General features: G+C 36.8%; 2 protein-coding genes across 5 annotated transcripts; one reads left to right on the plus strand and one right to left on the minus strand.

Moving 5' to 3' along the window:
- The first annotated feature begins 24,000 nt into the window (after positions 1 to 24,000).
- Positions 24,001 to 53,567, plus strand: LOC136829989 (uncharacterized). The gene is made up of 11 exons (XM_067089165.1): positions 24,001 to 24,074; positions 32,633 to 33,018; positions 33,484 to 33,622; positions 35,229 to 35,469; positions 37,115 to 37,347; positions 37,929 to 38,224; positions 50,020 to 50,430; positions 50,737 to 50,872; positions 51,225 to 51,468; positions 52,353 to 52,594; positions 53,129 to 53,567. Exons 1-11 carry the CDS (start codon positions 24,045 to 24,047, stop codon positions 53,426 to 53,428), a joined length of 2,658 nt encoding a protein of 885 aa, XP_066945266.1. The 5' UTR covers positions 24,001 to 24,044; the 3' UTR covers positions 53,429 to 53,567.
- Positions 53,568 to 54,731: 1,164 nt separating this feature from the next.
- Positions 54,732 to 60,039, minus strand: LOC136829831 (serpin B8-like). 4 transcript variants are annotated; one of them, XM_067088807.1, is made up of 6 exons: positions 59,952 to 60,039; positions 58,419 to 58,818; positions 58,144 to 58,282; positions 57,455 to 57,698; positions 56,571 to 56,818; positions 54,732 to 56,300 (listed from the first exon to the last, which is right to left on the minus strand). In XM_067088807.1, the coding sequence occupies exons 2-6, from the start codon at positions 58,736 to 58,738 to the stop codon at positions 56,013 to 56,015; spliced, it is 1,239 nt and encodes a 412-aa protein (XP_066944908.1). In that variant the 5' UTR covers positions 58,739 to 58,818; positions 59,952 to 60,039; the 3' UTR covers positions 54,732 to 56,012. The 4 variants fall into 4 exon arrangements, with proteins under 4 accessions (XP_066944908.1, XP_066944907.1, XP_066944909.1 ...); XM_067088806.1 differs by having other exon boundaries at positions 59,949 to 60,039; XM_067088808.1 differs by having other exon boundaries at positions 60,022 to 60,036.
- Between the last annotated feature and the right edge of the window lie 2,696 nt (positions 60,040 to 62,735).

Here is a 62,735-nt window from a genome sequence, read left to right on the forward strand (position 1 = left end):
CTGTCCAGCTGGTTTAGTCTGCTGGTACTCCTTGTATCAATCTTGACTACAATGTCTTACTCTTTCACACTTGTGGCAAACAACATTGGTTTTCTCTGCACCTGTCTTGAGAATAGACTAGAAGGGGCGGGTTTAAGATCCCACCAAGTTGGGGCATACTCTGGCTTTGTACTGGTACAATTATTAGAGGGGTTTCTCACAGCACTGTTCTTAAAACTTCGATTGAGACCTATAACCTGTGAATTGTTGGTTCTGGTACCCAAGCATATAATTCTTTTTGCTGGATAATTATGTTATATCTCTCGCCCAGAGTAGAAGCAGCTCTATCAAGTTTCTTCACCTCTCTCTCTCTATCAAATAAGCCCTTATATGTTCAGGAGTTCCTCTTAGATATTGCTCTAAGACCACTAATTCTTCAAGCTCGTCCATAGACTTAACTTTAGCAGCCTCCAGCCATCGTTTAAAACATCTCCTTATTTTATAGGCATAATCCAAGAAAGTCATCTTGTCATCCTTCAAAGATCTGAATCTTTCTACTGTAAATATTCAGGGTCATCTGCAACCCAGCACATTGTGTTTGAGTACTCACTCTTTTTACACTGGATCAGCTGATAAGGCTAAGTAGGGCACTTCTTCCTACCAATGAGAACACTGTAACAAAACTGACCATTTATCCTCTGCCATCCCATACCTGAAGCCACTTTTTCAAAGTGATCAAAAACTTATCTGCTTCTTCAAATCCTGAATTAATCTACATCAAACACAGGGTCTGCATTACCTTGGATATCATTATGGTTTTACAGGTAGTATGGATCGAGCTCTGATTAACTGCAACTCCTTTCATGTTTTGCTTTTTCTCTTCTCTTCTTCTTCTCGCCTCCTTACCTGTCTCTTTCTTCTTTTAATTTTCTTCTTCTTCTTGCCTCCTTGCTTTATCTCTTTCTCTTCTTTCCTTTATCTCTTCTTTCTTTTTCCTTTATCAGCCTGTATCTGCAGCCTAAGTAAGTTTTCTTCTGATTGTAGCCCTCAGTCTACTCCCAAAATTCTTCTGATTCTAAACTTTCAAGTTCTGCCTATACATCACCGTTCTCATTCTCTTGCCTTACCTTATTTGTAAATTCTACCTCAGCTGCATTCAACAATTCATATGCCTCCCTTAACTCTCCATCTACTTTACCAGAGCTTATTAACGCCTGGATTGCGACACACTTGGCTTGTGCCTCAATCATATCAAAAATAACATTGGCCCCCACATGTCACTGCTAAGGTGAGTCCACTGTGCCTTAGTCAGTGAGATTTAGATAATTCTCTCTCTGATAGTTGAGTGGCTGTACCCTGAACTTCAAACAGAGTCATTTTCTCTAGTTTACTCAACAAAAAAGGTTTACAATACACTTCAAAACAATTATATGGCTACTCTCCTACCAAAATATATTCCTAACACCACCAGTATAAACCATAAACCAGAGTGACATTCTGTTTAGTTCTCCCCAGACGATGGGCACCAAATAATTTGTTTAATTCTCCCAGATCTGGCCATCAAATATTTTATCACGGTTCGATCCTGGGTTCAACCCCATTCAATCTGTCTAATCCCATTCTTTAGTTTCCCGAGTCTGGCCAACAAATAATTTGTTTGTCACGAAGTGATCAAGCACCTGGTTTACACAAATAATGATACCAAAATGTTACTCTCACTTCGACCAGATACCTGGAAACCTCATAACAAATATTAAGACTGAATACTCTAAAGTACAGTGATCCCATAAAACTTACTTATCAGTTGAGAAAATCAATGTATCCTTATCAAGTTATGGATGAGGTAACAATTAATAAGTTATAAACAGACTAGTGGAAAATGGGTATCACTTTAACAAACACTATAATGGTTTCCCTGGTTCTATTTCACCTAGATAAGTCTCAGGCGAACAAACAGATATATCACTTACCTTGTACACATTCATTACTTTCTCTAATTACTTTTAGAACTTTAAACAAACAGGTTTATTTCTAAGTTCAAAAGTTATATGCAGTGTTCACAATCTCAAAATGATTTACTGTTATCTGACAACAGTGTAAGATTTAAGTATTTCTTAATCAAGTTTAATTCACAAAACTTTAATTTATTAAAAGCAATTTGCTAAGTAAGATTCAAACCATTAACTATCACTCAAGTTTTAAAACATACTTGATTAATTAAACTCAACACACGTGTCACCAAAATATTACTGACTGAATCCATATAAATATTCCCTGAAATCTCAATAATAAGTATGCACTAACAAAATGCTAAGTAATCAACAGCACAAAACTTTGTAAAACAGTAATTATAAAATTAGAGTAATATGATGACACGACATATAAGAACAAATATGTGCAAAATGGAAATATAACAACAGCAATTTCCTACACATGACAAAAATATGCTTAAAGATTATATCAATTTATCTGTAAGAAAAGACATTTTAAAATCATATCATCACAACAAATGACGAATCTGCAAGCAAAACATCAACATTTTCACAGAAACACATACAATATTTGTAGAATGGTTTTATATATTATAACACCTTATAATATATATATATATATATATATATATATATATATATATATATATATATATATATATATATATATATATATATATATATATATAATGTTTATATATATAGTATATATATATATATATATATATATATATATATATATATATATATATATATATATATATATATATATGTGTGTGTGTGTAATTCTAATAATCACAATGTCTCCTCTCAACTTCTCGAATTTTCCTGCTTTTCGATATGTTATTAGAGCTGAACAGACCCATCCTCACATTGTAGCAGCAAGGGTCAGTTTTATTATGAAATATGTATGTAGGGACTACTGTCACTTATGAGACAAATATGGTTTTCTAATAGCCACACGCCTCTATCCTCGAATTTCACGCTTTTTGGATATGCTTAGAACAGCGAAGCCATAAGATCCCAAATGCAAAGAAATCAGTTATGCCAGATGGCCGGTCGCGAAGTCGATTCACGTCATAACCACAAGGAAGTCGCATTGCTGACCGACCACGCAGATGTGCTCAGCCACCTCGCAACATACAGAGGAGTTCGTCGCTCAGACTCCATTTATTGTGAACCGGAATAGACCCATCCCTCACCATCGTAGCCAAGAGGCACGTGGCTAATAGGAATTACATATGTGTCCAGCAAAAGTGACCAGTAGATTCTACATATATTTCAGCCTAAAAGCAATAAAAACGGTTGCCCACTTTACTACAAGATGGTAAGGAAGGGTCTTGCCCCAGCTCTAGTAAATATATCTGAAAACGACAGGTATATGTATGTACGAGAGGTAATAGACTTTTATCCATCTCGTGGTCAGGTCGGCAACGCGACCTCCTTGTGGTTATGGTGACGCGGGTTCGTTTCCCGTGACCGGCCATCACAGTGTCTTTTCACTTGCGTTTGATCTACTGCTTCGTAGTTACAAGCATATCCAAAAAAGCGCTAAGAATTCGAGAAGTTAAGAGGGCATTGTGGCTATTAGAATTACATATGTGTCTGGTAAAAGTGACCAGTAGATTCTACATATATATTTCAGCCTAAAAAGCAATAAAAAAACTGACGTCTACTTGGCTAAGATGGTATGAAGGGTCTATTCCAGCTCTAATAAATATATCTGAAAACGACAGGTATATGTATGTACAAGAGGTAATAGACTTTATCCTCTCGTGGTCAGGTCGGCAACGCTACCTCTCGTGGTTATGGTGACGCTGATTCGTTTCCTCGCGACCGGCCATCACTTTTTCCACTTCTTTGCGTTTGGATCTTACAGCTTCGTGGTTACAAGCATATCCAAAAAGCGCAAAGAATTCGAGAAGAGGGCATTGTGGCTATTAGAAATACATATGTGTCTGTACAAGTGACCAGTAGATACTACATATATATATATATATATATATATATATATATATATATATATATATATATATATATATATATATGCAAATATACATACATACACACACACACACGCACACACACACACACACACACATATATATATATATATATATATATATATATATATATATATATATATATATATATATATATGCAAATATACATACATACATACATATATATATTGGGGAGCTTATATGTGTGCAAATATATACATACACACACACACACACACACACACATATATATATATATATATATGAACCATATATATATATATATATATATATATAATATATAATATATATATATATATGTATATATATATATATATATATATATATATATATATATATATATATATACATATATATATATATATATATATATATATATATATATATATACATATACATATATATATATGTATGTGTGTATGTATGTACGAGTATGTATATTTGCATGTATATATATATACTATATATATATATATATATATATATATATATATATATATATATATATATATATATATAAATGTGTGTGTATGTTAGTGTGTCTGTTAGCAGAATATCTGTTATATTTTATGACACGTCATAATGCCTCGCAGTCAAGTCGTTCGCACACACACACACACCCAAAAGATTCCTGCATCAAATATCCTGAAAGAAGTTCACATGACGTCCCTTTTTTAGCGCCGATATCGAAAACAGTAAACTGTATAAAACGCTTATTGCATTCATGTCGATCGTTTGAGCTCTAATTTGGATTTGTTGGTGAGAGAGAGAGAGAGAGAGAGAGAGAGCTGCAAAACTCTCCAGCAAAATAGCCAAGGCAACTCTCAGTGAGGTCATTTGTGATCGGGTAGAGCTACAAGCATTAGGGAGTCACCATGATTACTTTATGTTTCTCTCCTACAATCAAACCTCCATCTATTCTCTCTCTCCTTTTACTACTTAGCGTTTATTATCTTTAATATCCTCTTTATTGCCCTTCCCTAGTACTCCTTTGTCCTGTACTACTTAGTGTTTATTATCTCTCCCATCCTCTTTACTGCTCTCCTTATTACTCCTAACTATTCATAATCTCGTCTGTTAATCTTTCTATCCTATGGTTTTGAATGATAGGAGAAGGTTATTAAGAGTACCATATTATGGCTGTTTTGGCAGAAGACTGGTCTTCTCACATCGAGCTTCACTGTACGTTATAAAAATTTCAAGCTGTAATAATCACGGAGATTATAGTGGCTGTAGTATCTCTCTCTCTCTCTCTCTCTCTCTCTCTCTCTCTCTCTCTCTCTTAGCGAAGATCTTCAGATTCCTGCCGAAGGATGCAGGCCAGAAATATTATTTTCCTCTTCTCACCAAAACAGACGATATGCTTATTGATGCCATCTGTTTCCTAAGTGCTAGATTGTGAGAATAATGCCTTGGAGGAAAGATTGAATTTGGGGATACCCATCACTAACTTTAATGTATGCAATAATTTAGAAACAAGGACATTCTCATCTTGGATTGAAGGTAGACGCACACACACAGCTGGCTCATGCCTAGAGCAATGGTAAAATGTCCTGAAGCTTTGAGATGAGATGTTTCAAATGTCAGAGCATTCAGTTCCTGCTTTGTTTTCAGACCAATATGGCTTCCTTGTGGTACTAAAATGTTTGCAGATAATGAAGCCAGTAAATACATATACTTAAAAGCGAATTAGTTTCCATCAAAGACCCCTTTTCTTTCACAGAATGTCTCAGTTTTTTAGATAATCCAGTTAGGAAGAATTTTTGTGAAAAAGCATCACCCATAATTCATGACAACGATGATTTTAATGCGTTTTTTCTTTAGAAATAAAAAAGTATTGCTATGGAAAGACATACCAAAGGCTATAATAAGCAAAATGCAAAATTCAAAATCATTTTGAAGAAAGCACCGCTCCACAATTAAATACGACACGATTTTTTATTATATATTTTCAATATTTTTTTATAGGGAAAAATTAGGTTGTGACAAAAAAAAAAACCAACGGTAATCAATAAGCAAAATAATATTAAAAACACTTGTGAAGAAAGCATCACACATAATTGAATATGACAACGATTTATAGTTATATATATATATATATATATATATATATATATATATATATTATTTTTTTTTTTTTCTAGAAATTCCAAGCAGCTATGGCCGTGATATAACAAACCAAAGACTATAGATAAACAAAATAAAATATCTTGAATTTCAACAATAATGGAAGAAAACAGGACAGTAACCTCTTGTGATGTTCCGTTCATTAAAAACAAATCTATAAAACCACTAAAGCCATAAAAAGCAAAAGACAGCAGAGGGACGCATTCCGCACCCCCCACCCCACTGTTAAACCCGCCAAAGAACTACGTAATGGTGAAAGGCTTCGGCGAAATAAAAGGAATATAGCTCCTTGAATTTTATGTTTACACATAAGTCTTTTAGAGTCGCTGTGAAAACTGCGTAAAGATACCAGCACAAAGACACACACACACACACACACACACTCCCGGTAAAGTGATAGTGCCGTCAGTGCAGTCTCCGGCCGGCCAGTGAAGAATTAGAGGAATTTATTTCTGGTGATAGAAATTCATTTCTCGCTATAATGTGGTTCGGATTCCACAATAAGCTGTAGGTCCCGTTGCTAGGTAACCAATTGGTTCTTAGCCACATGAAATAAGTTCATCCTCTTCGGGGCTGTCTTCTAGGAGAGCTGTTAATCAGCTCAGTGGTCTGGTTAAACTAAGGTATATTTTCAACTTAGTGCACCTCAAGCGTTGCACTGCAGGCATTACTTAAGGTTCTTTGCAGCGTCCCTTCGGTCCCGAGCTGCAACCCCTTTCATACCTTGTACTGCGCCTCCGTTTATATTCTCTTTCTTTTTCTACCAACTTCCTCTTAACAATTGTTTCATAGTGCGACTGCGAGGTTTTCCTCCTGTTACTCCTTTAAATCCTTTACTCACTATTTCCCTTCCAGAGCTGAATGACCTCATAGGTCCCAGAGTTGGTCTTTGGGCTAAATTTTATATTCCAATCCCACACAAACACACACACACACACACACACACACACACACACACACACAAGATACCAACTCTGAAAATCCATTCATAATCATAATAACTCACATTTGACGTCCGTAGGTTTGGGAGTAATTATAAATGATTCCTACTCCTGCTGACGTCTCCTGAATATCAGGTGTATCGGTTTTATTTTCTGTTCCCTCATATTTATCTGTTTATCACCTTTTCCTTGAACTTGTCTCTCTGTGCAGGCTGATTTCCTTTGGAGCTCTCTAGGGTTTATAGTCTGCGTATTCTGTCCATAAGGGTTTTCAGCTGAAGATCTAAAGAAAGAAAGAAAGAAAACGGTATTCAAAATAACTAGGTGGGAATATCTAAAATTTCTGTAACTATAAAAATGAATTCTGTATTACTACAAAAATATATATACTTGACAAAATTTTGTTTGCTATAAGTCTGCTAAGTGCATCCGGATATCCTTAGGATATTCATTTATAAAGTTATCTAACTATTAATGAAAAAACGAATTAAATTTGCATCTAATATACCCTTAGAAATGAGAGGTAGACTTTCCATATCTATGCAAAAGCAATGCAATAAACTGGCATTTATGAGGAGTGCAAAATGAAGTGGAATAGAAAACAAAGTATAGAGAGAAACGAATCGCTGGCAGGTAAAACAGTAGTAGTACAAACATGAACGAAAAGAAACAACTTAATAAATAGTTCCCTTTTCGAAGGACAAGAAGACGAACTGAGAGGGGATACCGACGAAGACGACAGGAATGATGAGCCACCAAACAACGGCACACAAGGAAGTACCGAAGATGTAACAGAGAGGTTGGAATGGGTGGAGAAGATCAGGCAATGGATGAAGCCAGGTAGCCTACAACACAACGAAACTATAAGGGAGATAACGAGTGAACTTAATGAAATAATGAGACTGATAAACACCACCAGTATCACAGCAACAAATAACCTGGCATATGCAGCAGCAAGACTGGTAGTAGAACTCATGGGGATACAAACACCAGCTCCACCATCTCAACCAACCCAACAGAAACCAAAACAGCAACAGCCTTTGGAAAAGGTGTGTGGGAAAACAAATCATGGTGATGAGATCTGACTTGAGTAAACTGAAAGAGACGGCAGAAAAGCGGCTAAGAAGCAAGAAAACAAAGGAGGAACTGAATGAGAAATACAAAGTACAGGAGAAGGGACTAAACAACAAGATGGAAGGTATAAAACAGAGGCTTAAAGCCAAAGCACATAAGGTCCAGTGGTACATCAAGAGGAATAAAGGATACCAACGGAACAAGCTCTTCGGAACCAACCAGACTAAGAGGTGAAGACATCCACCACGAAATTCCTGAAGCCGGACCATGTAAGAGACTCTGGGACAACATACGGAGCAATCAGGTGTCACACAACAAACCTGAGACTCTGGGACAACATACGGAGCAATCCGGTGTCACACAACAAACCTGCAACATGGCTCCAGGGAGCCAAGACAGATGAAATGGGGAGAATAAAACGTTTCACTGAGATCACGACAGACGCAGTCAGTCACCAACTGAAGAAAATTCCCAACTGGAAAGCTCCAGGTCCCGATGAAGTCCATGGATAATGTCTCAAAAACTTTCCTGAAGAAGTCCATGAATACTGTCTCAAAAACTTCAAGGCCCTACACCCGAGCATAGCACAACAACTCCAGCTTTGTATCACAAACCACCAAGCGCCCAAACGGATGGACCACGGGGAGGACACCTTAGTGCAGGAAGACAAGAACGAGGGAAATATAGCACGTAACTACAGGCCTATCACCTGCCTACCAATAATGTGGAAGTTACAAACGGTATCATAAGTGAAAGGCTATACTGTACAACTATCTAGAGGATACAAGCACCATCCCCCCACCAACAGCGAGGCCGCAGAAGGAAGCGTAGGGGCACAAAAGACCAGCTCCTGATAGACGAAATGGCAACGAAGAATAGTGAGAGAAGGAGAACCAACCTAAGCATGGCATGGACTGGCTACAAGAAAGCCTTAGGCATGAAACCGCTAATATAATGCCTGAAAATATACGGAGCAGAGGAAAGCACCATCCGCTTCCTAAAAAATACAATGCACAACTGGAATACAGTACATACAAGCTCTGTGGTAAGACTAGCAGAGGGTAACATCAGGAAATGAATCTTTCAAGGCCACTCACGGTTCCCATTACTCTTCGTAGTAGCCATGATTCCCATCACAAAAGTACTGCAGAAGATGGATGCCGGGTACCAACTCAAGAAAGGAGGCAACAGAATTAATCATCTGATGTTCACGGACGAAATCAAGCTGTATGGTAAGAGCATCAGGGAAATAGATACCTAATCCAGGACTGTAAGGATTGTATCTGGGAACACCAGGATGGAGTTTGGAATAGACAATAGACAATAGATTGAAGGGATAAAGCTACCCAGCGGGAATAGCATCAAACACATAGATGAGACAGGATACAAATACCTGGGAATAATAGGAGAGGATATAAAACACCAAGTGATGAAGGGTATGATCAGGAAAGAATATACGCAGAGACTTGTAAGTCAAAACTCAACACCAAAAACATGATAACAGCCATAAACACATGGGCAGTACCAGTAATCAGATGCAGTGCAGGAGTAGTGGAGTGGACGAAGGCTGAGCTCCGCAGCATAAACCAGAAAAATAGGAAACACATGACAATACACAAAGCACTACAGCCTATAGCAAATACAGACTGACTCTACATAACATCAAAAGGAAGGAAGGAGAGGTCTACTAAGCATAGAGGACTGCGTCAATATCGAGAGCAGAGCACTGGGCCGATACCTGAAAACCAGTGAAGACGAGTGGCTAAGGAGTGCATGGGAAGAAGGACTGATAAAGGTAAACGAAGGCCCACAAATACACAGTCACAGGAGAACGAAAAACAGGACAGGAATGTCACAGCAAACCAGTGCACGGACAGTACGAGACAGGCTAAAGAACTGGTCAGCAACAAAACATGGCAATGACTGCAAAGGGGAGAACTCAAGAAGGAAACGGAAGGAATGCTAACAGCGGCGCAAGATCAGGCCCTAAGAACCAGATATGTCCAAAGAACAATGGTGGAAATAACATCTCACCCATAGGCAGGAAGTGCAATATGAAAGACGTTCCTGCAATGTGAAAGACGAGACCGTAAACCACATTGCAAGCGAATGTCCGGCGCTTGCACAGAACCAGTACAAAAAGAGGCATGATTCAGTAGCAAAAGCCCTCCACTGGAGTCTGTGCAAGAAACACCAGCTAGCTTGCAGTAATAAGTGGTATCAACACCAACCTGAGGGAGTGATAGAAAACGATCAGGCAAAGATCCTCTGGGAATATGGTATCAGAACAGATAGGGTGATACGTGCCAATAGACCAGGCTTGACGCTGATTGACAAAATCAAGAAGAAGGTATCACTCACTGATGTCGCAATACCATGGGACACCAGAGTAGATGAGAAAGAAAAAAAACTGATAAGTATCAAGACCTAAAAATAGAAATACCATGGATATGGGATATGCCAGTGGAAACTGTACCCATAATCACAGGAACACAGCCATGATCCCAAGATCCCTGAAAAGGAATCTTGAAAGACTAGATGCCGGAGTACCTCCAGGATTCTTGCAGAAAAGCGTGCTACTAGAAACAGCGCATAGTGAGAAAAGTGATGGACTCCTAAGGAGGCAGGATGCAACCTGGAACCCCACACTATAAATACCACCCAGTCGAATATGATGACTTAGATACAAAATAAGAAAAATAATAATAATAATAATAATAATAATAATAATAATAATAATAATAATAATAATAATAATGTTGTGCAAATGGAACTTCAGAAGTTCAACCAAAGATGGAATGCACTCCTCTACTATTACAATTCAACTTGTTTTTCAATATCTAACTTGAATTTTTAAATCTTTACAGTATTTGTTAATTTATCCGTTTTCCTAATATCTGATCTCCTGTTTTCTATTTCCCATTTTTATCTTCTGTTACTTTTTTAAATGAACACCATATTCTTTGGAAGCTTGAATGTCAAGTCAATGGCCTTTGTGGGCTTGTTATATATGAATAGGGTTCATCTTCTGAATAATAATAATAATAATAATAATAATAATAATAATAATAATAATCTTTCCCATTCTTTCTCAGAGAAAGAGGGAAAAATGATAAGTATCAAGACCTGAAAATGAAAATAAGAAGGATATGGAATAAGCTAATTGAAGTTGTACCCATAATCATAGGAACACTAGGCACGATCCCAAGATCCCCGAAAAGGAATCTGGGAAAACTAGATGCCGAAGTAGCTCCAGCACTCGTGCAGAAAAGTGCGCTACTAGAAACAGCACACACAGTGAGAAAAGTGATGGACTCCTAAGGAGGCAGGAAGCAACCCGGAACCCCCCCACACTATAAAAACCACCCAGCCGAATAGGATGACTGTGATAGACAAAAAATAAAAAATTAAATAATAAATAAATAATAATATATAATAATAATAATATTGAAGGATTAAAAAGATTTTTTCAAGAATAACAAACCAGATAATAAAAATATTCAAAATTATTCACAAACTTACCAATTTCAACGGCTGACTCCAGTCCTGTTGTGAGGGTTGAACATCCTCTAACCCAAAATCAATTTTCCATTCTTGACATCAAAGTGGGAATCTGATCACTTCCGCTACGGAGTCGTTTCTACCCAAACCGAGGCGAAACGAATGTAGTTTTTGAAGTGAAGCCTTGTCAGTAAACCTGAAAATGAATGTACAATATATCAGTTATTTATTCAAAAAAGATTTGATACAAATCATTATAGATAAATAAATCTTCAATTGTAAGGGAACTGCACTGTGCAGATTGATTTTGTCTAATAAAATCTTTAACAGCTATTTGTCAGTTGAAACAGCACAACTATCTTAAACTTCAAGATATTCAGGCCTACTAGCCTATAGCCTAATCTAGGGAGTACCTTCAGTAATAAAATTTGCCTATTAGGCTATATTTATTCATGTAATAACCTCTAGAATATAGGCCTACATGCTTTAATTAATTTTCTAGTATATTTATCTGTATATAATTAAAAAAGTAAGTATTTTGGTAATTTAGGCCATATTTAAATTTAGGATTAATGTGCTTATTCCAATGGATGGAATGGAATGGAATATAGAGTTTAGGCCAAAGGCCAAGCACTGGGACTTATGGGGCCATTCAGTGCTAGAAAGGAAACTGAGAATAGGTAGGTTTGAAAGGTATAACAAGAGGAAAACCTCACAGATTACACTATGAAGTAATTGTTAGGAGAGGGTGGATAGAAAGATGGAAGAAAGATAATATGAATGGAGATACAGTAAAAGAAATGAAAGGGGTTGCAGCTAGGGGCCGAAGGGTCACTGCAAAGAACCTTTAGTAATGGTGCACTGACAGCACTAACCCCCTGTGGGGTTGTGTCCAAGATTACCCAGCTAGTTAATAAAAATAATGTTCAAATCTAAATGAACTTACAAAGTTCCACTGCGAAGGGTGAATACACATCGGTGAAGGGGTTCCGACCACTTCACTGCAAAGTTGTTTCTGTCCAAACTGCGGTGAAACGACCACGGGCCTTCAAGTGAAGCCTTGTCAGTAAACCTGAAAATTAATCTATATAAATTACTTATTCACTGAAGATTGGATACAAATACTAATAGATAAATAAGTCATAAAGTGCAAGGATTGACTGATTGATTTATGGTCATTAAAACAGGTTTCGAAACTGCAAGGAAATTATATTTTGTGATTCCTATGAGGCAATGATAATCACTCACTGCAGTTTGTTATGTATGGTGATGAAAAACTCAATTATTATGTAATTTTTCAAGGCTAAAACAAAACATTACTGCTATGCCTTTCCATACAAAAACACATTTACCTCAGCAAAGTTAAGTTAAGTATATCTTAGTTTAACCAGACCACTCAGCTGATTAACAGCTCTCCTAGGGCTGGCCCGAAGGATTAGATTTATTTTTACGTGGCTAAGAACCAATTGGTTACCTAGCAACGGGACCTACAGCTTATTGTGGAATCCGAACCACATTACAGCGAGAAATGAATTTCTATCGCCAGAAACAAATTCCTCTTGTTCCTCACTGGCCGGTCGGAGATTCGAACTCGCGACCAACAGAGTTGTAGTTGAGAACGGAACCCGCTCACCCAGCGAGGAACTTTTACTTCAGCAAGGGTCCTAAATGCCTCAGAGAAAATTTTTGGGTAGAATGCAAAGTGAGGGGTCGCAACTTACTTGTGGGGGGTGGGGGAGGGGAGGGGGTTTCCAGGGAAGCAAAGGCCACATTTGGGCATGGTGTCCAAGGTTACGTCAGGTAAAGGTGAGTCTGGTTAGGTCATATTCCCTCTGAAATGCCCAATACAGTATCCCTGACCCCTCGCTTTACATTCGCTGCAAGTTTGAATACCCATCAGTAATGCCCAATGCAATTACCAATAATTAGCCTAATCTATTAACAATTTCTGACATTAAATAGCCTACGATCTTGAATTTGTTCACTAAAAACTCTCTACCATTTATCTGTCAGTTAAAACAGCAATCTTAAACCTTAAACTTTGCCTATCAACCTATTATACCTAATATTCATGTAATAACTTCCATAAGGAATTGAATTGAATTGAATATAGAATTTAGGCCAAAGGCCAAGCACTGGGACCTATGAGGCCATTCAGTGCTGAAAGAGAAATTGACATACAAGGTTTGAAAGGTGTAACAGGAGGAAACGTTGCAGTTACACTATGAATCAATTGTTAGGAGAGGGTGGAAAGCAAGATGGCAGAAAGAGTATATACACTGAGGGGCTGAAGGCACGCTGCAAAGAACCTTAAGTAGTGCCTACAGTGCACCACGTGAGGTGCACTGGATGCAGTGTAGGGCGACAGGGGTAGGCGTGAGAAATTCTAACCCTTCCTTGAGTGCCGTGTCCTGAGCTACCCAGACCTTACCTTCCTAACCTAACTTAGGGGCGTGCCTGACCTTGCCAGGGATGGGGAGGGGGTTTCGACCCACAGGACACCCCACCCCAAAGCAACACTGAACACTCCTGTCTCCATTCCCTGCATAATACTCAAAACATCTAAACGTTTTAGTAATTCAGGACAGGTTTTAAATATATAGGTATAACTTTGGCCATGTTTAAATTCGTCACTTGTCCTTGACTACGATTGACAACCATTAAAATGCCCCCCCTAAGGAATTAAGACTAACTTTATTGACATTTTTGCCATTATAATTTGCGTTATGAGTTAAAATAGAATATAATTTAGTGCTAAATATATCCTTGATTCACTCGAATCATTAATTAACGTCTATTTTACGTCACTTGTCCTTGACGGTGAACCCAAAAATCGACTACGATTGACCCCTAAAATGCCCCCCTAAGGAATTAAGACTTAATTGACATTTTTGCCATTATAATTTGAGCTATGAATTAAAACAGAAAATAATTTAGCGCTAAATATACCCTTGAGTCACTCGAATCATTAATTAACGTCTATGAGGGATGTTTGCATCCGCCACTTGTCCTTAACCGACTGACAAACTAAAATGCAACCTGGGCATTAATTACACACCTGGCGTAATCACCGGTACAACAAGTTCAAATTATACTCTTGGGACTCTTCATAATTGCACACGACGCCCACTTTACGGTTAAATAAGCCCTTAAATAAGCCCAGGACAGACCGGGCGTCCGGGAAGACATCTTGGAGACACGGCTTCCTCAGTCCTCGCCTCCTCTAACTCGGCGCTTTTAGTCCTCATGTCGCTTAAATAAGTAATTTTTAACTTATTTTCAACTTGTGTAATTAATCCCGCCATTTCTGTATACTTGAAAACGTTAATATGCACCGGATTCTGGAATAAATAACGGTAAATGCAGTCAAACTTCGCCGGTCACAGATAGATGTAAACACAGTGACGTCACGAGGTGCATGTGGTTGCTAGGCAACGAGAGAAGACGCGGGAAGACGCTTTTGCAAAGTCTAGAAAATAAAAAAAACGAAATTCGAAGATAATAAAGGCGTTCTGACTTGATAAATACTATTAAATACCATTTATAATTAATAAAAATTATAATAATTAATTTATTTTATCGTATGCGCACGCGAGAACACCCTAAAGTCATCCAAAATATTGGAAAGATGGCCACCCCTACGCTATCGTATACTACTCTCATAGTTTTCCCACAAAGGTAGAGAAAATCAGAATGAAATCTGAAGTTAATTAAGATATTCCGCTCCATTCTGTTGTAATACATATAAAAAATCATTCATAATTTTTCATAGATTGAAGATATTTGAATTTACGGGCGCGCAAACACGCTAGAACCACCGGAAATTTATAGAAAGCTACCACCCATTTTGCTTCGGAACCATTCCCTAGTTTTCGAGTTGGGAATATGGACGATATATGCCTAAAAGATATATAGTTTATGGATAATGGAGGCTAATAAACTGCATAAATATGATAAATAAAAGGCTCGTAAATGCAATTAATAAAAGGTAGAGCTACGTCTAACTTGAAAGTTTTATTTTACAGTGTTTTTTTTTACGTATTGTTATTACATCGTTTAAACAGACACTGAATTCCCTTGTTATTTACAATTTTAATTGTCTTTGGCTTTACTTTATTTAATATTTCATCAATCTGTTTATTTTAATCTTTGACCATTACCCTTTCCTGCAACAAGACCCCAAAACCCCAAAAATTAACAAGAGATGTTATTAAACTCATTTTTTAACCGAATATTACCAATTGATTCCTACTTTTAACGAAAGTTAACAAAATTCTTCACTTTCAGGGCTTATAGTTTTATGCATTCCCCCAGTTTTATATTTTACATCCCTGAAGATGAGACTTAACGTCTCGAAAATTTAGCCATTGAGTGTGAAAATATATATATATATATATATATATATATATATATATATATATATATATATATATATATATATATATATATATATATATATATATATATATATATATATATATATATATATATATATATATATATATATATATATATATATATATATATATATATATATTAGGCTACTTCTGTCATTATAATCGGGATTAACAATACTGTCATTATAATGGGATTAACAATACACAATCGATTTACAAGCTTACAATAACAATGGTTATATCCTATAGGAAAAGAAATGTAGAAAAGTATATTCTTGCATAATAACAAGATGAATAATAAAGAAGAAGAAGAAGAAATAATAATAATGAATAACAATAAATCACTTGTTCATGCAGGTGGCGTCGAAACGCACTATAGGGATCCCAAAAGCACATCTCAAACGCACATAGTAAACGCACGTAGTGAACCAATTACTGGAATACCAACCTAGGGCGTTCATTCACGAATTGACATTTTTTATTCATAAATCACGTCGACGATAAACGTAAACAATAGCAAAGGGCCCGGAAGGAAGGAAGCCACGCCCCCTCCCCACACCCATTCACTGAAGTGACCACCAAGTTTGTTGCTCTCTCTCTCTCTCTCTCTCTAAATCTATATATCTCTCTCTCTCTCTAAATCTATTTCTCTCTCTAAATCTGTTTCTCTCTCTCTCTCTCTCTCTCTCTCTCTCTCTCTCTCTCTAAATCTACTTCTCTCTCTAAATCTGTTTCTCTCTCTCTCTCTCTCTCTCTCTCTCTCTCTCTAAATCTAAATTTATTTCTCTCTAAATCTATTTCACTCTGTCTCTCTCTCTCTCTCTCTAAACCTATTTCTCTCTCTCTAAGACTATCTCTCTCTCCTTCTCTCTCTAAACCTAATTCTTTTCTCTCTCTCTCTCTCTCTCTCTCTCTCTCTCTCTAAACCTATTTCTCTCTCTCTCTCTTAAACCTATCTCTCTCTCTCTCTAAACCTATTTCTATTCTCTCTCTCTCTGAACCTCTCTCTCTCTCTCTCTCTCTCTCTCTCTCTCTCTCTCTCTCTCTCTCTCTCTCTCTCACAAAATAGGTGTCATTCACTTAAATTCGCGAGACAATGGCGGACAGGAAGTTCCTTTACCTATGGGGAATACGGAAGGTGGACAATAGAAGAGGGGATTTAAATACCGGATTTATGGGTGGGTGGGTGACCATCGAATGACGTGGCCCAGTCGAGTGAGACGATGTGTATATATAATAATATATATATGTTTGTGTGTGTATATATACTAGTAGCTACAAGATTCTTGTATATATATATCTAATAGCTACAAGATTCTTGTGTGTACACGTGTACTTGTAGCTACAAGATTCTAGTAGCTACAAGAATCGTGAAACTACAAGATTCTTGTAGCTGAAAAATTCTAGTAGCTACAGGATTCTAGTGGCTACAAGATTCTTGCAGTCACAAGATTCTAGTGGCTACAAGATTCTTATAGCTATAAGATTCTAGTAGCTACGTGATTCTTGTAGTTACAAGATTCTAGTTGCTATAAGAATCTAGTAGCTACAAGATTCTTGTAGTCACAAGATTCTAGTTGCTATAAGAATCTAGTAGCTACAAGATTCTTATAGTCACAAGACTCTAGTAGCTACAAGAATCTAGCAGCTACAAGATTCTTGTAGTCACAAGATTCTAGTAGCTACAATAGTCTAGTAGCTACAAGATTCTTGTAGTCACAAGATTCTTGTAGCTACAAGATTCTAGTAGCTATAAAATCCTAGTAGCCACAAAATTCTTGTAGCTAATAGATTCTTGCAACTACAAGATTCTAGTAGCTACAAGATTCTTGTAGCTATAAGATGCTAGTAGGTACAAGAACCTTGTAGCTTCAACATTCTAATAGCAACCAGAATCTAGTAGCTACAAGACTCTAGTAGGTATATATATCTAAGTTCATGAATATCTCATGATTTAGTGTTTGCCAATCTCTCTCTCTCTCTCTCTCTCTCTCTCTCTCTCTCTCTCTCTCTCTCTCTCTCTCCCAGCACTTAACCTGCAAGCACTAACGGTGCATGCAGTCAAACACAGGCATCTTTCACCTCTCTCTCTCTCTCCTCCTACACGGATTTCCCCAGGAGAAGGTTGAGGGGTTGAGGAGGAGAGAAGAGGGAGAGCGTGAGAGGTTGAGGAAGGGTAGAGGAGGAGAGAGTGAGAGGTGGAGGGGATTAGATAAACCTGGAATGTGTGTATCCGGTTTCAATAAAATTTGACTGCATAAGTTATTTATTTATTTATTTATTTATTATTATTATTATTATTATTATTATTATTATTATTATTATTATTATTATCTCCAATTATTATTATTATTATTATTATATTTCCATAAATATTATTATTATTATTATTATTATTATTATTATTATTATTATTATTATTATTATAATATCTCATGATTATTATTATTATTATTATTATTATTATTATTATTATTATTATTATTATCATTCCATAATTATTATTATTATTATTATTATTTCCATAAATATTATTATTATTATTATTATCATTATTATAAATATTATTATTATTATTATTATTATTATTATTATTATCATGAATATTATTATTATTATTATTATTATTATTATTATTATTATTATTATTATTATCATCATATTTCCAATTATTATTATTATTATTATTATTATTATTATCATCTCCAATTATTATTATTATTATTATTAATATTATTATTATTATTATTATTATTATTATTATTATTATTATTATCATCATCTCCAATTATTATTATTATTATTATTATATTTCCATAAATATTATTATTATTATTATCATTATTATTATCATTATTATTATTATTATTATTATTATTATTATTATTATTATTATTATTATTATTCCCTAATAATGTCTAATAAGTTGTCTAGGCTTCAGCAATGTCTAATGATGTTTTCCTGCCTCTAATAATGTCTAATTTTTTGACGCTGTTGTTTTATGGTGCTGTTGTTTCTCGCTGTTGTTTCTTACGCCTATTTTAATGTTGTTTTTTTATGCAGTTATTGCTGTTGTTGTACACTTGTTTTTAATGCTTTTCAAAATACTTTTCACGGTATTCTCTTTGGTGTTGTTCTACGCTGTTGTTTCAATCAGCTTTTTACGCTGGAATTTTTCAGGCTGTTGTTTTAATGCCGTTGTTGTTTTATGCTGATGTTTTCATGACGTTGTTGTTTTATACTCTTGTCTTTAATGCTGTTTTATGGTGTTGTTTTTCATTTAGTTTATAACATGGTTGTTGGTCATGACGTTGTTTTTTATTGCTGTTGTTGTGTTACCGTTTTTTTTTTACGTGGTTGTTGTACGTGGCATTGCTTTGAATGCGGCTGTTGTTTCACGTTGTTGTTTTTATGTGGGTGTTGTTTCATGCTGTTGTTTTTCATGCAGTTGTTGTTTCATGCTGTTGTTTTTATACAGTTGTTGTTTCATGCTGTTGTTTTTATAGAGTTGTTGTGTCATGCTGTTGTTTTTTACACAGATGTTGTTTCATGCTGCTGTTTTTATACAGTTGTTGTTTCATGCTGTTGTTTTTTACACAGATGTTGTTTCATGCTGCTGTTTTTATACATTTGTTGTTTCATGCTGTTGTTTTTTACACAGATGTTTCATGCTGTTTTTTTTATGCAGTTGTTATTTCATGCTGTTGTTTTCTGTGCAGTTGCATGCTGTTGTTTTTTATGCGGTTGCTGTTTCATGCTGTTATTTTTATGCGGTTGCTGTTTCATGCTGTTGTTTTTATGCAGTTGTTGTTTAACTCTTTTGTATTTTGCTGTTGTTTCACCTGGTTGTTGTTTAACACTTTTGTTTTTTTATTTTTGCAGTTGTTGTTTAACTCTTTTGTTTTTGCTGTTGTTTTTACCTGGTTGTTGTTGTAACTGTAATATTTTCTGTTTAAAACTAAAGCTTATTTGTGGTTTAAAATCGATTCAATATTTCTTGGAAGAGGAAGTACAACATTCCCCCACTCTCTCTCCCTCTCTCTCTCTTTCTCTCTCTCTCTCTCTCTCTCTCTCCCTTTCTCTCTCTCCTCTTTCTAACCCCTCTTTCTCTCTCTCTTTCTAACACCCTCTTTCTCTCTCTCTCTCTCTCTCTCTCTCTCTCTCTCTCTCTCTCTCTCTCTCTCTCTTTTAACCCCTCTCTCTCTCTCTTTTTATTTCTGCTTCTTCTTCTTCTTCTTCTTCTTCTCTCTCTCTCTCTCTCTCTCTCTCTCTCTCTCTCTCTCTCTCTCTCTCTCTCTCTCTCTCATTTCTCCCTCCTCTCTCTCTCTTCGAGAAAAACCTCTTTGTAATCTGATTATTTTAACTCTCTTTCCAAATAATGACCGTTCTCTCTCTCTCTTCTCTCTCTCGTTGTTAACCGGCTCTCTCCCTTTTTATTATTTCTTCTTCTTCTTCTTCTTCTTATTCTTCTTCTTCTTCTTCTTTCTTCTTCTTATTATTCTCTATTATTATCCGATCTGTTAATGAGATCACTGGTAATTTGTCTGTTTACACAAACACATAAACATACAATGTCTTCTGTTTATATCAAACATTCTTAGTGGAACAATCAACTGTTTACAGGAATACCATGTTTGTATATTAATGATATCACTGGTTATTTGTGCTTACATAAACAAACACTTTTATTTGTCTGTTTACATAAAAACAAAAACACACACTCACACATACACACGTATAATGTTGACTGTTTATACCAAACATTCCTGGTGGAGCATTCAGCTGTTTACAGGAATCTCAGGTTTATATATTAATGAATCACTGGTTATTTGTCTGTTTACATAAACACGCAAAAACACACACATACAATGTTGACTGTTTATACCAAATATTCTTGGCGGAACATTCAACTGTTTATAGGAATCTTGTCTTCATATATCAATAATATCACTGGTCATTTGTCTGTTTATATAAACACATAAACATACAATGTCAACTGTTTATAGCCAAACATTCTTGACGAAACATTCAACAGTTTAAAGTAATCTCAGGTTTATATTTGAATGAGATCACTGGTTACTTATCTGTTTACATAAACACAAAAACACACACACATACACAAACTTAATGTTGACTGATTATACCAAACATTCTTGGCAGAACATTCAACAGTTTAAAGTAACCTCAGGTCCATTTAATAATGACATCACTGGTTACTTGTCTGTTTACATAAAACACCCACAGGCGGAACAAATCAGCTGTTTACAGAAGCCTCAAGCTCATATCATCTAATATGACTGGTTACCTGTTTGTTTACACAAACAAACGTAAACACAATTAAGTGAATGTGCTTACATTCCTGTTTGATGATGAACATTGAGTCACGGCCCCTCTGAATCTGAGCAAAGAAACATCACTCAAACTCGGTCCTGAGACGCCCATTCGACAAGAAACATGACTGAAACATGACCGACACTCCTCAGGCAATGTGAAACATGACGTCTAGAAACATGACTAAACCCCAGAACTCTGCGATAAATAAGAAACATGACTGGAACATGACTGACACACTTGTAGAAATTCGAAACAGAGTTGAGACCACTGGAAATAATTCAGAATAAAGAACCTCCTCAGTTCCAAATGGGATTGAAATCGTGACAAAAAGTGTTGTTGATCGAGTACAAGAGGTAGCGCCTGGCTGAAATTAGAAGGGAGAAAATTACCAAAACTTGACAGTTATCTGCAAAGAAATCAGTTAAATTCAACATGAAACTGTATAATATACTGATGAAATATGATATTATAAGATTCTCTGAATTACAAATAAAAAGTTCCAATGAAACAAAATAAACTAAAATTTGTAAAAAATGTAAAAAAAAGTGAAATGCAACAAACATGAAACAAAAATTTTATCTAAAATAAAAATTGTCTAAGAGTAAAGTAAATATGAAACATGATGGTTCAAAAGGTTGGATGTGGTGTGGTTATAAGGGAAAACTCTGAAAATGATGAAGTATTAAGAGACACTGTCAAAAAGAATAGAAATTCTTCTAAAACTCTGCAAATGCCAATGAGGGGTTAAGTAAACAAGATGAAAGACGTGTTTGTTTTCGTGGAAAAACTCTTCTTGCTCTTAAATCTAGAACAATTGACTAAAAATTTAACTTGTGTAAAATGCAAGGGTATTTTGTCAAGTTTTCTGGGTGCCAACGTTGGTATTCATTTGAATGAAAATGAAAGCACACTGGCTCAGAAGGGGTAAAAATAAAAAAGGTCTTTGTGGGAAAGCTGAAATTGAAAAATTTTAAATGATGGGAGTTCAGTATGAGACAAAACTCCAGGAAACAGCAAAGTTGTATATGGAAGGGCGTTATCTAAAACTTTAACGAAAAACTCGTTTCCATATAAAATAAGAAAAATGACTAAAACTCTAACTGTAAATTAAAAACTACAACCCGTTATGGAATGTAATAAAATCAAGAAACATGACAAAAAATGTTATTTTCTGAAAAATGAAGTTTGAAATTATAAAGAAAGCTAACGACTTGAATTTTGTTAAAACTTTTGATATAGCATTATAGTTTGGCATTACCTTTTGTATAAATCGTCAAAATACTTCTCATGTAAAATAGATTATTTTTGTATATATTTTTCCTCATTGGATCCTTTGAATTTTGTTGGTGAGTAAGCAGCATGCTGCAACTCCATTTGATGTATATATCAATAAACTTTTTGAATTTGAATTTGAATTTGAATGTGAAAATTCGTCTAGAAACATGACTAAACCCCAGGTTCCTAAATAAGACCATCTCCTGCTACACACGGATGAAACATGACTAAACCCCAGAACATCCTCTGATGATGATGATGATGATAATGAGGAAAATTACCAAAACTCTGCAAAGAAATAAGAAAATAATAATTTAATAAACTCTGCAAAATAATAATGACTAATATTTATAAAAAATGAAATAAGAAAATGATAATAATAATCATAATAAGAAATTTATTTCTTAAAAATAATAATAATAATAATAATAATAATAATAATAATAATAATAATAATATTTGTTTAAATAATAAAAATAAAAATAATAATAATCCCAAAAAATAATAATAATAATAATATTTATTTAAATAAGAAATATGACAAAAAATAAAATAATGATAATAATAACTGATCGCCCGAAAAAATTAATGTTAATATTTCCTTTATAATAATAATAAAAATAATAATGTTTTAATCAATAACGGTAATAATAATATCCGGATGAGCTACATTCTGTAATAATTTGTTTAATAATAATAATAATAATAATAATAATAATAATAATAATAATAATAATAATAATAAAGAATGATAAATAATAATAATAATAATATTTATTTAAAAATAATAATAATAATAAAATAATAATAATAATAATAATAATAATAATAATAATAATAATGATAATAATATATATTTATTTGTTTATAATAATAATAATAATAATAATATTTGTTTAAATAATAATAATAATAATAATAATAATAATAATAATATTTATTTAAATAATAATAGTAATAAAATAATGATAATAATAATGATCATATTAATGTTAATATTTATTTAGATAATAATAATAATAATAATAATAATAATAATAATAATAATAATCATATTAATATTTTTAAATAATAATTTAATAATAATAATAATAATAATAATAATAATAATAATAATAATAATAATAATAATAATAATAATAATAATTCATTTATTTATTTCCCTGGAAATGTCACTCATAGTCCATCACTCACTCACTTCTCAGTACCGTCAAATGGACCGCTTACCGCTGCGGTCAGCGATGCACAGCGGTAAAGATATATAGGGGAGGGGGGGGGGGGAGAGAAGGAGTGGGAAAAGAGGGAGAGAATGTGGTGGTGGGAGGGGGGGTCCAGGTATATAATATCCCGGGCCAAAATAAGGAGGGTTTCAGTACAGAGTCGAATTTCGCCCAGTGCTATATGGGAAGGCTGCGTTCAGTTGGGTATTCAGTGAGTGTTCAGTTTTTTGTGGAGGGGGTTAAGTGGGATTTTCAAGGGGTTTTTGAGGGTTTTTTTAGGGGGTTCTTGGAGAGAGTGTGTGTGTGTATGTGTGTAGATTTATATAATGTATAACAGTATATATATACATATATATTTATATATAAATATACATATATATATATATGTATATATATATATCAAATAATCAACACATTTATTTTCCACATTTTTAGTGTCTATGGGCTTATATATTTGAAGAATTTGGTTTTAACAGAAAATATTTATAGTCATATTATATTATATATACATATATATATATTTATATGTTTATATATATATATATATCCATCTATATATATATATATATATATATATATATATATATATATAAATATATGTATAATAATCAACTCACACAATCACTAGTGTGGAACAGAAATAAATTTCTGACTCACATCAGGATCGAACCCAGGTCTTTTCAATTGAAAGGCAAGGGCGCTGCCCACTAGGCCATACAAGTGATGTGAGTCAGAAATTTATATCTATATACATATATTTATATATATATAGATGGATATATGTACTATATATATAAACATATAAATATATATATATGTATATATATTATAATATGACTGTGAAATATTTTCTGTTAAAACCAAATTCTTCAAATATAAGGAAGCCCATAGACATGCCAAAATGTGGAAAATAAAGGTTATATTTCAGAGACTAAACTGCTTCTCTCCTCAGGCAAATACTTGCCTGAAGAGGGAGACAGGTTGGTCTCTGAAACATAGCCTTTACTTTCCACATTTCTAAGGCTCCCTTATATTTGATAATATATATATAGAGAGAGAGAGAGAGAGGGTGAGAGAGATCATATGTACAAGACAGACACCAATGGCTAAACACGTGTACATGTGCGCATGCGCGCTCCCACACGCGCACGTTACCCCTATAATTGGTAGGAAGTAGGCTTCCAAGGACGGATCTAAGCATTTCCGTAGTGGCGTCTTTAAGTGTACCATTATTATCTCTTTAAGTTCGATCTTGAGCGCTTTGCGACACAATAGAACCGTGATGGGGAAACGGAAGTTGCAGTGTGTATATATATATATATATATATATATATATATATATATATATATATATATATGATGTGTAGTTTTCTGTACTTTTCTTAAATAATAATAATAATAATAATAATAATAATAATAATATGGAAAATGGTTTGTTTCTGTTGCAAGAAATCTCTCTCTCTCTCTCTCTCTCTCTTTCTAAATATAAATAAAGTAATATATATATGTGATATATATACATATATATATAAATAAATATATATAATTATATATATACATATTTATATATATTACTTTATTTATATCTATATTTATATTTATATTGAGAGAGAGAGAGAGAGAGAGAGAGAGAGAGAGAGAGAGAGAGAGAGAGAGAGAGAGATTTCTTATAACAGAAAATGGCGTATTATTATTATTATTATTATTATTATTATTATTATTATTATTATTATTATTATTATTATTATTATTATTATTTAAAAACATACAAAAATTAATTCTGATCATATGTCAATACAGAGGATCACCACTGAAAGAGGAAGAGAGAGAGAGAGAGAGAGAGAGAGAGAGAGAGAGAGAGAGAGAGAGAGAGAGACCATTACAAAATCCTCCATGACTTTTCAGAATTACACGTTATCCTTTTGGTATATATATATATATATATATATATATATATATATATATATATATAAATATATATATATATATATATATATATATATATATATATATATATATATATATATATATATATATATATATATATATATATATATATATATATGAAAATAAGAAGGCCCATAAAACACTATTTAAACGTTGAAACCATAGGCTGTTCACTGGTAGAATATGGACAGGTGGAAAGTTACAATGGTATATATACAAAAACATGAAGTGTGTGGAGGCCTCCGATGTTAAGGAGGTGGCGTTTCTTAAGAAGGGAATTGACCAAATTCCAGTGGTTTTGGCCTCCGTTTGGCGATGGATCTGGCGGTCGCGTCATCTTCTTTAAGATTAAAGGTGTGTGGCCATTCCAATATCTCTTTAAGTTCGTTTCTTGAGATTCCAGCATCTTTCTTTTGCGGACAGCTACTCTTGAAAACCAACTCCCCACTCCAGTTAATGACATGCCCTGTATTTCTAATATGGGAAAATTCCAGAACTCTCGAAGCGTAACGTACTGATCAGTTATTCTTTGCGATCTACCTGTCGCCTACATAAATGTCACACAATATTACTACACGGTATCTTATAAACTCCGGCTTCTTCCCTTTTGTTATTTAGTATACGTTAACGAGCGAACTATATTTGGGATAATGGAAAATGAAAGGATTATCAGAACTGAGTTGCTCAGTGGCCTTTTGATATTTTTCATATATGGAAGCTTTATTTTGTTGTTGAAATCTAAGTGGGATAGTATATTTTATAATAGCCCTCTCGATAATGTGTGGTGGATAATAAGTTGCGTTAGGTGTTGGCGGATCGTGTTAAATTCTTGATCCAGGTACTCATTTGAACATATCCTAATCTGAGGAATAATAATATTTTTACGGAGATAATAATAATAATAGCGAAGGTAATAATACTGTAAATGCATACCTGTTCTGGATCAACATCTGAACGGTAGTTTTTCCTTTTCCCATTCTGTTTTTAAATTTTATGGTGAACTAGAATTTAGCCTATTAAAAAATTCCTTAAAGTCCCCCAGCTATTGTCCCTCTCTCATATCTAAGCCAGATCATGTTATGGCTTAGAAGGGTGACAGCCAAATTTTTGTTTGTAAAATTACCATTGAAAGAAAACACGTTGTTAGTTACACAGAGGTTGGAATATTAAGAGGCAATGGTAATTTTTCTCTCTTTCTAAATATAAATAAAGTAATATATGAATTTATGTGATATATATACATAAAATTTAAAACAGAATGGGAAAATAAATATATATAATTCATAAGAAAACAGAACAGGTATGCATTTATATTTATATATATTACATTTATTTAGATCTATATTAAAATTGAGAGGGAGAAGATTCTCAGAGGACTTAGATATGTTCAAATGAGTACCTGGATCAAGAAGAGAGAGAGAGATTTCATTAGAGAGAGGGATTTCTAATAAAGCAAATAAAATATACTACAGAACACAACAGACATTAGATTTCAACAACAAAATAAAGCTTCCATACGATGAAAACATTAGCAATTATTCTGATAATCCTTTATTTTCCATTATCCCAAATCCATCGGGAGTTTCGTTAACGTATACTTAAATAACAAAAGGAAGAAGCCTGAGTTTACAAGATGTGTGTAGTAAATTATTGACATTTATGTAGGCGAGACAGGTGATTTAACAGAGCACAAAAAACACGTTACGCTTCGGAGAAAATATTAGAAATAATTCATTAACTGGAGTCATATGTCAATCCGTACAAAAGAAAATGCTGGAATCTGCTATCATCAATCAAACCACTGGAAAAGACATTGGAAAGAGACGCCATTGACACCTTAATCCTCGCACCCTTTTGAAGAAGATGACCCAAGAAACGCGAGATCGCCAAACGGGAGAGAGGCCAAAAAGACTAGGAAGTCAATCTCTCCTTCTAAGAAACGAGAGAGAACCATATACAAAATCACCTCCATGACTTTCCAGTGAACAGGGCACAGAATTAAATATATGGTTTCAACAGTGTTTATGGGCCTTCTTATTTTCATATATTACACTGTAGTATTAGAAATATATATATATATATATATATATATATATATATATATATATATATATATATATATATAAATATATATATATATATATATATATATATATATATATATATATATATATATATATGTATGTATATATATATATATAGGTCCCCTAAATTCAAGGTTAAAAAATGCTGGTCTGTGGCTCTGAATCATTTACGATTTACAAAAGGAGTGAAGTTGCTAGGTCCTTCTATTTTACGTTTGATAATTTTGGGATTGTTCTATGACGTGTGGACCTTATTTAGCAATTATTTACACAAGGTGTGAAGTTGCTAGGGCCATATATATTACCATATCAAATCTGAGTACTTTTCTCTCATATGCAGACCTTGTATACCAATTATTTACACAAGGGGTGAAGTTGCTAGGTCCATGTTACTCTCCCTTGTCAAGGTGATGGTTCTTTAATTTACGGAATAAGGATTTCAAGAAGACGGCAAAACGTCCCTCAAGTTAAGGGTTAATGAACGCACCCTAGAACTGATTTTGTCCATAAGGCTCTATGTAATTTCATTACGTCTGGCCACGTTTAGTCTCCCTGAGCAATACTAACGTTTTCCCGTCTTGCAAATCTCCCCCAAAATGAGAATTTCAAGTGTCACTGAGGTTAAGGGTTACTGAACGCACTCTAACTAACGTTTTCCTGTCTCGCAAATCTCCCGAATTAGAATTTAAAGGAGACGACAAAACGTCCTCCACGTTAGGGGTTACTGAACGCACTCTATCAATGACTTTGTCCATAAGGATCTATTTTCGTCAGTAGTCTGGCCACGTTCAGTCTCCCTGAGCAGAGCCAACGTTTTCCCGTCACGCAGAATCCGTTCCCTCAGCGACAGGAAGCGGCGGAACCGTTCCCCGGAACGGAACAGGAACGACAATGAACAGGAGCACAGCGGACGAGCCATGTGGAAAACAAAGAGGACCTCCAGTGGAAGACCTTCGGAGGCATTAGACTTGATAAGCGCAGAGAGAGAGAGAGAGAGAGAGAGAGAGAGAGAGAGAGAGAGAGAGAGACATTAGCAGACAGCTGACATTTTCTTCTTCTCTTTTCTCTGTCTCTCCCAATCTTTTTTTCTCAATCTTTCTCTCTCTCTCTCCGCGCCAGCTACGATCCCTGTAGTTGACCAGTAACAGAATCCCATAGATCTCTCTCTCTCTCTCTCTCTCTCTCTCTCTCTCTCTCTCTCTCTCTCTCTCTCTCTCTCTCTCTAAATCTACTTCTCCCTCTCTCTCTCTCTTCTCTAAGTCTACTCCCCTCTCTCTCTCTCTCTTTCTCTCTCTCTCTCTCTCTCTCTCTCTATTTCTCTCTCTCTCTCTCTCTCTCTCTCTAAATATCTCTCTCTCTCTCTCTTACTTCCTCTTCACAAAGATAAATGAGGCTTACAGGAAGCTGTCATTAAGTCAATACAAACTAACCCTCTCTCTCTCTCTCTCTCTCTCTCTCTCTCTCTCTCTCTCTCTCTCTCTCTCTCTCTCTCCCCGGAAGTGACTCCCAGATTCAGTGAGCCTAAATATCCGGCTTCACCTCCTTTTGTGGTTTTCGTATTTTTTTTTATATATATTTATTTTTGTGGTTTCTGAGTCTTTACGGATCCATATTTCTCTCACCTGACGATTTTTGCAAAATGAAAAAAAATAATTTTTGTAGATTTTTTTTTGAATTAGATTTGTCCACCTTTTCAAGTCATTTCTGCAAATTTTTTTAGTTTTCTTTAGAAGAAAACTTCTTGTCTGTCCGTTCGTACATTTTTCTGTCCTCCCTCAGATCTTAAAAACTACTGAAGAGGCTAGAGGGCTGCAATTTGGTATGTTTGACGATTGGAGGGTGGATGATCAACATACCAATTTGCAGCCCTCTAGCCTCAGCAGTTTTGAAGATCTGAGGGCCGACAGATAAAGCGTGGACGGACAGACAAAGCCGGCACAATAGTTTTCTTTTCGGAAAACTAAAAAGTAAAATATAAAATAAATAAAAACAAATTGACAGACTTCAGCTAACTTGCTCATATACACCAAACGGCGAGTAATGCTTCTCTGTGAAGCAGTCTCCCGTTAGAGTGTGTTGTATCTCAGTTATGAGAAACAATACAATTATGTCCGCCTGTCACGCCCCTTTCCTCATTATGCATAGACAATACAGGGCATTTCAGGATATGTAGGAGACGCTCACATTGTGCAATGTGGGAATTTGTCTGTTAAATCTGTATCCTTACTGTTGTACTCACTGATTTGGTCTTCTGTGGAACTGTAGATTTGTGTTTTACAGTTATGTAGAATTATATATATATATATATATATATATATATATATATATATATATATATATATATATATATATATATATATTAATCACGGGATTTGTAATTCGATGCTAATTTTGAATTTCTTTATTTTTGTATAGTTTTTGTTTGGATGGAACGAAGCCCAGTTTTTTATATGACTCTCTCTCTCTCTCTCTCTCTCTCTCTCTATTATGCCTTTGTGAAGAGAGAGAGAGAGAGAGAGAGAGAGAGAGAGAGAGAGAGAGAGAGAGAGAGTCTTAGAAAAACTGGGTTTCTTGTTATAACTCAAACAACTAAAAAAAAATAAAAATTTGCATCGATTTCAATTTCCGTGATATAATATATATATATATATATATATATATATATATATATATATATATATATATATATATATATATATATATATATATATATATATATATATATATATATATATATATATATATATGTAATCTACAGAACTGTAGAAGACAGATCTACAGTTCAACAGAAAAACAAATCTAAAAGCACAAAAATATGAACACAGACCCAGAGAGCAAAATCCCTCATTGCAGATTCTGGGTCCGACACGAGGACATAACTGTATTGTTTCTCATTACTGAGATGCAATACTCTCTAAAGGCAGATAACTTCATGGTGAAACATTACTCTTTACTGGTGTATAAGAGAAAGTTGGCTGAATTTTATGAATTTTTTTTTTTACTTTAACTTGAAGTTTGTGAATTATTTTTCATTTTAAGCTGAAGTTTGTGAATTACTTTTTTTTTTTTTAAGCTGAAGTTTGTGAATTATTTTTGTATTTTAAGCTGAAGTTTGTGAATTATTTTTTATTTTAAGCTGAAGTTTGTGAATTTTTTTTTATTTTAAGCTGAAGTTTGTGAACTATTTTTTTATTTTAAGCTGAAGTTTGTGAATTATCTTTCATTTTAAGCTGAAGTTTGTGAATTACTTTTTTATTTTAAGCTGAAGTTTGTGAACTATTTTTTTATTTTAAGCTGAAGTTTGTGAATTATTTTTCATTTTAAGCTGAAGTTTGTGATTGTTTTTTTTATTTTACTGAATTATCTTTCATTTTAAGCTGAAGTTTGTGAACTATTTTTTTATTTTTGAAGTTTGTGAGCTATTTTTTATTTTAAGCTGAAGTTTGTGAATTATTTTTCATTTTAAGCTGAAGTTTGTGAATTGTTTTTTTATTTTAAGCTGAAGTTTGTGAACTATTTTTTATTTTAAGCTGAAACTTGTGAATTATTTTAATTCTGTGCTGAAGTTTGTGAGTTATTTATTATTTACAGGCCACATCCTATTTTTTAGGGCTGACGTTAAATATCTCCAGCCGACACCACAAGGTAATCCGTGATTGGTGGAACGGTGATGTCAATTTTTGATATTTACTGTCAGCTACAAAAAAAAGTAAAAAAAATGCACCGAAGTTTCTTCTGCGCAACCGAGGTTTCTGTACAGCTGCTACATCGTATAACCAAGGCCACTGAAAATAGATTTATCTTTCGGTAGTCTCGGTATAATGCAGTACTGAGCCGCGACCCATGAAACTTTAACCACGGCCCGGTGGTGGTCTATCCTATATCGTTGCCAGAAGCACGATTATGGCCAAATTTAACCTTAAATAAAATAAAAACTACTGAGGCTAGAGGGCTGCAATTTGGTATGTTTGATGATTGGAGGGTGGATGATCAACAAACCAATTTGCAGCCCTCTAGCCTCCTCAGTAGTTTTTAAGATCTGAGGGCGGACAGAAAAAGGTGCAGACAGAATAAAATAAAAAGTGGACAATAGTTTTCTTTTACAGAAAAATAAAACAGGCAACAGTTTTCTTTTATAAACACTCAAACTTAATCAACTTTTTACTCTTAATCAACATTATGTAGGGAAATCTTACATAAAACTTCAACATTCTTCAGAAAACACTTCAACAAAAGAGTCCCTGGTGCTTTCGTGTATGCTTAACTAGCCATCTTCAGGTCATGCTTGACAGTGAAGATGGCGTGTGATAAATATACAAAATGGCTTGAAGTATTACGTTTACCACTGATTAGACACTTTGTATCATACAAATTCAACTACTTTCTCTCAGCTCGTGCAATTGGAACTTCACAAGTCCAAGCGAAGATGCAATGCATTGCTACCCTAATACTATTCTCCTTGTCTTGTAATATTTTACTCACATTTTCTCTTATTTATCAATTTATTAATTTATCTGTTTTCCTAATAATTGATCTCCTCTTTCTGTATTTGCTATCATTACCTTTTGTTACTTCTTTCGAATGAACGCCACAACATTCTTTGGAAGCTTCTAGAATTTCAAGTCATTGGCGCCTGTGGTGGGCTTGTTCCATACGTATAGGGTTCATCTCCTGAATGACAATAATAATAATGAAAGACAAATTGATCGTATTGTAATCGTAATGTCCTACATTGCAGGCGCAGCGACAAACAACAGCTACAAACGGACCACCTCATAAACCAGCAAACGCGATGAAGTGGCTTACCCTGGCCGCCGCAGCCTTGGCCACACTGACCCACCACGTGACCCTCGTCCAGTCCCAGTGCTTCACCAACAATGACCGATTCAACGTCGTGCTCCAGACGAACCTCTCCAACATTGCAGACTTCGGCCTAGACCTACTGAGGGAGTTCAGTGCCTTTAGTCCCGAGGGGAATGTCATCTTCTCCCCCTACAGCATCTGGTCTGCGCTCTCCCTGGCCTACTTCGGCTCGGCGGGGAAGACCGAGAGCCAGCTCCGCGCGGTTCTCAGGGCGGAGAGCAAGATCGGAGCTCTGAGGATGCACAAGGCACTAGACCTCACGTAAGGCTTAGACGTTTGCGCAGGCTTCCTATGTTTTAATGCTCTTTATAGTTGCCCACATAGTGAAAAAAAGATTCTGATATACTTCTTAGGATAATTTCACGTAAAAGTGCCAACATTAGCTGAAAGCAGTCTATTTCACAGAGAAATGCAGACAGGTAGGCTGGAATCAGGACTTCTAAAATGCTCTTTTTATGTAGAGAGCAGGATAGCTGGGGCATACAAACCTTTGAAATGAGATTCAGAGATACTTCTTAGGCTAATTTCACACAAAAATGCCAAATCAAAGTCTAATTTCAAACTACAATCCTATGCTCTTTTTATGTAGAGAGCAGAGAGCTGGTGTACACAGGCCTTTAAAATTAGAGTCAGAGATACTCCTTAGGCTAATTTCACACAAAAGTGCTAAATCAGTGAGTCTAATTCCAAACTACAGTCCTAACTGATTACACCAAACTGTTTCAGATACCAGCTAAGGAACCTGGTTGGGGTGAACTACGTGTTCAAATTAGCTAACAAGATCTACGTGGACGAAAACCTCCCCTTCAGGAACTGTACCATCAACGTTCTGCCAAACGAAATTGAGCACGTCGACTTCAGAAACGTAAGATATTTCAGACATTTAGGGCCAGAGATGTAAGTTCAAGGAACTGGTTTACAGAAATTTGGGGAATTTCAGACAATTTAGGGCCAAAGATGTTAGTTCAGGAACTAATCTCAGGAATTTCAGACAATATAAAGATGTTAGTTCGGAATTAATGGAACTAAATTTAGGGGCAAAGATGTAAGCTCAGGAGCTAATTTGGAATTTCAGACAATTTGGGGATTAGGCCATTTAGGACAGAGTAAGTTCAGGGAACTAATTTGGGGAATTTCTAACAATTTAGGGCCAGAGATGTAAGTTCAAGGAACTGGTTTACAGAAATTTGGGGAATTTCAGACAATTTAGGGTCAAAGATGTTAGTTCAGGGAACTAATCTCAGGAATTTCAGACAATATAGGGCCAGAGGTGTAAGTTCACGGAATTAATTTGGGGAATTTCAGGCAATTTAGGGGCAAAGATGTAAGCTCAGGGAGCTAATTTGAGGAATTTCAGTCAATTTGGGGATAAAGATGAACTAATTTAGGAAAGCTATTTAGGACAGAGGAGGGAACTAATTTGGGGAATTTATAACAATTTAGGGCCAGAGGTGTAAGTTCAGGAAGCTAATTTGAGGAATTTCAGACAATTTAGGGTCAGACATGTAAGCTTAGGGCTCTAGATTTTGGAAATTTTGTGAATTTCAGACAATTTAGGGCCAGAGATAAAATTTCCTGGAGCTAACCTGAGGAATTTCAGACAATTTAGGGCCAGAAATGGAAGTTAAGCGCACTGGATTTTTGAAATTTTGGGAATTTCAGACAATTTTGGGCCAGAGGTTTAAGTTAAGGGCACTGGTTTATGGAAAGTTTGGGAATTTCAGACAATATAGGGCCGGAGATTTAAGTTCAGAGAGCTAAGCAGATGAATTTCAGGCAATTGAGGCCGTGAAATGTCAGCTTCAGCCACTAGTTTTCTGTATGTTATGGATTTCAAGCATTCTGAAGCATGTAATATAAACTATTTTCAATGGTAGTGTGTAAATTCCAGAATGGTAATGTTTAGGAATAATTTCAAAGTCTGTGAGATGAAATGTATGAAGGTATTGTCAACCACTAATTCATAAATTTTGAGAAGCTTAAAACTAAACATTTTGTTCATGGTAATTAGTGTATGGCTTGCAAAATCTAAGGAGGACAGGTCCACCTGTAAGGGAACCTTGGTGAAGATTTCCTGGACAGAAATCTTAGAGATTGACCCCATTGTGAGAATGTGCTTGCTTTTTCCACTCTGCATGGGGACAGGTCCATCTGTATATGAAAATTGGTGAAGATTCCCTGTAAAGAAACTCTGGGAGATTGACCCCATTGAGAGAAAGTGCTTGCTTTCCCCCCACCTCCCTGCATGGAGGACAGGCCCAATTGTATATGAAAATTGGTGAAAATTCCCTGTACAGAAACTCTGGGAGATTGACCCCATTGAGAGAATGTGCTTGCTTCCCCCCCCCCGCCCCACCCCCTGCACGGAGGATAGGTCCAATTGTGTATGAAAACTGGTGAAAACTCCCTGTACAGAAACTCTGAGAGACTGACCTCAGCCTGAGACTCTGCTTGCTTTCTCCACTCTGCAGAAACAGAAGGCTGTCGACAAGATCAACACCTTCGTCTCTGACAAGACTGAGGGACGAATCAAGGATCTGGTAGATGCAGATGCCCTTACAGACGCCCAACTGGTCCTCGTTAACGCCGCCTACTTCAAGGGCTCCTGGCTGCGCCCCTTCAAACCCTCCATGACCCACTCGGCCGTTTTCACGACAGACAAGTCGAAGGGGGAACTGAAGATGATGCATCTGAAGGAGAGGTTGAAATATGGTGGGTTGATTTTGACAGTCTGAGGCTGTTTAGTTTTTCCAAAGTATCTTTCTTTATACCTTCAGCTGAATTATTATTATTATTATTATTATTATTATTATTATTATTATTATTATTATTATTATTATTATTATTATTATTATTATTATTATTATTATTCAGAAGATGAACCCTACTCATATGGAGCATTAATTATAATAATAATAATAATAATAATAATAATAATAATAATAATAATAATAATAATAATAATAACACTTCCATATGAGTAGCGTTCAACTTCTAATTAATAATAATAATAATAATAATAATAATAATAATAATAATAATAATAATAATAATAATAATAATAACACTTCCATATGAGTAGGGTTCATCTTCTGAATAATAATAATAATAATAATAATAATAATAATAATAATAATAATAATAATAATAATAATAATAATAATAATGAAAGCCTACCATGTCACCCTCCAGACGAACTTAAAGATCGAAGGGCATGTTTTCAAATCTCTAAGGAAGTGGTTGCTATGCCCATGGCCCCTCTTTCTTGACCACAGCAGATGCTGGTACCCACTTACAGCAGAGCGGACAAGCACAGGTAGGCCGGGAGCAAACCACGCCCTAGCAAAAATAACCAAATAGATAGAAATGTAAGTAGATTATTAAAATGCAAGGGGAATTGTCTTAGGGCACTGAATTCTGCTTAAAGATATCGAGAACAGTAAGTTTCAATGTTTACTTTATATATGTTCTCCAATTCCTTTTAGTTTTCTGTAACAGAAAACTATTGTGCAGGCGTTGTATGTCCGTCCGCTCTCCGATCTTAGAAACTACTGAGGAGGCTAGAGGGCTGCAAATTGGTATATTGATCATCCACCCTCCAGTCATCAAACATACCAACTTTCAGCCCTCTAGCCTCAGTAGTTTTTATTTTATTTAAGGTTAAAGTTAGCCACAATCGTGTATCTGACAACGATATAGGTTAGGCCACCATCGGGCCGTGGTTATATATCCTTGGGCCGCGGCTTACAGCAATATACCGAGACCATCGAAAGAGATCTATTTTCAGTGGCCTTGATTATACAGAAAACTTGGTTGCGTCGAAGGAACTTCGGCGCATTTATTGCTTGTTTATTTTCATTCCCTGACTAAATCTCTGTCATCAGAGTACATAACGAAGACTATGCTGTAATCTTTAATTTGGCGTCATAGAGACCAAGAAAAGGGTGTAGGGGTGGCACGCACCCTCATCCCTAGAAGGCTTACTGATGAACAGGAGGCTGTACCTTACTACACTAAGTTGTAAGTGAGTACTAGTTCTGCTGGGGCCAAGGAAAGGGCGTAAGGGTAGCTCCCTCACTCCTAGAAGGCTTACTAATGAACAGGAAGGCTGTACCTTACTACACCAAGTTGTCAGTGAGTACTAGTGCCTGCTGGGGCCAAGGAAAGGGCGTAAGGGTAGCACTCTCACCCCTAGAAGGCTTGCTGATAAACAGGAAAGCTGTACCTTACTATACCATGTTGTAAGTGAGTACTAGCACCTGCTGGAACCTAGGAAAGGGCGTAAGGGTAGCACCCTCACTCCTACAAGGCTTGCTGATAAACAAGAAACACGTACATAACTATAATCTATTTTCAGTTGAGGACAAAGACCAGGGCATCCGCCTCCTAGAGCTGCCCTACGACGACCAGGTCGTGTCCATGTTCCTGGTCCTGCCCTCATCTGCAGGAGACCAGAAGTTCGAGGGCGTCCTGTCCAGGCTCGAAGGTCCTCTCCTGCAGAAGGCCATGGCTGGGATGACCACCAAGCTCGTCAACCTGACGCTTCCCAAGTTCACCTACGAGATGACGCTGACAAAAGAGCTGACGGAGGTGAGTGGGAAAATAGAATGATCATACCAGTTTAAGGGTTACAGATATAATTCTATTTTTAAACTGAAGTTCAGGCAATCTTATTTTATCTTTATTGAGCATCATATTCATTTAATCATTTATTACTGTCATAAAGCAATATCATCTGTTACATGATATGGCAACAACAAATCTATTATGTAAATTGGGGTGTTTTTTTTTTAGTTTAGTTTTATTACTCATGATCTGTCAGTTGTTGGTTCCAGTGTTCAAAGAAGAATCTTCAATAAACTGGTCGCTGTTTTATCAAGTTTATTTTTCATAGCTTTCATTTCAAATTGACCATTTTCTTTGTAATCTTTTATGACACCTTTTCTGATCTTAGCAAATAGCCTTCTTTGTTTACATTCACCTTCTTCTTTGCTCCAAAGGCTATCATCTTTGTTTATAATCATCTTCTTCTTCCTCTTTACTCCAAAGCCAAACATCTTCTTTGTTTACCATCCTTCTTTACTCCAAAGCCAAACATCCTCTTATCCTTTACTCCAGGCCAATCATCTTCTTTATTTACCATCATCTTCTTCTCCTTTTTCCTCCACCAGAGCCTGATAAACCTGGGCGTGACTGACCTTTTCAACCGCACCACCGGCAACCTGACTCGCTTCGTCGAGGGGACGAGCATGGGCGTGAGCGAGAGCATCCACAGGGCCTTCATCGAGGTGTCCGAAGAAGGCACAGAAGCGGCCGCAGCCACTGCCTTCGTGGTCAACACCCGCATGGGCCCAGCCCAGGCGAAGGTGGACTTCGTCGAGTTCCACTGCGACAGGCCCTTCCTGTACTACCTGTACGACAACGACACCAGCAACGTCCTTTTCCTTGGGACGTTTAGGTCGCCAAAGTGAACCAGCGCTTAGGATGGCCGCCGCTGCTACCTCGGATGCTCTCATCCTTGAGTTATAATCATCCTTTGAAGTCTTTGGGTCACCTGTTTGTCTTCTTTTGTGGTTTCAGGGCCACATCATTGATAAAATAGGCCTTAAGAGGCCCTGATCTCTCTCTGGCTTCTTCCTTTTTAGGGTGTACGTGGCCCTTGCTTGCTTCCTTAAGTTTTAATCCTCCTCCAAGGTCTTAGGGTCACTGGTTTTGTCCTCTTTTGTGGTTTCAGGGCATGTCATTGATAAATAGGCCTAATTTCTTCCTAGTTTCTTCCTTCTTCGGGTATATGTGGCCCTCAAGTTGTTTCTTAGATGGGAATTCTCACAATATTCTTAAAATCTTGACTTAGCAGCTTACTTAAAGGTTTCGCAGTAGATATTTGCTTGACTTTGCAGGTTATTTAAGGGTTATGCAATAGATTTCCTTGACTTCATGGCTTACTTAAGGGTTGCACAGGAGCTAACTTTTTTGAGTTTGCTTTTCCTCATTATCTTCATGAACTGGAAACTACAGCAACACTCCCTTCCAAAGAGCTAAAATGTCTTTTCATTGATTTTTCAAAGCAGCTGACAACTGACTTTGACAACCCAAATATCCCATTTAAAGTAAAATTACTGTTTTCCTCATGACTATGACGTTTCCACGACTAAACTTAGGTCAAGGTTTCTTCAGTAATTCTGTTTACTTCAGAATATTACATTCCTGAGGTGTTTCTAAAGAATATTTCATATCTGTGTGTCTTTGGAGATTCCTGTAATGCTTAATTTGAATTACTGTACATCACATTTTGAGTTAAATCTATCAAATGAATTCCCTACAGACAATCTTTCAACTCATTTACATATGATGACAAGTTTCTTTAGGCTTTATACATGTTATCCCTTTTGTTACCTGTCAATCAGCTCTGGAAATCGTTTAGCTTGTGGAAGACTATGGAGAATTCATCTCTTGGTTTGCTAACATAGGAAAGGTAACTCTTGAGCAGGTGTGTTTTAAAAAACTGGTCATTTACAATTATCATTCACCTTGAGTCTTAATCTATGGATAATCAACACTCTTGCGGTTTCCTGTCATGTAAAGTTGGACACTTGCATTTACGCATAATTTTTTCACTCGCCGAACCCTCTTTTGTACTCATTCTGTCATTCATTAACTGATAAGCAACTTGAAAACTGTTGTTCATGATAAATATTAAGCAGGTATGATATTCACAATGCACTGGTTTTGTTAACTCACACTTGTTCCTCTTTGTTGATGTTTGGATATAATTTTAAATTAGGTTCAGTCACAAGCCCTCGCCCCCATACTGTTTCGGATCTGCTTCTAAACTAAGTTCAGTCACAAGCCCCGCCCCCATGATGGAATAGTTGCCAGATGCTTTCAAGAAAGAAAATTATTTCCAACGGGTAATGTCGAACAGAGGGAAGTTTATTAGAGATATTTTTGGTTAATTGTTCTGGATGTAATTGAAAGTGAGATAAACGAATAAAAAAATTATTATGAATCCAATTCTCTTTTAGTATTTTCCCCATAATTTATTTTATGGTAGGGGTGGGGTTGCCAGACCTACGCCGTTTTTCTCGACTGCAACAAATGCTGGAACCAGTAGTCAGCTGGGTGGACTGGTGTGGGTGGAAGGCCGTGAGTGATATAGAGACCCGTTAACTGTGATTTGAGAGCTGTACCACTCACCCATGGTGCAACCTCTGTATATATACATAACTGAATCATGAAAATATGGAGCGTGACGAATATGAAAATAAAGACAAAATCCACGAAGGAAAGAGAGACAATGGATTGCTGCAAGGCCTTTCGACTTCTAGTCCTTTATTATGAATCTAATTCTCCTTTAGTATTTTCCCCATCATTTTTTATGGTAGGGATGGGGTTGCCAGACCTACACCATTTTCCTCGACTGCTACCAGTAATCAGCTGGGTAGACTGGTCTGCTAAGAAAAGGACTAGAAGTCGAAAGGCCTTGCAGCACGCCATTGTTTCTCTTTCTTTCGTGATTTTATCTATATATATATATATATATATCTATCTATCTATGTATATCTATACTATATATATATATATATATATATATATATATATATATATATAATCTAATAATCTATCTATATACAATCACGTATGGAATAGAAATATATATATATATATATCAGGATATAATATACGATATTTATAATTGAAACACAATCACGTATTGAAACAAATTTCTGACTCATTATCAGGCTCAGACCAGGTCTTTCATTGAAAGGCATACAAGCTGCCCACTGTTTTCATAAATAAAAAGTTGGAACCCGAGGACAACTGCACCAAGGAATATTCCAGGAATTACCTGAGCAAGCAGTTAGCTTGCCCAGGTAATTCCTGGGGTGCAGTTGCCCTCAGGTTCCAACTTCTTTTATGACTTGTATGGCCTAGTGGGCATCGCCCTTGCCTTTCAGTTGAAAGACCTGGGTTCGATCCTGATGTGAGTCAGAAAAAATTAAGTATACCTTAGTTTTACCAGACCACTGAACTGATTAACAGCTCTCCTAGAGAGGGCTGGCCCGAAGGATTAGACTTATTTTACGTGGCTAAGAACCAACTGGTTACTTAGCAACGGGACCTACAACTTACTGTGGAATCCGAACCACATTATAGCGAGAAATGAATTTCTATCACCAGAAATAAATTCCTCTAACTCTTCATCAGCCGGCCGGGGAATTGAACTCCGGCCCATCGAGTGACAGCCCGCAGCTCCCACCGGCTCATCCAACGAAGAGTATGTGAGTCAGAAATATATATATATATATATATATATATATATATATATATATATATATATATATATATAGAGAGAGAGAGAGAGAGAGAGAGAGAGAGAGAGAGAACATGCATCAGTTTCAATGCAGTCCCCAATGCATAATAATAATAATAATAATAATAATAATAATAATAATAATAATAAATAATATCACCACCACCTTTCATGTGTTATGCATCGTCACTGAGCAGCACTGCAGCAACAGAAGCAAATGCAGACGAAATGCATCCCTTTGACCCTTGCCATTGCAACATGCGCTGAATGCTCCCAATGGGAGGAGTGTGATTCGTAGACGTCCCATATGAATAAACAGAAGCTCGCTTTAGAAAGTCGAGCCTTGCTTAGCCCACTGGGGATGTTGGCCACCTTGCTTTGTCTCTGGTCTTTGTTTGTTGCGTTTCTTGTCCTTAAATTTGTTGTTTTACTTTTTTTTTTTCTCTTTGTTGTTCGTTCGTGCGTGTGATAGTTATTTAATGGGCTGTTTCTATATATATATATATATATATATTTATATATATATATATATATATATATATATATATATATATATTTATGTATGTGTGTGCAATAATTACACACACACAGGCACAGATACACGATATGTATACAACATTATGTATACAATATGTATACATACACATAATGTGTGTGTGTATATATATATAAGCAGAAACAAAGAAATTACATTAACCTGAAACACACCAACTCGAGTTGGTGGTGCCAACGCCTCCTCTCTCTCTCTCTCTCTCTCTCTCTCTCTCTCTCTCTCTCTCTCTCCTCCCACACACACACACACACACACCTTCCGAAAGCAGGATCTCACCTGCACTCACTGGTTCCCTCATAGGTACCGTAAGGCCAAGCGTCTTGCCTCCCCCCCACCAAACTTTTCTGGCCAAGAGAGGTATTACCTGCCTACTTACTTCAGAGTTGATTTTGGCAACTTTATAACTCTTAACTCTTGCTGATTCCTCGTCTTATTTTCATGCTTTCGTCTCAGTGTGGGTTTTTGATATTTTTTTTTTAGAAGGTTATGTTGGTGATCTTGGTCGTGGGAATGAATTTGCATCATCAGATAACTGTGCAGCCTTCCAAAAAAAAAAAAAAGAACAGGAATGCAAAGCAACCTTGTGGTTATGTCTTGATAAATCACTTTTTATATTGTGGGCTCAATACGGATTTTAATATTTTTTAGAAGGTTATTTAGATGATATTGGTTATACGAGTAACCTTTCTTGCCTTCTAAGTCTGTCCAGCCTTCCAAAAATTATTAAAAACCTTGGAATGTGTTTTTATTATTTTTTAGAAGAATATTTTGATGATATTGATTATAAAAATATTCATTACTTCGAAATCTGTCGAGCCTTCCAAAAAAATAGAAAAGCCAGGAGTGCAAAGCAACCTAGTTTTATTTTTATACTGTCACGTCATTATGTTTTTTAATATTTTTTATAGAAGGTTATTTTGATGATATTGACGATAAAAATAAATTTCCACCCCTTCGAAGACTCCACAGCCTTCCAAAAATTATTAAAAAATCTTGGAACGCAAAGAGGGCAGATGGAAGTCACCGTTTCATTTTCATACGGTTGTTTCAAAACGGTTTTATTTTTAAATTTTTCTTAGGAGATATTTTGATGATATTGATAAGAATAGATATTCACCCATTCAAAGACTAACTAGCCTTCCAAAAAAAAAAATATATATATATATAAACCAGGAATGCAGAGGAGCCTAGCAGTCATGCTTTGCTAAATCACACTGTCGTGTCAGTATGCTTTCTAATATCTTTTCAGAAAGATATTTAGATGATATTGGTTATAAGAATAACCTCTCTTGCTTTCTGAGGAGGGGAAAAATTATCTCATCATTAAAAGCGACCATCGCTTCTCACACAGGAAAAACCCAACCACCCACCCATAAACCCACCCGCAGAAGGTGACGCCTCATGATAAATTCCGATGTTCTGGCTAAATAGAAAGTTTTTCTGGGCCGGTCTGGCCAAAAAGAATCGCTCGGTAACCGCCCATCAGTAAACCTTCTCTCCTCGCAGCTTGTAGAAAGGACCCACCCAACCGCAGGAAACATTTCGGCAAAGGGTCGAAAGTCTCTGGAAAAGTCGACTCCTCGACGTATGCTCTCTCTCTCTCTTTCTCTCTCCCTCTCTGGTCACACGCATGACCCAGACGATTTCAAGGGAGAAGGAATAAGAAGAAGAAGAAGAAGAAGAAGAAGAAGAAGAAGAAGAAGAAGAAGAAGGGGGTGTGGAGGGAAGAAGGGTGGGCATCCTCTGCCCTCCTCATGAATCCCTGTCCAGTTTCCAAGCAGCGTCGCCGACTGAGACTTGCTGAGGAGACCAGTGGAAGGTAGGACGAAGGATAGGACACAGGTCGCAGCTGACACTTCCTCTCCCAGGAGACTCCCAGAATCCTCCGTCAGGTTTTGCGAGGTAAGAGAGAGAGAGAGAGAGAGAGAGAGAGAGCCCTGAAGCCTTCGGCGTCGACATGAAAGTATATCAATATCAAAAGTCTTTTACTGTGATAAAACAGTATAATATGAAGATGAAAATGCCCCATAAAAATATTTGGACGTTGAGGCCATACATTCCGAGCGGGTCCTTCTGTGCCCCTGTTCACTGGTTTGGACAGATGATGTGCTACAAGAGTATATATACAACGCATATGTAGGTGTGGAAGTAAGTTGGTATGCAATTGGTTTGATTCTTGGTTTAAACGGTCCTTTTACATAAGAAACCGGCATGGTGATTTGCTGTTATAAACCACTTTCATGGGAATTATTCTTGTCCAGAAAGCTCCTTGTCATTTTGGTTCAAAGGGACTTGACAAATTGGTTTAAAGGGCTTTGTCAGGTTAGTTTAATGGGCTTTGTCATGTTGGTTTAAAGGGTTTATCACGTTGGTTTAAAGGGCATTGTCATGTTGGTTTACAGGGCTTTGTCAAGTTGGTTTAAAGGGCTTTGTCATGTTGGTTTAAAGGGCTTTGTCAAGTTGGTTTAAAGGGCCTTGTCATGTTGGTTTAAAGGGCTTTGTCAAGTTGGTTTAAAGGGGTTTATCATGTTGGTTTAAAGGGCTTTGTGATGTTGGTTAACAGGGCTTTTGTCATGTTTGTTTAAAGTAAAAGGAATTGTCATGTTGGTTTAAAGGGCATTGTCATGTTGGTTTACAGGGCTTTGGCAATTGGTTTAAAGGGCTTTGTCATGTTGGTTTGAAGGGTTTTGTCATGTTGGTTTATAGGGCTTTGTCATGTTGGTTTAAAGGGCTTAATCATGTTGGTTTATAGGGCATTGTCATGTTGGTTTACTGGGCTTTGACAAATTGGTTTAAATGGCTTTGTCATGTTGGTTTACAGGGCTTTGTAATGTTGGTTTAAAGGGCTTTGTCATGTTGGTTTGAAGGGCTTTGTCATGTTGGTTTATAGGGCTTTGTCATGTTGGTCTAAAAGGCTTTGACAAATTGGTTTAAAGGGCTTTGTCATGTTGGTTCACAGGGCTTTGTCATGTTGGTTTAAAGGGCTTTGCCATGTTGGTTTAATGGGCTTTGTCATGTTGGTTTAAAGGGCTTTGACAAATTGGTTTAAAAGGCTTTATCATGTTGGTTTACAGGGGTTTGTCATGTTGGTTTACAGGGCTTTGTCATGTTGGTTTAAAGGACTTTGTCATGTTGGTTTAAAGGGCTTTATTGTGTTGGTTTAATGGGCCTTGTCATGTTGGTTTGATGGGTCAAATGATTTGGTTTACAGGGTCTTATCACATTCATTGAAAGGGCCTATCTATTTGGTTTTGAACCTTATCTTATTGGTTTAGAGGGACATATCATATTGGTTTAAAGGGACTTGTCATATTGGTTAAAAGGTATTATATTGGTTTAAAAGGTCTCATTTTGGTTTAAAGGGTCTAATGATATTAGTTTGAATGACTGAAAGGGCTTATCGTATTGGTTTAAAGAATCTTCTAATATTGGTTTAAGTGGGATTTTCATATTAGTTTAAGGGTCTCATCATATTGGTTTAAAGGGTCTTATCTCCTTGGTTTAAAAGGCTTTGTCACATTGGTTTAAAGGACCTTACCACATTAATTTACAGGGTCTTACGATACATTGGTTTAAAGGGTCTACTCATATAAGTTGAAAGGGTCTTTTCATACTGGTTTAAAGGGTTTTATGATATTGGTTTAAAAGGTCTTTTCATATTGGTTTAAAGGGTCTTGTAATATTGGTTTAAATGATCTTGTCATTTTGGTTTCAAGGGTCCTATTACATTGGTTTAAAGTATCTTATCATATTGGTTGAAAGAGATCTAGTACACATTATAAATATTCAAGAGAGAACAATTTCCTCTGTTTACTTGAGAGATAACTGATCAGTTTGTCTGTCAGAGTTCTATTCATTTTCTTTGCAAAGGAGAGGGATTTGGGAATGCCTAGGTAGTGTCCTCTTGTGTGTGTATGCATGTATGTATGTATGTATTATGTATATACTGTATATATGTGTGTATTTGTATATATATATAAAATGTAATATATATATAAATATACATATTATATTTTATATATATATATATTATATATACATATATATACAAGTACAAATACACACTTATACATATATATATACACACACACACACACACATATATATATATATACATACACACATACACGCATATACTGCTTTCCTCCACATAAGATATATACGTACTTTTACGGACACTAGATTTCCAAAATCCTCCGGACCTGGACCACGAAAGGACACAACCCAGGCATTCCCAAATTCCTCTCCTTTGCAAAGAAAACGAATAGAAGTTTGTCAGATAAACTGATCAGTGATCTGTCGAGCAAACAGAGGAAATATTATTGTTCTCCCTTGAATATTTATAATGCGTACTAGATCTCTTTCAACCAATATGATAAGATAATTTAAACCAATGTGAGAAGTCCATTGAAACCAACATTATAAAACCCTTTAAACCATTATATTTAAACCAATATAAGAAGACCATTTAGGTTAATGTGATAAAACCCTTTAAACCAATATATGGTAGAACCCTTTAAACCAATATGATAGGACCCTTTAAACCAATATCATAAGACCTTTTAAACCAATGTGATAAGATCCTTTAAACCAAACCAATATGACAAGACCCTTTAAAACAATATGAAAAGGCCCTTTTAACCAATATGTCAAGACACTTGAAACCAATATGACAAGACTCTTTAGATCAGCAGGACAAAACCCTTTAAACCAATGTCAGAAGGCCCTTTAAACCAATGCGATAGGACCCTTTAAACAAATATGACAAGATCCCTTACATCAATGTGACAAAGCCCTTTAAACCAATATGACAAGATCCCTTACATCAATGTGACAAAGCTCTTTAAACCAATATAACAAAATCCATTACATCAATGTGACAAAGCCCTTTAAACCAATATGACAAGATCCCTTACATCAATGTGACAAAGCCCTTTAAACCAATATGACAAGATCCCTTACATCAATGTGACAAAGCCCTTTAAACCAATATGACAAAACCCTTTAAACCCTTGTAAGAAGGCCCTTTAAACCAATATGACAAGACCCTTTAAGGCAATAGGACAAGATCCCTTACACCAATGTGACAAAGCCCTTTAAACCAATATGATATGACCCTTTAAACCAACATGACAAGACCCTTTATTTATATGATAGTTCCCTTTAAACCAATGTGACAGGATCCTTTAAACCAATGTGACAAGACCTTTTAAACTAATGTGAAAAGACCCTTTAGACCAATGTGACAAGACCCTTCAAACCAATGTGACAAGACCCTTTAAACCAATGTGAAAAGACCCTTTAAACCAATGTGACAAGACCCTTTAAACCAATATCATAAATCTCTTTAAACTAGTACGACAAGATGCTTTATAGGTATATACATATATGTATATAAATACAGGGTGCGGCATAAGTAACGCCCTTTGTTTAAGTGGAACAAAATTAAAGCCTTTTTTATTTTCCTTTATTTTTTCGAACATGAATGTATTGCCACAGGTTAATAGATTAATATAATACATTAACAAAATTAATATAATGCTTATTCGGTTTAATAATGCGGCATAAGTAACGCCCTTTTTAATTTTATATCTTATAATGTATATTTTCTTTATTATTTTCTTGAATTAATTTGCTAAATCTTCATTTTTTCAGATATTTTATGCAACCATGAGATTAACAAAGGAACAGCAGAGCCGAAATATCATTTGTATTGAACATTATGAAACGAATAAGCATTATATTAATTTTGTTAATATATTATATTAATCTATTAACCTGTGGCAATACATTCATGTTCGAAAAAATAAAGGATAATCAATAAGGCTTTAATTTTGTGAAAAGGTTTTATCTACAGAAGTAATAATAATAATAATAATAATAATAATAATAATAATAATAATAATAATAATAATGTCTGTAAGCAAACATTATCTCGACTAGAAGGCACACCCTCAAATAGTAAGGACCATATTAGACGAGGTATTGGTTCCAACCCAATTTTATTATCACACTGTTCACCTTTCTCTTCCGCGCTCTCCTCTCGTTCCAAAACACACACGAATACTCACCCAAATTTCTGTCTGCGCATTTACACAGAACTAGTTAATATAAAACTCGCAAAAGAAAGAAAAACTCGCTTGAAAATAGGATGAGTTGAAAAAAACTCACTTGAAAACATGGGAAAATTGAAAAAACACAATTGCTAAACAAAAAAATTGAAAAACTCGCTTGAAAAAATTGGGAAATAAAAAACTCATCTAAAGTCTAAAAGATTGAAAAAAAACTCACTTGAAAAATGGCAGTTGAAAAAACTCACTTAAAAAACGGATAAATTGAAAAACAGTAAAAAAAAAACTCACTCGAAAAAAAATAACAATTCATTCGAAAAAATACAATTCACAAAAAACAACATATAAACTCACATAAAAAAACTCGCTCGAAAAAATAACAAACACTCCTTTTGAGTGTTTATTTTTTCAAGAGAGTTTTTAGTGAGTTCTTATGTTATTTTTTGTGAGTTTTTATTCTTTCAAGCCTTTTTATTAATTTTTTGAGTGAGTTTTTATTTTTAAGTGAGTTTTTATTCATTATTCGAGTGAGTTTTTATTTTTAAAGGGAGTTTTTATTAATTTTTCGACTGAGTTTTTATTTTTAAGTGAGTTTTTATCCATTTTTCAAGCGAGTTTATATTTTTTAAGGAGTTTTTATTCATTTTTCAAGCGAGTTTTATTTTATTTTGAATGAGCTTTGATATTATTTTTTGTGTGGGTTTTTAATTGAATTTTTGAATGAATTTTGATTTACTTTTTCGAGTGAATTTTTTTTAGTAAATTTTAATTTTTTTAAGTAAGTTTTTATTCATTTTTCGAGTGAGTTTTATTTGGTTTCGAGTGAAAAAGGAACACTCACTCAAACAAAGCTTCAGGTATTCAGTGATGGTGTTACCTGAGGTCATTGACAACACTTGGCAGGACGACCCAAATCTTTGTGTTGTTTATTAGGGGGCCGGGGTAGAGCTCCCCCGGCTTCCCACGGGGGCGTGCGTAGGAGGGAAAGCGGCCCCCCGTCCCCTCAAAACTGGATTAGGACAAAACGAGTCAGTCATAAATATTAGTTACCGGAAAGCATTTTTTTTTATTCTCCTCCGAACTGGAAACCAGGGTGCTAGGGGGCCTCGTAGAGGTGATCCTTTGCCGTCGAGGGACGGCCTCGTCGAGGTAACCCTCGGTCAAAGTACGATGGCCTCATCGAGGTAATTTCGACCAGAACAAGCATCTGCACAGCCGCTACAGCGTATAATCAGGGCCACCAAATATAGATCTATCTTTCGGTAGTCTCGGTATAATACTGTATGAGCCGCGGCCCATGAAACTTTAACCACTGCCTGGTGGTAGCCTATTCTATACCGTTGCCAGAAGCGCGACTATGACTAACATTAACCTTAAATAAAATAAAACTACTGAGGAGGCTAGAGGGCTGCAATTTGGTATGTTTAATGATCGGAGGGTGGATGACCAACATACCAATTTGCAGCCCTCTAGCCTCAGTGGTTTTTAAGACAATAGTTTTCTTTAACAGAAAACTAAAAGGATCATGACCTCCTCGAGGTAATCCTTTGCCAAAATGACATGACCTCGAGGACTGTCATCTAAATTATATAATCTAAAGATTAACATGGTGAAATAAATTCACTATTCAGTGAATAAAAAAACCTACGACGAAAAAAGTTATTCACTTATACATTAGAGAGCTCCTTGAATCTACTGTATCAATAACTAATCTATGGATACATACATACATACATACATACACACATACATGCATACATGTCTTTCTCAGTAGTAATAAGAGTGGTTTAAATTATTAAGAGAGTGACAGAGACAAGTGATACTTTATCTCACAAAAGAGAGAGAGAGAGAGAGAGAGAGAGAGAGAGAAAGAGAGAGAGAGAGAGAGAGAGAGAGAGAGAGAGAGCGACTATCTAAACAAACAATCTACAGGATCCAAACAGAGAGAGAGAGAGAGAGAGAGAGAGAGAGAGAGAGAGAGAGAGAGAGAGACTATCTAAACAGACAATCTGCACAGCATCCAAGAGAGAGAGAGAGAGAGAGAGAGAGAGAGAGAGAGAGAGAGAGAGAGAGAGAGAGAGAGAGAGAGAAAGGATCTATCTAAACAAACAATCCACACAGCATCCAAAAGAGAGAGAGAGACAGGCTTTACCTTAACAAACAATCCACACAGCATCCAAGAGAGAGAGAGAGAGAGAGAGAGAGAGAGAGAGAGAGAGAGAGAGAAGAGAGAGAGAGAGAGAGAGAGGCTCTGCCTAAACAAACAACCCACAAAGCATCCTTTGAAGAGACTAATCCTTATCTCGCCCTCTTTGACAGATTTGAGAAAACTCCCACCGCAGCTTCCCTGAGGAAACGATGATGTGGGCATCTTCAGTAGTGGCCCCTCTTGCCCTTCTCCTCCTGCTGGGGGTCCTATCCCCCACAGGAGCCCAGCCCCAGCCCCAGCCCCAGCCCCAGCCCCAGTCTCAGCAACTGAAGTGCCCTGATACCCGCCTCGTCACCATCTACCCAGACCTATCCGAAGTCATGGACTTCCAGGTGGACCTGTTCAAGAGGCTGACGACCGGGACCTGGGCTGGGAAGAACTTCCTGATGTCCCCTTTCAGCGTGTGGTCGGCTTTCACCTTGGCCTACTTCGGGGCCAGGGGCCAGACACAGGAGCAGATGGAGAAGGTTCTCAGGGTGTCCGATAAGTCCTCAGCTTTCCATCTCTGGAGGGATCTGGGTGCCATGTGAGTATATGCAGAGTTGTGGTCTGTTTACTTTTAAGATGGCGATGATGTTGGAGCCTTTATCAATGAAGAGAAAAGTCCTATGAGCCTCAATTTACCTTAGGTAGGAGGAGACATCCTCCCATCTAACAATGAGAGACAGAAGCCCTTGGTGTTTCCTTAGTGTAGGAACACTTCAGGCCAGCTTAGGCAAAGCATCGAGCTTTAGAACACTGCCTAACCAGAGGAGATTCATGGAAAAAAGTCCTTTTTTATTATTTTCCAGTCACAGAATCTAATCCTTACATCACCCTCACCTTCCTACAGGTTCGATCCTGATGAAAAGGACCCCCTGTTTGAATTCACCACAGTTAACAGAGCGTACTTCAACGAAAGCTTGCAAATTAACCCCTTGGCAATGGATCTGCTGAAGAATGAGATGTCTTTCTTTAATTCAAACAATGTAAGTTCTCGAGATGTTTTGGGGTGCCTGTATCTCAGGGAATGTAAGTTTATGTATTTTGTTGTGTTCATTTCAGATCTACGTTCTTTTTTTGTGTCGTTTGTAAGTCCTTATCCAAATTGTATCAGTTTTGTTGCTTTTAACTGGTCACCAGCTGTTAGAGATGCTGCAGAAATAAAAAAAAAAAGCCTTTACTGAATGGAAATTTAGCCAGAATTGTGACATAATTATGATCATGGGTATCGTAACTGCGAAAAGAGTCACAGTTCTGCCAAAAAACTGTTGAGTTGGTTTATCCAAAGGTTGGGCCTAGAAGGACAGACCCATAGACTCTATTTCACATCCTTTCCAGCCCAACGATGCCATTCAGGACATCAACAGCTTCGTCTCTGACGTCACGAAAGGAAAAGTCAGGGAGATAGTGACGGTGGACGACATGGAACGTGCCCAGATGGTGCTCGTGAATGCTGCCTATTTCAACGGCAGATGGGTACACCACTTCGACGCGAACGACACGGCCCCTGGGGCATTCTTCGTTGACTCTAAGGCCAACGTCACAGTTGGCACGATGCGGCAGAAGGAGAGTTTCAGATACGGTAGGAGCTGTTTGGGAGTACGCTTTTATTCTCTCTCCAATATGGACACCTTTGTGCCATATCTCGCTTTCTGCTTGATGATCATCAACTCTGTGATTATCAGGGCATTATGAAGCATTATTACATTTGCTCTGTCTACTATTATTATTATTATTATTACTATATTTTTCTTAGCATTATTACTACTTTACAGATCAAATTCTGTAGCAGATCTGGAGTAAAACCACTTGGATGAACCTGACAAAACTTTGTCCTGGAAAGATCATGACGTAGCTTACCTAACCTGGAGACTTTACTGCATTTACCTAAAAACTGAGAAGCTTCTTAGCCTAACGTCAGTCTACTGGCAAATCAGGCTTAGGATTCCAGGTTTAACTGGTCATGGGACTTACGTAAGGGCTTGATGACATTTGCTAAATTCGTATCAGTCTGTATGTAAATTAGATTTGGCAGCCATGTTGATACTGATGTATGTTTTGAACCTTGGGATCACTGGTTTAACATTTATATTTGTTATCATTTTCAAAATTTTTATGATCTTCAATTCAAAATGTACTAAAATTTATACTAATCAAGCCAAGATGGTTACCAATAAGTCAAATAACTTCTCTGGGATACCAAATAACCGTAAGTCAATCAATCAGTCCATAATGTCTATAAGTGGGCAGAGAGAAGTGGAATAAGGGTCGAAATGATGAGCAGATAAAGCTAAATAAAAAGAAAGTAGGTAAAACTACATAAATTAAAACAAGAAAGCCAAACGCGAAGTCAGGAAATGCAGTGTAAAGTAGCGAGGATCTCGAAATAGAATGACAACTCGTTTAGAAGCTCATCATTCTGAAGAATCTCCTTATCTCTCTCTCTCTCTCTTTCCCTCACAAAAGGAAGCTCACCCAGCCTCGGTGCTCGAATCCTGGACATGCGCTACAAGGGGAACGACATCTCCATGTTCCTGGTCGTGCCGACGGAGGACGTCGGGCCTGTCGAGACACGTCTGGACACTCTGCTCAAGCGCCTGAATGGCTCCTCCCTCCGCTCGCTGATGGCGAGCATGAAGGTGGAAGTGGTCGACTTGCAGATGCCCAAGTTCAACTTTGAGATGGGAATGTGCGAAGAGATGCGTCAGGTTAGGAGATATTGAGACTGGGTGACAATTTAATGTAATGTCATGATTCTGTGGTACATAAACCACCCTACTTAGGGACATTCAACGTACAAACATTCGGATATACAAACAAACGGGATCGCAAATTAAAATTACGTTCAGAGCGCTCCCCTTTGCCACCCATAAGTTCAGATTTTGTTTTGCGTGTCTATTCTGTACATACAGTACTGCATTTACAGTGTACTGTGTTTTAGGATGAAAAAACATACAGTACTATATTGACTTTATATCATACTGTACTTTAATAAGCGTGAAGAATACAGTAACCAACTTACAAACAATTCAATATACACAGCTATCCAGAACATAACTCATTTGTGAGTAGGGTGGTGTCTGTATGTTACAACAAACTGTCATGGTACCACTACAGTTTATTGTAACATGACAAGGCACTGTGGCAGTTTAACATAACATCACGATTCTGTGGTGCATCACATTTCCGAAGCAGACCGCTCCATAATCCAGCATCTAACAAGTGACTTTACTTCCTTGCAGGCACTGGTAGACATGGGCATGACCCACCTCTTCAATGAGACGCTGGCTGACATGACAGCCTTCACGACCTCTGCCCACCTGAATGTTGACAAGGTCATCCACAAGAATCACATTGAGGTCAACGAGGATGGCACGGAAGCAGCTGCCGTGACTGGCATCATCTCTACGGTCCTGTCGGCTCAGATTCCTGTGGAGCCTGTCCCGTTCCACTGTAACGAACCCTTCCTCTATCTCATCTTTGACAAGAGGACGAAGAATGTGCTGTTCGTGGGGACTTACAGAAACCCAGCCGACTTCTAGACCTGACAGATAATGTGGCGACTTGTGAAACCCGTCTGACTTCGAGACTCGAAAGATTTCCTGACCTATTTATTGCTTATTGGAGCCTCTGTTGAAATACTGTTAAATATTTGCCAGTTCAGAGCTTGAATTATCCAAAATGTATCCAGCAATGTCTTTCTCTATAGCATAAAAATATAACAAACTCTGGAAGGATATCCTACCAGTTTCAGTAAATGGAAGCATTGGGTAACTGCTGCATCTCTTAGGAATTATGGCCCATTTTTTCATAGTCTTTGAGTGGTGAGACAAATTACCAAATTTTTACAAACTGTTCCACCTTTATATCTTGTGTTAAAGAGTTAGTTACCATAGGCTGCAAGAAGGAATCTGCTTACCATGCAAAAACCACAGTTCAGGGAAACATTTGTCAAACCAACACAAGGTGAAAGGGGCCTGGCTTCTATCTTAGCTTACAATCCATACAAAGGATCACCCCATATTTACATCCTGTCATCAAAAACTTCAGAAAAGGATCCTGCTTGCTTTACGAACTGTGCTGAACCAAGCAGACAGTCGACAACCAATGCGCAACTCAGGACTTATGGCCTATGGATTAACACCAAACTGACAAGGTAGATTGTTTTGTTTTTTCCATATAGTTCTACCTGCAAGTCTCTTTCCCATTAGAATGGCAGGAAGCATAGTGATGCTTATGATAATGGGGTTGTATGTTTTGATGGTCACTGATAATACCATCACCCTTGTTAATTGTATTGCTGTTGTTCATGACACTGTTAATAATTGTTGATACTTCTGTTAAATTTGTTGTTGATTCTGGCGCACCAAATGTTAGACTATTATTTATCAGTGCTATATCTATCACTATTGTTGTTGTTGTTAATGTTATTACTAGGATAAGGGAACTGTAATAAATATAATTCTGATCTTGTAAGACAACTGGTGGTGTGATTGACAATACCAAAAGATAAATAAATCACCACTAATATTAAGAACAATTCTTAAAAGAATGGTACCTTTAACTTTTGCCATAAAGTCGTCTGAGAATCCTTCACACACACACACACACACACACACACAATCCTACAGTCAAACAAACTCAAGAACTTTTAATAAATTTACCTTAAGTATAAGCAGAGATCATTCATGGGGAATCTATCGTGAAGATTCATAGGAGGTTAAATTCACACTGACTGCTACCAACTTTCGAATTCTTTCTCTCTCTCTCTCTTTCTCTGGGGCTTCCTCACTGGCTGATCCCCAGATACACAAGTTTTTTCCTCACCAAATGAAAAAGAACAAATTATTACAAATTGGAGATTTATTTGTCATTAGTGTAACAAGTCAAGTAAATATAATTCCAGCAGCATAAACAATGACAGTTATGAAACCAAGAGTAATGAAAATCTAATAAAAGAACTCAGATATAAATTATACCAACAATATGCGGTCTATGAATGAAAACTATTGAGACATGTAGTCTATTTCGAGAGTAATACAGTGTTGAAATACTCTTGATCTCTAAGCCGTGGCAGGTTAGGTCAGGTCAGGTCAGTTTAGGCTGAATGCCTTCACCTGAGACTTTGAAATACCGCAGTCCCGGATTTGCGGCTTCACCTATTCACGGATTTTTCTATGGAACGTATATACACTTTATTCGCGGAAAATTCGCCCATTTGCGGAATTTTTCATAGAGAAATATTCACTAATTACTGTATTTTCATATCATCTTCGTGACTAAATGCACTTTTTGTGATAAAACTATTAAAATACTCGGGTATAAGCATTTTTAGAGGGTTTTTTGGTATTTGAAGTATCAAAATAGGCAGTTATAAGCATTTTTAGAGGGTGTCAGGTATTCGCGGATTTTAGCTATTTGCAGGGGGGTTGTGGTACACAGTCCCCGCGAATACTGGGGGTCGACTGTATTGTAATTTTTTATTGAAGAAGGACTAAATCATGAAGTATTGTTGAAGGTCCTCTAAAAATAAAGACAGATTTTTCCCTCTAAATGCTACCAAAATTTTATAGTTTTCTATCTTTAATCTTTGATTTATACAGCACAAGAACAATGTTAGCACAAAATATAGTTTTAGTTTAAAATGAGGTTCAAAATAGGACTTCAACTGCTGTTACAACTACTAGAGAAAATAAAAATTACTTTATCACCTTCAGTTTTGGAATTTGAAAGAAAATACGTGCAAACATACATACAAACATACACATACATGAGTCACTGAGAGTCAAAACGAGATCATGAAGTCACTAAAGACTCACCAGCCTCCTGGGCATTTAGAAACTCCCAAAGAAAAAGAACTTAAAAGTCCTGCAGAAGATTTGTGAACTTCATGGGTCTTTGAAGGCTCCCTTGAAGAGGCCACTGAGGTCCTACTGAGGATTTACAGGCCCTTTGGTTCTTTGAAGGTTCACATGAGGAGGGCACTGCAGTCCTGCTGAGGATTCGTAAGCCCCTCGTATCTTTGAAAGTCCTGAGAAGGGGGCACTGGGGTTCCTACTGCCGATTTACAAGCCCTTTGGGTGTCTGAAAGTCCCAGGAGGAGGTTGCTGAGATTCTACTGAGGATTTATAACCCCCTTGGGTCTCTGAAGGTTCCCAAGAAGAGGATGTTGTCCGTCTGAATATCGTAGATGATGTAAACGAAAGGCTCATTGCAGGCAAACAGGGTCGGTTCAGAGCGAGCGTAGGTGCTTATCAGAGCTGTGGCCGCAGCTGCTTCAGTGCCTTCTTCGTTGACTTCCACGAAGGCTTTGTGGACGGTCTTGTCGACACTCATGCCAGCGTAAGGTGTGAAGGATGTCATGTTGGCCAGAGTCTTGTCGAAGAGGTCAGTGATGCCCAAGGTTTTAAGGGACTGTAGGAAGAAGTTAGAATGGTATACTCTTTACAGCTATTTGTGGAAAACATCTAAGAGTAATAAGTAACACTGTTAAAGGAAATCTTATGAAATCATACAGACAAGATTCAAAACAGGTCAGTGATGCCCAAGGTTTAAGGGACAGTAGGAAGAAGTTAGAATGATATGTACTTTCCAGCTACTTATGGAAAGCATCTAAGAATAACAAAATTAAAGGAAAGTTTATTTGTGGACAAGACTTCAAACAGCTTGAGACCAATTCCTTACCATCACTAGCTCGTCCTTGACTTCCACCTCGACCTTGAACTTGGGCACCAGCACTTCGACCTCCTGACGCCACAGGTTCCCAGAACTCAGGGCTCGGCGGAGAGCAGAGCCACTGAGGCTAGAGACCATCTGGGCAAAGCCTGCCCTGTCAGCGGGGCCTTTGGAGGAAGGCAGGAGGAGGAACATCGAGACAGTGTTGCCAGCATAAGGAAGCTCGAGAATTCGAGCGCCCAGCTCTTCCGATTCACCTGAGGAGCAAGAATAAGATGAAAAAGGAGACATTACTAAGGGTAAGCTTTGCTCTTCCCAATTCAGTTTTAACAAGATCTTTCATTGTAATCTGAGCTAGAAGGGAATTTATTTATTGAATTAAATTGAATATAGAGTTTAGGTCAACGGCCAAGCCCTGGGGGCCTATGATAAGGTCATTCAGTGCTGAAAAGGAAACTGACAATAAAAGGTTTGAGAGGTGTAACAGAAGGAAAACCTTTAGCAGTTGCACTATGAATCAACTGTTAGGAGAGAGCGGAAAGTCAGATGGAAGAACGAGAAGTTGAATGGAGGTACAGTAAAAGAAATGAAAGGGGTTGCAGTCAGGGGCCGAAGGAAGGGTCTCTGCAAAGAACCTTAACTAATGCCTACAGTGTTTATAAATTCTTTGGACGATTTACTGGCGCAGGTTCTGTGACGCCTGGCATAACAGAAGAGGTGAACTTGGCCCTCTTAAGCAGTGCGAAACAGACCTCTTTTCTTGAAATGAATTTATCTGTTGGTTTGTCTATTTACCTTATTTCTGGTTTAGGTGTCACTAAAATTTCTGTCTATTATGTTTGTATAATAATCACAACAGCATTAATGGTGAGCTTAGGAACTCATTCACTCACCATAAAGAAAGCTGCCTTCCTGAGACATCATTGCTGTGGCCACTGTTTCCTTTGGTGAGATGTGGAAGTCTCTCTGGAGGGTCTGGGAAGCATCAAACTGGTATTTCCACGAGCCCTTGAAGAAGGCAGCGTTGACTAGAACCATCTGGGCATTACTGAGGTCCCCTGGGGTAACAATGCTCTTGATTCGACCGTTGGTTGTCTCCGATACGAAGGTGTTGATGGTGCTGGCTGAGGCTGGAGCCTGCAGGAGGTGTTAAGAGAGAGTTGGAGATCAGCAATTAGACACATAACAGCCTAACTAGGGTGTTTAGGTTAAACAAGCGAAAGCATATTTGTGGTTTGTTGGGAAGAAGAATTTGCTTAACAAAAATATATAAATAAAACACTAACAAAGGTGTTGGGACTGTTTTGGGGTTACCAAATAGACAAAAGCCTACTTGAGGTGTTAAGGGCAGCTTGAGGTTTGCAAATGAAAAAAAAGCTGCTCAAGGGAGTTCAAGCTTAGCAAATTCTTCAGCAGAGTTTGATGTTAAGAAAATTCTTGCAGTGAATTTGAGGTTTCCAGATTTATCGAGGGTTGTCTGAGGTTAAGAAAGATACAAAAGTTAGGTGGAGTTGTTGATGGGAGCTAAGATTAGCAAACAGACATAAGGGAGAGGTTTCAAGGAAAACACCATTATACGTACATCGACAAGGCTGAGGGACTGAATTTCTCCCGGAAGCACGTCCTTCAAGCAGGATCTAAGTTGAACGCCTGTGTCGAAGTAAGCTCTGCTGGCCACCCTGAATGTGTACTCCTGGGACGCCTGCAGCCTTTTTTCATACCTGAGGGTCGAATGAAAGCAATACCAAACGTGAGGATTGTTCTCGGTTCAACTGACAGCTGTTGACATCACTGATATGAGAAGTACAATTGTTGTTAAGTTAAGAAACGCATTTCAGACCATTCAGTTTCACTTACAGATCTTCCAGAGACCTCCAGAGCTTGAGAGCCGACAGTTTATCGGGGACATTCAGCGCAGCTTCCAGCTGCCCCTGGGTGTTGCCCGCCGACCCAAAGTAGGCCAGCGTTAGTGCTGTCCAGATACTGTAGGGGGAGAAGAAGAAGTTCTTTCTGGAGCTGAGAGGCGACAGCTGCTTGAAAAGACTCAGACTAAAGTCTGCGACGTTGGAGAGATCTGTGTTGACGGAGGTGTCCCGGACACTGTCGTCAGGAGTTAGGCACTGCAAGTGGACGCCTCCAGCGAAGGCCAAGAGGACCACTGCTGATATAAATCTCATTGTGGAATTTGTGTGGGTCACTGGGGTAGCAGGAGGTGATTCTGTGTAATGGCACCTAAGTTTTAGTGCCAAATGCCTTTCTGGAAAAGAAGGAAAAGTTGTTTATATATACGCTTCTGGGATATATCAAATTTACCATATCAAATACACAGCAAAAAATTAATGAAATCAACACTTATTGATCAGTATGGAACTGAATTATATATATATATATATATATATATATATATATATATATATATATATATATATATATATATATATATATATATATATATATATATAACATTCAAGTCACAATACTTTGCCAACAATAGAATCCCCACAGACATAGGGTGTTGCAACCCGCTTCGCACCTCATGTAAGCGTGCAGTCAGCCAAAGCAACCTCTGAGGCTCAGTACAGAAGCACTTGGCTTATGATTACTAGGTTTGCACGGGTGGGAGTGAGTATCGATATCTGCTGGGGTTACGCTAAACGGCGTGAGGCCAGCAACCTCACCCCTTCAAACTTATTGCAAACCACGAGGAGAAACATTTGGAGGTTGGGAAACCTGAACAAATATATATATATATACATATATACACACACACACACACACAATCTAAAACTTATGGGTTACGTCACGGCATTCTGATCTAATCGCCCACTTCCTGCAGAAGGAAAACAAACAATGGCGTGACAGGCACGCCCGCAGCCCTCGCCCGCCCAACAACTCACCCACCCACCCACCCAGCACCTGTTCCTCAGTGTCTTTGTCTCTGCATTTTTAGTTACTTCGTTTCTTTGTGTCTCAGTCTGTCTGTGACGTCGTATTCTGATGCGTTGATTTCCTGAGGTCTGATCTGATACGACGCCATTCTGAATTTTAATGATTTTTTTTAAAAATGAGTAATTGCTCTGTTATTCGAAGTTGTGGTGGCTTGGTGTATATACATGTGTGTGTATATATATACATATACATACGTATATATATTATATATATATATATATATATATATATATATATATATATATACATATATATATACACATACACACACACACACATCATCTTCATTATAGTTATATCATTATCATTCTCTCAGGTTAAACGATATACCCACTGACTACACGACGCAAGTGAGTTGCCAATTACGAAAAAAAAGGACTTGAAGGGTTGTATGGCTAGCAACCTCACCCCAAATGACACTAAAAGGATAATTTCTACCACAATTATCTCAGGCTCAGTATCACCGCCATCACAGAGGAAGAAGGAACGAGGAAGCACGTCCGTCTCTTACCACTTATCAGGGGCAACTGATGGCTTGCCAACCAGTGAGGGGTGATATATATTCGGAATTATTTTCCTACTAACGGCCAAAAACTTTCTCATGGCCGCCTGGATCAGCAATACGTTTTCCATTTTTATTTTTTGTCTAGCTCCACGGATCCTTTTTCTTTTGGGCCACCCGGTAACTAATTAGCAAAATAATTTGGGCGCGCGTTCAAATAATCTCCTACCGCTCTATTATAATGATAATCGTGCAAAATAATGATGATGATGAATAACTGTGAATTGACAGTGGAAAGGTTTGAAAGGCGTAACATGGGGAAAACCTTTTTTTGCAAAGAACCTTAAGTAATGCCTACAGTGCACCGCAGGAGGTGCACTGACTGCACTATCCCCCCACCCCCCTCCACCTAAGAGGATAAATAACTATCTGACAGATTTGAACCAAGATTTGGGGTTACGTAAGTTTGGGTGGGTCCAAATGGTCCGGATTTTCAGACGATGCAAATTCGGAGCTGGTGCTTGTTTTATGGGGCTGTTGGGGAGAGAGAGAGAGAGAGAGAGAGAGAGAGAGAGAGAGAGAGAGAGAGAGAGAGAGAGAGAGAGAGAGAGAGAGAGTGTGTGTTTCAGATAATTTTTTTAAATACATGATACTCAAAGACGCTATTTATACATTTTGGTGGGCTAATTGTGTGTGTGAGAGAGAGAGAGAGAGAGAGAGAGAGAGAGAGAGAGAGAGAGAGAGTGTGTGTTTCAGATAATTTTTTTTTTTAAATACATTATACTCAAAGATGCTATTTATACAATTTGTTGGGCTAATTGTGTGTGTGTGTGTGAGAGAGAGAGAGAGAGAGAGAGAGAGAGAGAGAGAGAGAGAGAGAGAGAGAAGGCTAAATCTTCCTACTTCCATACGTATCAGGCTTGAAAATTCGCCTATGTCTTCCACGTCTATAAATTTATTTCCTATTTGCGAAATTAAAGTTATTAGAAAGTGGCTTAAAAGTTTTATAGTCTGTCTATAAACACCAATTATTAGTGGGCATTTTGTTATATAATATATAGCAATTATCTATGAGGCTATACCTATAACAACCTTTATAGAAAGGAGTAGTAAGGTCTGAAAGGTGTAACAGGAGGAATGGAAAGGTTTGAAAGGTGTAACAGGAGGAACAGAAAGATCTGAAAGGTTTAACAGGAGGAACAGAAAGGTCTGAAAGGTTTAACAGGAGGAATAGAAAGGTCTGAAAGGTATAACAGGAGGAATAGAAAGGCTTGAAAGGTGTAACAGGAGGAAATCCTTATCAGTTGTACTATGAATCAATTCTTAGCAGAGTGTTGAGGAAAGTAAGATGGAAGAAAGAGAATATGAACGGAGGTACAGTCAAAGGAATGAAAGTTTAAAATAAAGCCAGGTTAAAATAAAAACTAGTAAAAAATGTGCCTAAGTTTCTTCGGCGCAATCGAGTTTTCTGTACAGTGAATAATCAAGGCCACCGAAATTGGATCTATCTTTCGGTGGTCTCGGTATAATGCTGTATGAGCCGCGGCACATGAAACATTAACCACCGCCCGGTGGTGGCCTGTCCTATATCGTTACCAGACGTGCCAATATTGCTAACTCTAACCTTAAATAAAATAAAAACTACTGAGGCTAGAGGGCTGCAATTTGGTATGTTTGATGATTAGAGGGTGGATGATCAACATACCAATTTGCAGCCCTCTAGCCTCAGTAGTTTTTAAGATCTGAGGGCGGACAGAAAAATTGCTAACAGAAAAAGTGAGGACAGAAAAAAAGTGTGGACAGAAAAAGTGCCGACAGAAAAAGTGTGGACAGAAAGTTTGGACAGAAAAAGTGAGGACAGAAAAATGCGGACAGACAAAATGTGGACAGAAAAAGTGTGGACAGAAAAGTGCAGACAGAAAGTGTGGACAGAAAAAGTGCAGACAGAAAAGTGTGGACAGAAAACTGTGGACAGAAAAAGTGGACAGACAGTGGACAGAAAAAAGTGAGGACAGAAAAACTGCGGACAGAAACGATTCTCAGGAGGACGAAGATATCCCCCAAGGAATCAGAATGCTAGCGAGTGTTCTGGGCATTCCGCACTGGTACTGGGGTGGTCCATGCCCCCGGGGGCATCAGAAACCAGTCTAGCGTACCAAGCTGCTGCTGCTGGGTGTACAGTAGCTACTGCGACTTTGTAAGGAACCAGGTGCCCAAAAAAGCACACGGATTGAGAGAAAAGGAGCAAGTTTTGAATTCAGAATATCTGTCAGAAATTGACTGGAAAAAATATTATTATTATTATTATTATTATTATTATTATTATTATTATTATTATTATTATTATTATTATTAGATAGATAGATAGATAGATAAATTATGCTACTTTGTAAGGAGCCAAGTGTCCAAAAAATGGAACAGAAAGTAAAAAAAGTAGCATATTTTGATTCACAATATCTGTCTGAAGCCATGATGAAAATTAAGATTAGCAAAAAATTATTATTATTATTATTATTATTATTATTATTATTATTATTATTATTATTATTATTATTAGATAGATAGACAGAGAGATAAATAGATAGATTATGCTGCTTTGTGAGGAATCTGGCTCCCAAAACAGGACACGAATTGTAAAAAAAAAAGTAGCATATTTTGATTCAGGAAATCTGTCAGGAGCCATGATGGATTTGATTCTGAGCATAAATATTACTATTGTGAAA

This window comes from Macrobrachium rosenbergii, chromosome 45 (assembly GCF_040412425.1).
Source record: "Macrobrachium rosenbergii isolate ZJJX-2024 chromosome 45, ASM4041242v1, whole genome shotgun sequence".
NCBI lineage: Eukaryota > Metazoa > Arthropoda > Malacostraca > Decapoda > Palaemonidae > Macrobrachium > Macrobrachium rosenbergii.

What these genes read in the sequence shown, in the direction of transcription:
- LOC136829989 (XM_067089165.1), top strand. Translation starts at nt 24,045, where the DNA reads ATGGGAAGGCTGCGTTCAGTTGGGTATTCA. An exon ending in GAAGGAGAGGTTGAAATATG is followed by an intron (nt 35,470 to 37,114) that starts GTGGGTTGATTT and finishes ATCTATTTTCAG; the next exon opens with TTGAGGACAAAGACCAGGGC. An exon ending in GGGACGTTTAGGTCGCCAAA is followed by an intron (nt 38,225 to 50,019) that starts GTGAACCAGCGC and finishes TTGACAGATTTG; the next exon opens with AGAAAACTCCCACCGCAGCT.
- LOC136829831 (XM_067088807.1), bottom strand. Translation starts at nt 58,738, where the DNA reads ATGAGATTTATATCAGCAGTGGTCCTCTTGGCCTTCGCTGGAGGCGTC. An exon ending in AGTCCCTCAGCCTTGTCGAT is followed by an intron (nt 57,699 to 58,143) that starts GTACGTATAATG and finishes CACCTCCTGCAG; the next exon opens with GCTCCAGCCTCAGCCAGCAC. An exon ending in GGAAGGCAGCTTTCTTTATG is followed by an intron (nt 56,819 to 57,454) that starts GTGAGTGAATGA and finishes CTTGCTCCTCAG; the next exon opens with GTGAATCGGAAGAGCTGGGC.